This window comes from Tinamus guttatus, unplaced genomic scaffold, assembly GCF_059628265.1.
Source record: "Tinamus guttatus ecotype Peru unplaced genomic scaffold, ASM5962826v1 Tinamus_guttatus_pri_ptg000027l, whole genome shotgun sequence".
NCBI classification, from domain to species: Eukaryota; Metazoa; Chordata; class Aves; order Tinamiformes; family Tinamidae; genus Tinamus; species Tinamus guttatus.
The window spans coordinates 6,231,361-6,302,973 of NW_028288561.1; the positions used below are offsets into that span (position 1 = coordinate 6,231,361).

At 46.2% G+C, this 71,613-nt stretch overlaps 1 protein-coding gene across 1 annotated transcript; it reads left to right on the top strand.

The window, feature by feature from the left end:
- The first annotated feature begins 45,152 nt into the window (after window positions 1-45,152).
- On the top strand, window positions 45,153-57,803 carry SLCO4A1 (solute carrier organic anion transporter family member 4A1). The gene is made up of 11 exons (XM_010228142.2): window positions 45,153-45,975; window positions 46,984-47,074; window positions 47,835-47,956; window positions 48,951-49,062; window positions 52,961-53,115; window positions 53,249-53,444; window positions 53,894-54,056; window positions 54,449-54,621; window positions 54,986-55,050; window positions 55,526-55,674; window positions 56,628-57,803. Exons 1-11 carry the CDS (start codon window positions 45,153-45,155, stop codon window positions 56,775-56,777), a joined length of 2,199 nt encoding a protein of 732 aa, XP_010226444.2. The 3' UTR covers window positions 56,778-57,803.
- The last annotated feature ends 13,810 nt before the right edge of the window (window positions 57,804-71,613 follow it).

Genomic DNA, 71,613 nt, shown 5'->3' on the forward strand with positions numbered 1-71,613 from the left:
GCTTCAGTGGAGGGTTCGTGGAGCTAAATGTCTTAATTTTTGCCAAGTCATCTAGCATTTGCCAAAGTCCTCCTTCCACCAGGGCTCATTTTTAATGACTCCTGGGCTGGATTAAGGGGTGTGCCCAGGTGCATGAGTACATGACTTGCTGACGGCCACTTTCCTTGTCCAAGCCACATGGTGAGCAGCAATTTCAGACCCCAAATCAGGTTGTCTTTGCAGAGAGCTTTGGGGTTATTTTAAAGAATTTAAAACATGTAGGGGTAACCGAGCCATCCGTGCCTGCTCCTCTGCGTGTGTCCTTGAGCCAACGGAGATCACCTGGAGGGAGGTGTGACCTGGAGTGATTTGAAGAGCAGGAGGAGAAAAGCTCGGGGTAATTTCATATTCCACTCTGATATCCTCCTCAGTAATCACTGAAATTAGACTTAAACCATGTGCCCTTTGGTGCTATTTCAGCAAGATCAGAAGGGCAAGTGCAGTTTCATGGAAAGGTCCTTTTTCATCCTGCAAGGCACTTTGTGGTCCCATGGGGAGCCTGTGACGCTGCAGGCCCAAGGGATCTGGGGAGGGTGTATTTAAAAAGACAAAACAGAAGCACCCCCGGATGCTCCCGCAAACCCCTGTGCCAGGGTCATTCTGCAGAAGCATGGGGAGCAGGGCATTAGGCAGGGTTTAGCTGGACCTAGGCTACCTGATGGCTTCCAGCTCCTGTAATTAATGATTTATATTTGTGCTGTAATGGCCAGACACAGCAAAACCATCGAGAACTTAATTGCTTTAATGAAAGCAGCTTTTTCTGCGTTTGAGTCAATTTGTTAAGTCTGGATGAGGGAATATAAGAATGACTTTGGCTCTACACAAGCCATTTCAAAAGAACTACTTTGTCAGATTAAAACTTTTCTGAGATAATATCTGAATAACTAAAGGTAATGGCAACACCCCAACCTGAAGAAATAGGGTTTTGCAGGAGTTACTGTCTTGCCATCACATTTATAAAAGGGACACATGCATTTTTCAGATCTTTGCACATTAATGGCTGTATTTGATTCAAAATACAGCCAGTGAACCCTTAGTAAATGGAATTAAATGGTATGTGTCTGATTTGAGGGTGGCAATCCACCAATTGTTTCTCATTGGAATTACTACCTGCGTGGCTGGGCACAGCGGTAATTGAAACTATAATGTTTCATTTCTCTTTAGCTATTATTTATCTGAAAAGTTCATTCACTGCTGCTGTGAACTCCTTCCAAAATTCCTCCCTTTTCCCACTGCCGTAGGCTCCATCTTTCCTGGGTGCCTGGAGGGAGCGTGGCAGGGAATAGGAATTATTTTACTCAGCATCCATTCGCCCTCACTTTGCCTTGGTGCCCATCGCTGACTATTTTGCGATCATGATTTTCAGCTGGACTTGTCTGGCTGTGTGGCAGAGGGGCGAAGGGAGAGGTAGAAGAGGTTGCTCTTTCTCCTGTACATGCCCAGGATCTTCTCATCACTGGGTTTTTATGCTCTGTGCAGAAATCACCTGCAGCCGCCGCTGCAGGATCGGTGCATTGGCTGAGCACGTGCTGGGGTTGTTCCTAAGCAATTTCTGGTCTGTTTTCACCCAATATTGATAAACAGAAGAAAATGGGATGTATTTTATTCACCCATAAAGTCTGACATTTCCAAGAATGGAATCAAATTATCCTTCTTGTCTATCTGCGGATAGCTGCATGCTGCCTAGCTGGGAGTGTCTCCCTGCCGAGTAATGACACCTAATTTCTGAGATTTCAGATGAGCTGCCTTGAGACAAACAGGGATATTTTCCTTATAAATAACATGAAGCACCAAAACCAGGCTCCCTGCTCCAGAATGATAGTACTTTTTCCTCCCGCTGCGGACTGTAATCTCGTAGGCTGCGTTGGAAATTCATGAGAAATTCTTGCGCTCCTGTGCCTGCAATGAGGACTTTCTGAGGAGGTGCTGCTGTCTGTGTCCCGGCTGCGATACGAAGGCGGATTTGGGGTTTGCTCCGGGTGGGATTTAGATGGAGATCCTGCCTGGCTTGCATGTAAATTGTCAGCAAATGTGGAAGCAATCAGAGGAAATGCAGAGAAAGGGCAGAGCTCCCTGCTGCACCGAAGGCTCTTGAAGGAGGGATGGAGAGGGGACCATAGGAAAGAAGATACTGAGATGTGAAAGATGCTCAGGGCTGCAGCATCCCAAATGCCACCACAGTTATAGCTGAGTGAGCTGAGGTTGGTGGAAGGTCAACTGAGACCTCAAGGTTTGGTCTACTGCATTTGTCCACCTCTTCTTCTTTTCAATACACAGGAAATTGTGTGTCTATATATTGTCTTTGCTAAGGACCACATGTCCTCACTGTGAACTTGACGAGCTATACCAGTTTACAGCATCCCTCACCTTTGCAAGTTTACCTACAAAATCCCTTCTGCCCGCCTCGAACGGCAGGCTGAATAATTAGAGCAAGTGGTTGCATTCCTCAGAATAAAAGTGGGATTTGTAAGTGCCAGAGGACGTCTGCAGTGCTGGGAGGGAAAGGTAATTGTCATTCCCTTCGGGAAAGCTCTTTACAAATTCGGGAGCGGGTTTCTTTGGATTTATTGGCAGTACAGGCGCAGAATATGATAATCCTTGCAAACAAACAAACAAAAGAACCAGGCGCATCCACATGCTCCAGCGATGGCAGGAGGGAAGGAGGCTGTGATGCACCTCATCTTCAAGCTGTTCCACAGTGATGCTAGGGCACCAGGTGGAATTACAGTAAAAAAGGGCAAGAGGGAGCATGTGGCTCCCTAAAACTCTGCAGTCAGGTCCTCTCACCCGCCGCGGTGCTTAGCGGCACAGCGCTGATTAACTGCAGGCTCCCCTGGGCTTGCCAAGACTTCCCGAAAAGTCATGAAGGGAATTTATGTGGCATCCACATGCCATCGTGGTGAAAGGAAGGAGCCCAGACATGCAGCCTGTCTGATCTCCCAGCCTACATGCCATAGATAAATAAATACCTGTCTATGTAATATATATTTATATATATATATATATATATGCATGCAAAGTGCTGCAGATAGGGTGTAGATGCACCAGGTGCACAGCACAGCCTTTATTAATCATTTCTGGAGACTCCTTTGCAGTCAGATATGCCTTAAATGCTGCTGTAAGACAAGAAGCGAGTTTGCCACTAGGCTCTTACCAACCTCTGCTCAAAAGGGCAGCTTTGATATCATTGCTGATGGGGCCTTTCCAAGAGGGAAGGAATTCTTGTACCTTATCCCTGTGCCCCTGCTGCAGACTGGTTAGTGTTGCTGAGAAGGGCACTTGCTCTTGGCACGTCTAGCAGGGCTGGCAATCTGGCCTCCCTGCCTTCATGTGTTAGGACTTTTTGCTTCTGGTAGACTTGGAGCAAAGGCTCTGGTATGATTCATTCACCTGTATTTACAGGGCTCTGAGCACAGCCTGGAAGGTGGCACTGCTGCTTGTTCAAAGCCGTTGTGGCTCACACTGCACCCAGGGCTCTCCACTGGGACCTGCAGCTCTGGGACGCTCCTGGGAGGTGCTGAAATAGTTTGATTTGGACAAACAGCCCTGGATGGACTTCATAGTTGACTATCAGGAGGGCACGTATCCTATGGAAAACTGTCCGGGGAGAGGCAGGCAGGGGGCCGGGTGACCCCAGCAGCGCTGAGATAAGGGATCTCTCCCAGCAAACGTCACCTTGAAGCCACCAGAGCCACTCAGGAAGAGCCCGATGCAGCAGCGCGGCTCTGCTGAAACCAGGGGCAGCAAAACTGAGCACATGGATGACGCTCTTAAACATGCACTATCCATCTTGGCACTGCTTTGCAGCTGGGCAAGGAGCAGAAGCCACTGGAGGGTCCCCAGCGGATGAGCAAAGCCGGGGGCATCGGCCCGAGCATCCCGGTGCGGAGACGCCGCGGCCCCCGGCGCACGCTCGCCCATCGCTCCCGACCCCAAGCCCAAAGTATAATTCTTTCTGTCACATCTGACATTTAGCTGTACAGCGATCCTTGCCAGGAAATTGCCATCATTTCAGTTCTGCTCCCGGCTCCCATTCTGATTTATATTTTTGTTTTTATCCAATTTTTCTGACTTGTTTTGGTAGGGTGGACAAAATGTTCTCACTCAAGACAGATGACAGTTTGCCGATAAGAGGAGCAACTTATCACAAACAGCTCCGATGCTTTCTCAAATGCTTAGTCTGTTGGAACAGCTTTAAAGTCTAATGTGATATTGTAGGTTAGACCCAAATCTCCTTTCCCTCCTGTATTTCATACTTTATGGCTTCAAACATCAGTCCTTTTAAAACAAAACATTTCAATCTTTTTTTTTTCTTTTTTTTTTTTCTGGATCATCCATGCTTTTATTTCTTTCCCTTTTTCCTCCTTCGATTAACTTTTTTGAAACTTCTTTTGGTCTGGCAAATAAAACAAACACCGTAGATGAGTGACCTCTTGGAAGCTTGATGTCCTTGAGTCTAACTTTAGAAATCATTTGTCACAGGCACAGAAATGTGCGCTGCAATCAGAATTAGCTGCCAGATTTTTTTAAAAAAAAACAATTATATTGTAATTTGAGTGGCATTCTTGATAATAGTTTGAGTCCTCTAGCCTCTCCCCACCCCCTGCAAAGAGTGCACCAAAAAAGAAAACTTCTGTCTTATTCTGGTTTTAAAATCCCATCTTTCACTCTATTGCAGAGAAAAATAACTGGAAGGGAGAATAGAGATGAGGAAACTGAACAGCTTGGAGCTCTGGAGATGAGCCCAGTAGGCTAAGAGGATATTATATAGTTGGTTTTAGCTCAGCAAAAACAGGACATTCTATTAGAACTGGGTGAATAAATTGCCATTAGTAATTTGGGGCAGAAGAAGTCAGGTTCTTTCAAAATGTGCAGTTTTACTGGCGAAATGCTCTCTTCCTCTGGTGATTTGTGTGTTAGCGAATCATGAAGTTCTCTGATCAGGTGCTTTCCCTGCTTGACGTTGTAGACTTTTTAGCAAAATCATTTTTAGTCCTTGATTTGTTATTTTGGTATGAATATTTATCCATAACATCCACGCTCGCTGCTTTAGTGTCTTGCATGAGACTTTGGTGCCTGGGAAAGGATAAGGTCCTGCCTTCACACACCGATGAGAAGCTGCATCTAAGCAGCACGTTTGAACTAATATCTGAAACATAAAATCCAAAATTTCTTCTGGGAGGACAGTGGTGCAAGCTGAATTCATCCTCAAACGCATCTTAAAGTGTTCTGTGTGACAAATTCATCGTTTCCATCTATTTGCCCTAATAGAGCTCAGGTGTGAAGGGACTGTGTTGAGCCTTCTGCCAAAATTCAGGGAGGACTGAATATTTATGAGAAATCTACCAGATTGCTCCCTCTGCCCTCTGTTAAATATATAGTTCTCAGTTTTTATATACCTGTGCAATGCTTTTCCTTAGCTTATAGTCATTCTTTTCCTGGATGGAGAGAAGTCTGTGCACTTTGTATGGAGTACTGGCCAAGGTACCCTCTCCCCTGCTTTGCCCATGTGAAGAACTAGGAGCCCCATGGGTTGGAGATGGGGGATTTTTTGGAGTGAGGGATCCAGTGCAACCCTGAACTCCTTGAAGACCTGCTGCTGAGCCTCATATCTCCTCCCAGGCCATGGCAATGGAGGAATATTGTCCCCACGCAGCATCCTGGCTCAGCACCATGGCCTCCCAACGGGAATACGGCTCTTCCTGAGCTCTGTGCATCTTTCAAGAGCTATCTTAGGATGCTTCATTCTGCAGCGTGGAAGGAGAAAACTGCAAATCGCAGCACTTGGCTCGCAGATCTGAAGCACACGGTGAGCTTTCTTGGACAGACCCTATTTGAGGGCATTCGTTAAAGGCTCTGGGAGGAGGAGGAGCAGCCAGAGCCCGCAGCGAGAACTGCTCAACCTGCACCCCCAGATCAAGAAGCAGAAACCTGCCTCTTTGCAGGTTTTGGTTGCCAGTTTCAAAAACTTGCAGTGTTCTTTTCTGGGGTCAAACACAGGATCCTAGATTGCTGATTACACCAGTACCAACAAGGAAAGCTGCCCAGCCCTGCTTGCAGTGCAGGGTGCGCCAGCGGAGGGTTAATTCTCCATCATCCAAGGCTGCAGTTCCTGGATGCTGCTGGAAACGGATGGTACTTTAGCAGCTCCAGTCTTTCCCAAAGCAGCGCTCGCTTTTCCACAGCACTTCCCGCTCCGGTGCGGGATGTCCCCATGGGCCAGCACAGCTGCGGTCACAGCTGCACCGTCGGCACTGGGGCTCAGCCTGGGGACTCGCTGCTCCCCAAGCATCAGCAAAGCCTGCACAAGGTCATCCCAACAGCAGCCTCCTGAGCCCCCAGGGAGCCCGAAATTCAGGTCTAGACGCGTGCAGGACCCACCAGGTGCCTCTTCTACAAGCGAGCCAGTATCACCACGTCGAGGACGCGCTCGGCCGTACAAAGACACCCGCTGTGATTCTCCCCGCTGGCCATTCCCCTGCAGCACCAGCATCTCGTGTGCCAGAGACGACTCCAAAAGCCTTCCTTGTGAGGCAGGATTTGCTTTCCCAGAGCTTTCTGCCCTCTTTGTGCATCACAGCAATTGAAGGAGACACGTTCACTTCTTTGTATGATAGAGTTATCCTTTTCTTGGTAAATAAATGTCTGCGAGTGTGCTTTGTGCTTGTATCTGAACGGGAGATACAGCATGCTGAGCACTTGCCATTTTTCATCCTCCTTGAGGGAAGATGTCCTGGAAAAAAGCAAAAGAATTAAAAAACAAAAAGAGAGATAGAGATAAAAACCATACCTAGCACCTTTTGCAGCATAATCCACCCAATTATTTTCACTCCCACTCCTTTTTTAATTGTAAAACTTCTTGTAATTGTAGGTCCCAGTTCAGAGAGGCATTAAGGCACATGTTTTTAACATAAAGAGCACTACCAAAGTACCTTAACTTTAAACCATATCGCAAGGGAAGCACAGCAATCATCTTTCCCATCTTGAACTAAAGATATAACATTTTATCTAGGATCCAAAGTGTGTCTATAAATATCAGCCCATCACATAGCAAGGCAAGTGCTAGGGCCCATTACAGAAATGGCCAAAGTAAATCACAGCGCTGGCTGGTGACTTGTGCATGGTTAATCTTTGTAATGGGAACGATCTGGACCAAAATTTGTGCCTGGCTGAGCTGCTGGAAAGTCCAGAGGCTCTTACTGTTCAATGCAAACATCAGGGGAAAATATTCTCATGAGGCTCTGAATAATCCTTTTCCTCCACTTCCCCAAGGAAATTCCATCAGACAACTTGGGACAGGAGTGACCCAAGCTGTGACAACCACTCCTAGAGGTGCAGACAGGGAACACATTGAAGGGAGCTCTTTATAAAATAAAATGAAGACCTAATTCTCTGCAGTTCCATCAATAGAGAAGGTGAATGAGGGACCACGGTGAGGAGAAACCAGCAGAGCTGCCTGCTCTGACAGCAAGAAAGAGAAAGAGGTGAGGAAGAACAGGACTTGGATGTTATTTAGAGGGTCATTCTGCGGCTGTATTTTAGGCAGAGAATTTCCAACTGCATCTGCATGTCTATCTGCAAAACCTGATTTCAAGTATTTTGATTTTTTTTATTGTCCCACAAATGCAATCTTTTTTTCCTATGGGATTGCTCCCTCAGAAAAAGGCAAGAAAAAAAAATAAAGGAATAAAATAATTCAGTCTGATGTTGTTTTAAGAGATTGCCAAACTTCCCTAGGAAAAGTGGTGACACCAGGCATGCAGTGGCCACGTTGCCAAGGGAGATTGTGCCAGGGCTCCGGTTTTGCCTAATTAAGAGCCAGGACCCCAGTGTCCCCATGCACAGCTGAGCACAGAGAGCAAGTGTCACCTGTCCCCTCCTCACTGCAGCACCTGGGAACCTGGTGGAGGAATAACCGCGAAATTTAGTGCTTCTTCTTCTCATTTCCTATGTCTAACAGGAAGCAAGAGGCAATCGGAGGTCAAAAAGCTCTCCTGTCCCGGGCAGCTCATTGCAACGGTCCCTTTTCCCTCAAAATGTAAAGATAAATTAAAAAAAAAAAAAACACTGAAAGACAGCCGTATCCCATAAAATCCTGGCTGCTCTTAGGAATGAAATGGAGATTTCTCCTGCTAATTATAAAAATGCCAGGCAAAAATCTGCACGATATGATTTCTTACATTAAACAAATTTTATAGCAGAGAAGACTTTTAGTGGCACTATTTGCAGTTCTGGCCTTTCGCCAGCTTGCTGTCATTAAATCTGCCGATCTTAAGTATCAGCTGCACTTATTCAAAGGGGCTATAAATAAAACTCTGAAGCCTATTAAAGGATCCGGGTGCCTCGGGCTGTTTGTCAGGTCTGCGGACAGACGGACATGGTGTTTTTTGGGAGGTCCCCACGCTGACCAGTGCTCAGCACTGTCTAGTCCTTAAATTTATCTTTTCCTCTGCCAGACACACGGGACATTTTCCTTATAAAAATACATCTAATTTTCTATTAGCACCAAGTAGTGTTTGCTCACGTAAGGCCTTAAAAGTGCTTGACCGCATGTCTGAATCCTGAAATAGTTCAGCCTTTGGCTAGCTGGAACGGTTGCGAACGGATGCAACGTGGGAAGAGGATAAGAAACAGACTCGGGGTAGTATATCAGACAAGAAGGTGTTTTAGCATAAAATATGACATAAGTCACCATGTCCAGGACACTTACATGCTATTAGTCACACTCAGGACTGCAACCTTCTCCTCTTGCCCCGTGGCATGTGATGAGCAACGTGTGCTGGGAGCAGGGAGCATCGCGCTGCCACAGGAGCAGAGTTCCCATGAAAAATTGCTAGCACAACTAATGTACGGTTAATGACCCGTGGTTCAGAAGTGACTAAGATGCAGGAATTAAATTTACCATCAACTTCTTTCTTCCTCTTTTATTTTTTTTTCCACTTAAAACCTTGAAACTAAAGTTCCTAATCACAAAAGTCCGTGAAAGTGCGTGTGTGCTCCCAGGCGGGACACGTGACTGCAGTCAGCCGCAATATTGAAGTACGTCCCTGTCACCGTGCCAGGTGTGACACAGGACCGCTCCAGTGACAGGGTAAATTGATGACACAATCAGAGAGAGAGCTCACTGGTGATGCCAGGTTTATTTTTGTAAGTGCAAACTAATGAAATTTAGGGGTTTTAATAAAGAAAAAGAGCTACAATGGGAAAAGGAAATTCATAACTAAAGCAAACACCAAATTGCATTAAGAAAGGCAGCGGCTCGGACCTCTTCCCAGAAGTGACACCGCATTTTCGCAGCGAGGCTGTGCCAGGGCTGCTCCCTCCATCCCGCACGACTGCTCCAACCCTCTGCAAACACAGCCCAAACAGCCCTGACCTCTGCAGTAGCAGAAGAGGAGGTACAAACCTATTTAGAGGATGTGCAGATAGCTTTCCTTAGGGCTTTTTTTTTTTCATCTAGGTGCATAAGATAGCAGCCAGGGGCTGTTTTTTAGAAGCACTGACACCCCTGATGTCCGTATTTTGCCCTAGTGATATTCCCATCTTGGCACAAGCAAAAGGCTGGGGCTGTGCACAGGCTGCACCGGTTGTAGATGGACCCATGGGTTCATCATGTGTCACTTTTGTGTTCAAACGTGGAGAAAATACTGCAAGGGGGCTGTGATGATACCTCCTTTAGGGTTAGTAATACTCTATTAATAGAGACCATTTATCCCTTTCCCATTCCCCAACTCCTTGGCCAAGGAGGAATTTCACTCATCATGTTCTGAATTTTAAGAGAGAGCTGAGAAATTGTTTAAAAGACAGCAAAAGGGAAGGAAAAGTATCCATAAACCCACAGCAGAGGCATTCCAGAAAATGAGGAGAAGGATCTGGGAAGGGAGCTGTGCAAAAAAAATGACAACCTCAAACAATTCCCAACAGTAAGGATGCATAATTTAGAGCAACCTGGAAGCATTTTGTAGCTTGTTTATTTTACAGACCTTACATTCTGTTCTTTTGCACTTCTATGCTCTCAGATTTGCCCCAAAATACTCAGATGGATTGAAATAAGATGGAGGGGTCTATTTTCAAGAGCAGGGACAGGCACATCCCCAGTCACTAAGCCCTGCAATGAGCTGGATCCAGAGAATAGCTATGTTTCCATCCTGCTTTGAGATGATTCCATAGCCATATTTCATTAACATGCACCACCTCTAAAGAAAATCATCCAGACAGAAGACTTTTCAAAATCGTCAGAAGTCTCTGTTCTAGCCCTTGGCCGCAAACGTTTTAGGCCTGCAATAACAGATTTTTTTTTTTTTTCTTTCCAACAGCATCAGTTAAAATGAGCAAAAGCATGTTATGAGGTCAGCACAGCTTGGCTTGGACTGGATTCAAGCCAGCATAACCTTGAAGTACGTGCCAAATGCAGGAGATGAGAAGGTGAAATGAAACCTTCAAATCCCAAGCAACAAATGAAGCTCTGACCCAAGCAGGTTGTCCAAGCCCTTTGGGATATCAGAGGAGCTCTGGACAGCTACCGTCGGCACTGTGCCTCTTTTCTCTGAGTCCATCCCATGCCCGGGGTTTTCAAAAACCCTGGAAATTCCCTGAGGGCATAAAAAAGCATGAGATTGTATTCTCCAAACAGCAATGCTTGTCTGGCACTTGGCCTGCGCTTGTGGACCAATGGCCTGAAGAATTCAGGAACCACAAGCAGAAAAGATTGGAAACAGTCTGAAGCTGAAGTAAGACTTTTTTGAGCCATTTTGGCCCTTTTGAGGTATTCCACATTCAACGGCACAATGACCCTGCAATGCATCAGGGGGTGCAAGCTGCCATGGTTGGGTTAAGGTCTTCCCTTTGGTTTGGTTTCTCCTGCTTGCTGTCATAAGGGGGGTCCAAGCTGGTAGCATTTCTGGAAGAAAGGACATTTGGACCAGACAGACAGGAACGGGCACTCTCTAGAATAAAGAAACAAAGAAATGATTTGGCATCCATCACCATCCCCAGTCCAAGGGAGAAAATCAAGATGCCGAGAACAGAATTAATGAACACACTAAGGGATGTGAGAAGAAGAACTTTAATTGCCTCTACAGCAATGCAGAGAGTCTGAGTAATAAAAAAGAATTGGAACAACTAATTTATGAGTACAAATTCTACCTGGAGAGCATGACTTAAACTTGGGAAGAAAATCCATGTGCCTGGAATATTAAAATCAATAGTTGTAACCTATTTAGAAAGAATTGAGTGGGCGAAGATGGTGTGGGAGGGACAATCAATATTAAAAGTGACATTGCAGAGTTCCAAAGCACAAGAAACTTAAGAGAAAGTGACCTCAAATACAAACAAAAGCTAGAAGACAATACTTCTGCAGTCCATCAAATCTCAGTTGAAAACAAAGATTGCTGATCCTTAATCACGTAAAAGTTTAAGAAAAATTTCCCTACACTGTCCTGGGAAATCTCAACTTGAATGATGTGAATTGGAGGGCTCACACAAGAGGTTCTTGAAATTTCTGAATGATGTAGAAGAGTGTTTCCTAACCAAAAACATGAGGATTCTACACAGGAACCTCTTGACAGCTGCAGAACTGACCACAGGACTAAAATTGAGGCACAGCCTGTGACCATGTTTCAAGTGCATGTGAATCAACATAGTGGAATAAAACATGAACAAATAGTAGATTCCTTTTCTTTTCAGAGCTATAAGAAGTAACTCAGTGAGACAGATCACTTGTAAGGTTTTTAACAGAATTATAGCTGTTTAAAACTACTGTGGCTTCTGGGCTATCTAGTAAAATCTCAGAATAGAGAAAAAGGTTATTTTCGTTAAAAACTCAAGGAGCTCAGAGGGGATTGATTGTAGGTTTGAATTCATACAAAGGGAGGGAAAGAAAGGAGATAATAAGGAATGTAAGTCAGACCCAAGGATATTGCAGAAAATTGATAAGGAAAGCAGATGATCTTTATGTGAAATCTATGATTAGCAGAGTTGAGGGCAATAAGGAAATGCTCTTTGGATTTAAGAGTCTAAAAGTAGTTGTCCAGACAGAATAGCAGTTGTTAAATAAAAATGCATAAAAGGCAGATACTAACTATTTAATTTCTCTATTTGAGGGAAAATCTAACAGAAGGGCAATGTTATATGATCATGTGAAATATCTTCATTTCCAATTCAGGATGTTAAACAGCAGCTACTACAGCTAGAGGATTTCATGATGAACATTTTTAGATATTTTTTCCAGAAAGCTTTAAAATATGCCTCAGGAGTGCCATAGATTGCTAATGTTACTGTCAATAATGTCTACAAACCTTGGAGCATTCCAGAAAAGTGAAGGAAAGCTGACATTGTGCCAATGCATAAGCATGGGTGAAGAGGATGACTTGCGTAATTATATATCTGATTGTCTGATGTTGATTTGGGAAAAAGTAATGGAGGAGCTGATAAGGAACTTGATTAATAACAATTTAAGGAGAATAATTAATTACAATCAACATGAGTTACTGGAAAATAGATCTTATTAAAGAAAATTGATATAATTTTGTAAAGAATGTGATTATAGATTTGATTGATTTAGTACGTTTCATCAACACTGTTACGTTTGACTTCTGCAAGGCGTTTGACTTAATGATGCCTTGTTCATTAGGAAGCTAAAACAATATATATGGCCCACACTAAATGCACGGAAACCCAGATGATAAGTTTAAACATACAAATGTATGTGGGGAATCATCATTCAGTGATGAGCTGGATTCACTTCATCATTTCTAGCAAATGGTAGATAATCAAAAATCATCACAATCCAGGTTTGCTGCTGAGGCATAGATTAGGACTGTGGTCAGAATACAGGTTGATCTCAAATTTGGATCTCTTGTAAATCAGATGTAATAAATAGCAGCCAATTCAAAGTGAAACTGTGCTTTAGGAACCAGGGATTCACTGGTAGGAAGAGGAATCCAATTACACAACGGCTGCAAACTTGAAAAAATAACAGAGTGAAATATCTCTGGTGTTACAGCTAGTGGGACATGGCAGCAATTTCTGGTGTCTGCGGCTCAAGAAGGATGTTGATGAATGGGAAAGGGCTCAGAGGAGGCACATGAGAATGACTGAAGCATTGAAAAACATGCCTTATAGTGACAGATTCAAGGACCTCAATACGCTTAGCTTAACAAAGGGAAGGTTAAGGGATCGCTTAATGACAATCTAGAAGTATCTGGACAGGGATACAGAAATGCAGAAACAGAAAGCTCTTCAATCTAATAGACAGAGCTATAAAAGACCCTGTCCTGGAAGCTGACGCTGTTAAATTCCAACTAAGAGCAGTGTGATTTTTAAATCCCAAGAAATAACACCAAGACAACTTGCCAACAGATAGTTTCAGCAGCACTGGTCGTTTCCAAATCAGGACAGAACCCACCAAAGATCACTCTGTGAATCGAGCCTGTGATGTGCAGTCTCCCACACTGCCTGGACTGAGTGGTTGTTCTTTGGTTTCATAATCTGCTTTCTTTTTGAAATCATGAGTGTTGAAATCATCAGCCCTGAGCACGGAGATGCATGGGGCAATTCCCTCCTCTTGGAGTTATTTAGTCCAACCTTGCTGGAGTTTCATGAAGAAACCTCAGCATTATTAATACATTATCTCTGCAAGTGCAATATCTAGAAATTCACTATAAAACAAATCCAACAAGCTCCATTGGACCATGGGTTCATGGTCCTCTGTTGTCAAAACCCCACAAACACCAAAGAGAGCAGCTCCATGTAACTATGTGAAGGTCCTTAGTGTTACAGACTTTGCAGGGGACATGACACATCTCTATCCCTCTTAAAATTGTGAGTAAAAGTGTCTGGTTGGGTACATGCTCATGTCCAGAGGCAGAACTATTAAAGTTCTACTGTAATTAACTTATATATAGGGAGAGTTATATTATATATAAGGGAGCTTATCTTCTGGTGAGGTCTTTACCTTTAAGAGCAGGTCTTTACCTTATATAAAGGAAATAAAAGAGATATAATTTGTTGCCTCAACCTGTAATGAGATCAGCAAAGAAAGACTTTTAAACCCTTCCACAGCCTATTCTTGATTTTGCTGGAGTTCTTTAATAGCAAAATCTATCCAAATCGCTATGTTTAGGGCCTCATTGCCAAAGCTTGGAGCCTGGGACTTTATTTTATGCCTACCACATCCAGCACGGAGCTCAATGGGAATGACGGCACCGAGCTGGGCTAGATTTAATCGTGACATGGTCGAAGCTGTCACTGCGGTCCCTGCCATCCTCTTTGCTGTGGTGACAGCACCAAGGGTGATAATCTGGATTCGCAGCGCGTGGGGATGAGGCAGCACGAGAGGAGGCTGCAGACTGCAGCAGCCGGATTCCCCTCCCAACACACACACGCTTCTGCAGCAACTTCGGGAAGTAACTTCTCCGGAGGCTCCAAGTCACTCTGCAAGAGCCTTTGGGTCCAAATGCTATTTAATGCAAATATGCATTAGCCAGGCAGCAAGATTTCTATTGATTTCAGATTTTGGCCCAGGAATTGTGCAGATTCTTTTCAGTCGGACAAATTAAACACAATGCTTCTATTTTATCTCAAAAACCCTGAACCAGCCCAAACTGTTTTAAAGCCAGGGCAACATAATTACCGCAGAGATAAACAGTACTTTAATGTGGTTCACCATAACAACAGACTGTTTATTAAAACACTTTACCGTTTATTTTATCCAGCATTTTATACTGAGGAGTATTTTCATTAGGATTCCATGGCAAAACCGTAGAAGGCATTAAATCATTTAATATACTGACAGCTCACTTAATTTATTTAAGCACAGGAGTCTAATTCGGAAAAGCAGATCTTACATAGTGCTCTGTCTTTACAACCATGGCATACAAGATCCTATTAATTTCAGGGTAGGGTGCTGTATGACTTGAGTGTGAGATCCCTTTCCTTTGCTTTCTTTTGGTGGGCAATTTGCTGCATTTTGGCATCAGGCTGCAACTGCAGCATGATACCTGCAGAAACCCCTCGTCGGCTCAGCTCCACGCCTGGTGTTGCCATTTCTGTTGTGTGTCTCTATGTAGGAGAGAGACCTTTGCATTTAACATCTGGCTTTGATTTAACCCTTGGAGCAACTAGCATTGCTAGAGCAGCAGAGGTCTGCAGGGAACCATCAGCAAACGCATCAAGCCCTGAGGTCCTCCGTGAAATCCTCTGCTCAGCTTTTGTAAATTGAGATGGAATAATATCTCCTGGCTATGGAGCACTTGGTAAAGCCTGGGAGAGTCACTGCGGCACACTCCTGCTTGTTTAATTATGCTCAATTAACAAGCAACACGTAAATCTTCCACTCTTGGGTGATGTATGGTCCAGCTCCACCAGCCCTTCCATAGGAGGTGTCTACCAGCCTTGAGATGGTCCGTAGTTGTCATAACAAAACCATCACATCCTGCCTAAAGCAAATGCTCCACTTGGTATTCTGGGTGCTTAGTGCCTCAGAGAAGCCAGTCCTGCTGGCTTATTAATGATGTACCCACATCCACCTAATAAACGAGGAGAAGAGTATTGTCACCTATGACAAAGAACAAGGTGATACGAAGGTCCCCAATGGCTTCTGGTTTTGCTGCTTTCCAAGGTTTGTTTGGGAAGCAGAACTTCAGAAACAATAGCACGTTGTCAATAGGATGCACAAGACTCTATTAATAAACATTAGGGAGCTTGATATGATCTGGCAAAAGCTGTGCAATGAAATCAGGTATCGAAAGTGGGACTGGAGGGTGAAGAGATCTGCGCAGGGTGTTTAATGACTCACTGGACTGTGAAATACAGTGGAGAGGAGGTTGGAATAGAAAATATTTTAATGAATTCAGCACGTGCGCACACTTTGGAAGCTTAGCTCCCCATTCTCCAGCAATGTTTGACCCACCTGAAGATACTGATCATATAAAAAAAAACCTCCAGTAAGTAATAATAATAGTAATAATAGGAAGAGCAGGCCTTTATTTCCAATTCATATTTATAATCCTGCAGATATCTCACCTAAAACCAAAAGATTTATGGGTTTGCATCTATAATTAATATCCTTCCTTAAGCAAGAAAGGGAATATTTTCATACAAATAAATCTGGTGCTCTAGACCTAGATTTTGAAGACTAACATTTAAATCCCCAGCAAGACATGGGTTTATTTGCAAATATACATATACACCGTGAACACACCATGCGCACATATGTACAGCACTGAATATTCATTTTAACAAGCAATAGATATACTTTCTCCTTTAAATGCAATGAGTGAAGCTTGTGCAGGAAAAAGGAGGGAGCCGAGGTGGTCTGCACGGTGTTTGCTTTGAACTGTCCCTGTTTTCCAAAGATTCAATTTGCATTTGGCCTGTTGTTAACAGCAGGGCTCTGACTGGACACCAAGACGCATAAAGGGCTTTGAGACAAAGGCAATCGATCTAGTTTTAGTTTTATGAGGAAAATAAACAGTTGGGCTGATATAACAGTAAAAGGGTCAAAAAGGGTCAGGGCTAATGAAGTGACTTGCAGGAGGTCAGAATTAAGACAACCTTCCTTTCTTGTGCCCTGCCTTGCATGCCTCTCCTCCCCACGCTCACGGGGGTCTCGTTCTGGAATCCAGCAGCATGCTTGGTTAGCCTCTGAAATCATGTTTTTGGAGTTTTTTTACATTTTGAGGGCTTTTTTTGTTTGTTTTCTGGAGTTGCAACCAGCTAAGAAGGAAAGTGCCGGGTAAGCAGTGTAACTAAAATTAGGAAAGCACAGCTTTTTTTCAGGGATTCATCCGAAAAATATGGAGAATGACTGGGATTTTAGATGTAGGGATGGTTCCAAGATCAAGGGTCTACACATCTCCTCTTCTGGTGGTGCACTTAGAAGTAAAAGTAAAGTGCTTTTGCCTTTCTGAATCCAAAGAGCGGAGGACATAAACAGCCCAAACACTTGCATTTATAGTTTCCTGGGCTGTATAACATCCTCCTTTAACTGAGATGTTAATTATTCATGTTTAAATACTACTCATATAAAACAAAAATCCGGTATGCACTTTGTCATTTAAGGAGCTTTCAACGGTTTGCATGACTACAATGAGCAGGGAAGCAGCTTCTTCCCCCAAACCTATGGGCTCCTAGAAGAGAGTTGCCCCGGGGAGAGGGAGAAGGAGAGAAGCGGCAGGGATACCTGCACCGTGCAGCAAAGCTCTGCAGGCCCTGGCCGCCCTCTGCCCCAGGGACCCACCTCCACCAGCCAGGAGCTGCGTGGACAGGCAAATAATATCACTTTTCAATGTCAAGAAGTGTCTGCAGAAAAAAAAGGACACTTTTCTGAGAAGCAAAGAAAGGAGCTTTCCTCCTGCAAGGTCAAGTCACAGAGGAAAATGGTTCCCTACAGGCATGCCACGCCATGCACTCCTTGGGTGATTTTTGCATCCACAAATAAGGAGGGTTGTGGGTGCCTCAATGCTGTTTTTATCCTGCAACTGTGAAAAACACAATATATTGGAGGCAATAGCTCTGCAAGGCATAGTGCAAATAGCACGGGAGCTCAGGAAGCCGCAACCGGTGTGGGATACTTAGCCAAGGTAGAGCTTTGCGTGCAACTTCATTTTCATGATTTAGCATCTTTGCTGTAAATAATTGATACTAATGTAAGTGAGATAAGAGACAGACTGTCTGTGGGCCAGGAGGAAGTGGATCCCAGCAACATCCACCCAAAAAATGTGCTTGCAAATTTGTCTGAAATCAAAATGTTAAAAAGCCAAATACAAAACTGGAGAGGCAGGAAAAGGAAGGGGGATGAAAAAGATAATCTGTGTATCAGCTCAAAGGACTCTTCTTTCCAAGAAAAAACTCCCAATATTAATTTCTTTAGCAAGAGAACTCCAGCATTAACCATCGCTGCTTAGCTCTCTGCAAACATTGCTCTTGCACTAGTCAATAAGCTGGATCTATGCACTGCTAGACAAGGGAAAGCTGGGTGGGTATTAGCAAGGTTTAAGGATTCAGCATTTCAATAAAGGTGATATGTAGCAGTGCAATGTGAACAAGATGAGCAAGGACACCTCTTCTCACTGGAGATCCTGCCAGCAGGAAAATGGCAGCAAGATTGGGGTGTTTTATGCCTTCAGCTTAGGTTACCTATAAAATACCTGTGCATTAGGAAAAACAACTATCCTGCATCTCAGCCTTTGGAAAAGGAGAAGGTAAAGTTACATATCGCATCATGCTTGGCACCAGAGCGTGGCAGAAGAGATTGGCCACAAGCAGCTCAGCTCTCCCGACACTGCTCGTTGGAAGTGCTTGAACCCAGAACGTGGCTTTGTCCTCAGGGCCCATATCCAGTATCCACCTCTAAATCCTGATTTTGAGGTCAGTATTGGCATTTGACTTCCTCTTAGTGGTCTGTGCCCCAGGGCAAACAGACGTTCACTTCACCGGCATGATGCAATGCTGCTTTCCATCCTGCTTAGGCTACATGAAACAAGAGAATGTAATGTCAGCTGGAAAAAACATAAAACCACTGTCGAGCTGTCTTTAAAGCTCTCCGCCAAAGTCCTTCCTCCTTCTGTCTCTGCCTTTACACATCTCTTGACATTACAGGTTAGCATAAGGACTTCTCCTTACTCCGTAGAAAAGGCAAACCTGTTTCTAAATGATTGGGGGATACCCCACATAAATGAAAGAAATGTACAGTGCCATTTTTTTCATTTTAAACTGTTTCTTTTTTTCTTTTTTTTTCATAAATGTAGAGAAGTCAACCTCAAATCCTGGGTCTCCCATTGCTGCAACTCACACTGGGAAAATGAGAGCTTGTTGCATTAACATCCCAAAGGCTAAATCCTGATCAGGGTTTTCATAAACCCCCTAGTCTACACATATACAATGCTCTGAATTTGTTTCCTAATCACTTCTTAACCAATGGATTTCAGAAGGAAATATGGATAAATCGGGAACTGCTTTGGAAATGTTTTGAGAAGAGCAGTATTGACTTGCCAGTGAGATAGACTGAGAAAAATAGAGAAGCCCTTTGCATCCCTGATATGTGATTTTATGATTCAGTGAATAATGAATATTAGCATAATACTAACTAAAAAAAGATCCATACTCATCATTTACTATTAATTAATAATCAACATTATCCTATTATTAATTATTAACATTTACACCATCAATCAGCCCCTGGCTGACTGATAACTTAAAATCTTGCATAAAGATTGTTACAACAAAAGCTACAGTGCGTCATATAATGTGTTTCACAGTCAGGTTTTCATATCCTCATCTATAAAGCTTTTTACTAATGCACTTTACAACATATCTTATTGTACACGGATGAAGAATGTGGCTGCATCCAGTAATAATTCCATTAATTATGAATAAAGCCTTTACAAATGACATCCTTATTTAAAAATGGTGATGAACTCATTTTGTTTTAATGCAGATGCACTGTGTAATTTGTAATCCCATAAAAAGCAATGCTGGCAGGAATGTGCTCGGGAAAAAGGGCCAAGATCCTACGATCTTTACATTGAAAAAAAAAAAAAAGAAAGAAAGAAAAAGACCTTGTAATAGAAGACAAACAACAACAAAAAAGCATAAAACTGACCAAACTCCAAGCTGATGCTTGGAAGGGATGTTTTAAGTTTCCGTGGAAAGCTGAAAAGATTTTAGTCGGTGACCTTGTGTTGTGATTATGTTAATAAACCACGATGCTACATTAATAGTAAGCCTATCTTTTCATTGCTTTCTCTCATTTGTGATATTTTCAGCTGGCTGGCAGCTCCCCAGGACCCGTTAGGCACATCGTGTTTGTCTTTGCAGCATCGTCGCACCGCTTTGTCCTATAGGATTTCTAAGATGGCAGAATATTTATTACATACAGTATTTCACCATGGATGCTTACGTCAAGAGTGCCATAAATACATTGCCGTTCGTCGCTTACTTACGGGATAAAAACGGAGTAGCCAAGCTTACAGATTAGGCTCTGGTTCTATTGATGAGTGGTCTGTTCATTCTCATACATATCCTAATTGTTTGAAATTCTTTGCTGTATTAATCCAGCAAGTGATTCGTGACTTACTGATCAATTCAGGGTGCAGCTGGTTGAGTTGTGCAGTGCTCCTCCTGAGGCTGTTACATCTACTACACCAGTAATGTTGACCTACCCTCATGACCTTTTTTTTTTTATATTAAAGCTATAAAAGTTATTCATAGTTTTCAGCTGAGACCAGTGATCCAAAAGCTTCTGATTCTAAAAGTATGCTGACCGAGCAAGCAAATATTCAGGTAGCTCACTTCTGAACATGATGGCTGGAGAACTGAGAGCCATGGTGAACACCCAAAGGTCAACAAACTGCTCTGATTTTTTTTTTCTTAATTCCACCAGTGTTGACTAGAGACTGAATCCAAACCTTCTGAAGGCAGCACTTGGGTTATTTGTGATGCTGTCTATGTGCTATCATGTAGCTGAAGCTGGGTGAAGTGGGAGATGCTCAGGGTGGTGCAGAGCTGGAGCATCCAGAGGTAAAAAAAAAAAAATGACCTGGATCCTCCACAGAAAGATGAGCAGAAGTGGCAGGATGAAGCATTAGGGTATGAGGAGAGGGTGTGAACAGGAAAGCAGAGAAAAGACCACAAGAGATGGGAGCTGGAACAGTGGAAGTTAAATTTAAGGGCTATCTTGACAGGAATTAGGAACAGATGGTGGCATCGGGAGCTGGGGTTTGTGCAGTGCACTTTTAGCTATATATTCATCCCATGCTCAGTTACTTTCCTTCATTGCTCCGCCAAGCCTGCTATATTCGGTGGGAATGGATCCAAAAATCTATGAAAAAAGATGAGCTCGGGAGAGCCCAACTTTGGGGTTGAGCCTTTTGCAGGTGTCCTCCGCAGTGCCCCTCTCCTTGCAAACCCCAGGCCACTCTGGTGGTGCAGGAGAGGCTGCTGTAATTGCAGGTCCCCTTGTGCACAGCTCCTTTGAAAACTCCCAACATTTCTCCAAATCAAGCTGCTTTTCCGAGCTGTCTGACAGCGGATTTATTTATTAAGGCTTTAGCTATTTGCAGTAGTGTCTGGGTAGCAGTAGCTCCGCAGAGTTATCAAAAAATCTATTTCCCCACACAGTCACAAGTAAAATATCAGCCCCTCTCTGAAAAGCCGAGTGCAACATTTACATTTTAATCTCCCCAAACACTTTGGCTTCTGACAAGCTGGGTTTTTCAGTGCGTGTGTTAAGGAGGCAGAGAGTTTATGGCCCTGGGAGCCAGCACAGGACGTCTCATGGATGCGGCACGGCCAAAGCAGCACAACGAGCTCTGTATCCTTCCTCAAAGCCAAGTGCATCTCCTCTCTTTCCTTTGTGCATGTGCATCCTTGTCTATAGGGCAATGCTATAATGCTACAGAGCTAGCTGGACACCAGCTCTACAGTTTGCTGCCTGGCAGCAAAAGGAATCTCTCCTCCTCATTATCGCTGGTGCTGCTGAGGTCCCTGTACTGACTCTGTAAAATCGCTGCAGCAAGATATGAATTATGGATGAAATGAAAAATCCCAGCTCGTCGCGCAGAGGGAATATGCAAAGTGCAGAGCAATCACCTCCGCGCTGTACCCGAGCGATGCTGCGCGGTACCTGCAGGTGCGCGGCGCCCCGAAACAGAGCTCAGGCCCAGCCACCATCCCTGTGCACAACGGCCACAGGAATTGCTCCTTAGAAAAGCTCCAGGATGGTCCCCATAGTCCGAAAAACCTGCCCTTATGCTTTGTGGGGATCTGCCCATGGAGATGCTAAGGGCGCTGCATGGATAAGCTCTCTCTTGCATTTGCACACAGAGCATCTCTGCCAGCGCAGGCGTCCTGGCAGGGCAGCTGCCTCCTTATCAGGGCTCTAAGAGTTTGCTCCGGAGAAATCTGGTGTGCTGCACATGCCCCTTGCAAGATTTGGGCCCAAACCCACAAATTGCATGTTTGCAAATGAGCGAGCTGAGCGCGCGGGGCAGGCGACGTGCCAAACAGCGTGTTTGGGTGCAAGGTGCTTCAGGGTAGTCACAAGCTCTGACTTTAAGGGTCTGTGGTTTGGGGAGGCTCCATCTCTCACCTCATAACTTTTCTTTGGTATAACATTTTTAACTGTCTTTTAATTCCTACATGCCTTTGATTTCCCTCGTGATGTACTTTTGTACATCATCTACCAGTGTGCTGCAAATGCGCTTCCATGCAGCCATTCCTGAGCTAGCACCATCAATGCCCATGATAAAAGTCAAACAGAAATCTTTCCCTGAAGCAATATTTTGCTCAGCGTTATTGTTACTTTTTCCTCTTTAATGGCCTGCTGGTTGTTCAGGCTCCTCAGCCTCTCATCTGTGTCGGGAAATATAGAAAATTGCTAAGACCATCTAGACTCAAAACTAACTGCAATGGCAGCGTTCGACCCTGGTGGCAGGAAGTTTGGAGTTTTACTTCTCCTTCTCCCAATGTCTCATTTCCATCTTGTGTTCTTTGCGTTGGCTTGTACGACAGCAAAGTTCATGGCTACATCTATCAGGAAAAAAGGAAATGTGTTGTCAGTTGCTTTATTTTCTTTTTGATTCTATTTGCACATGTCAGTCAACTGTCTTCAATCAAAGCAGGTGCTTTAAATACTTGTGATTGGATTTTTTTTTTCTTTTTTTTTTTTCTAACAGACACTAAGTAAGTGGTTGGCAGGCTCTTGTAAATCCAACATTTCTAAATATATTTGAGAGTGCCTCAGCCAAACTGCTGACTAATGCAATGTCTATTCCTTATTGATTTTTTCCTCCCCCCGACCACCTTTCAGATTACTTTTGCATTGAATTATTTCAAAACGCAATGCAAAAAACTCAGGGACTCTGAAGCAGAGCAGCTAACACTGTGATTAATGAAAGCACAAAGTAAGCTGCCATGCAGCCATAAGAAACCAGTTAGCTAATTAATGTAATCACACAGGTGGAAATAATTGAAAGACCATAAAATAGAGGTAGACTAATAAGCACATTTTCTTCTGACCCAAAGCTGGTGAGAAAAGGATAGTTTGCTCTATCAGGCTTACTGGGTTAGAATTGGGAGGGCCGGAGGCTAAAGGGACAAGAAGGAAACACAGAAATGAGGTCTCTGCGCTGGCTTGGAAAAGTGTGAGTAGAGCAAAATTCACAGTGGTGAAATCCAGATCACAGGAGTCCCCCAGCAGCAGCTCCTCAAGTTACAGCAGCCCTTTTCCATCCTTCCACAATAGAAAGGAAAAGTGCAGGAAACGACCATGCCTTCCTCCTGAGACATCCCAAGGGATGATGCAAAAATAAGTCATCTCATAGGAAATAAGATTATCTACATGTGCAGATGGGACAACACAGGTTCCTGACCCACTGAGCTATGTGGGGGTGATAAGCCCTTGATCTGAGCTTCTTCTCTCCTCCTTTGTGTTAAAAGGAGCTCTTGATTCTTTGGCAGATGTTGATTTTTGCGCTAGTGCAAACTGCTTCTGAAAGGATCTACTCCCCTCCTCGCCCAGACTGCCAAGAAAAGGAGCAAATACATTGGTGAAAATCTACTGCAGAGATCTGTTTTCCCTTCAAAGCTCTAGGGCATTCTCTATTGAGGTACATTCCACCTCCTCCTTCTGTGCTACAAATAATTCCCAGTGGGATTTTTTTTATCCTATATAAATCTAAACAAGTTCTCAGACTGGCTTCTATCAGATCATCTTATTAGGACTGCAGTATCCCTCCCTGTGAATTTAAAAACAGTTATCTCAATACAAAGGGTTTTGTCTTCTGAAAGCTGTTCTCTAATTTCCTGTTGAGGGGTTGGTTTATCATTCATATTTTCCTTATGCTGTTGTTAAAGAGCAGTTGCTTTGGGAAATCCCAGGGTACAAACCACTATGCATGTATGGGAGAGTGTTTTCCAGGAAGGGTTATGGCTTCAGGCCCTACGTACTATTGGAGTCGAGTAAGTCAGACTGCTCTCTCCCTCACTTTCCTGCAGGGACCATAAATATTTGGGGAAACACGAGTAATTCAGACCAGGGCAAGAAGGCAGCAAGGAGGAGATGGGCAAGGGCAGCTCCGAGCCATGAAGCTTAGTGAGTCTTTGGAGCTGGCCCTGCTGCACCTCAGCCCTCTGGGGAGAAATGAGAAATATGTTGGGCTGAAGGCACTCAGGAAGAAAATCCTCTTCGTGTTAGTCATGTAGTTTAGGACATTTAAGTTTGTTGCTCTCTACAACCTTCACTGGGCTCTCGCAGCCCTGCCAGGGTGTCTCAGCCTGTTTGCTCCTTGCTCAGCTCTTCGCACACGGTGGGATACAGCCAACCCCGAGCCGTTTGGGAAATACCAACCACGAGCATGGCCAAGAATCCAGGATTACCCCAGAAACACGTGCCCAGCTGCTTCTCCAAGCAGCCTCCCCGGCAGGACTGATCGGCCTCATCTCTTATTAATGAGAGCTACTGCATGGTGTTCGGAGCTGCATTTCACCCCTGGTAATTAGAAGTGACCTACCTCTTGCTGCTAGATGAAATAGCTCCACGTGACGGGCTATAAAAATACCTAACCGGTAATTTTCCAGTTGGATTGGGTCACCATTACAGCCGTCTCCTTTGGCTCTTATCGCTGCTGCCGTGGTTCTGTGTGTATTTAATTTGACCTGGGTATAATAAGCAAAGAAGAACAAAGTAGCTGGAGACATGCAATCAATGATCATCTGCTGGAGCTGATGAATATGCCAAGACTGCTGAGTGGGACTTCATTAGCTATTCATGTGTTAAGAGCAGTCTTTATTTATCCTTCTTTCCTAGGTGTATCTATTTTTGAGCGTGTTTTGTGAGGGTCTTATCTGGGAGTCTGGATAGAGGGCTACCAGCTCTGGTGGCCAGATGATTTAAGTGGAGAAAAGACCGCGACACCAAGCTGGCAGCAAGCTGAACAGGAGGAACAATGTGATGCTGCTTAGAGAAGGAGGAAATTGTTTTCCCTGGTGACGCTTTTAGTGGGAGGCAGAACTTTATCTCCTCTTTGCAGTTCAAATGAAGCACCACAGCAGTAGCACTAACTGTGCTTTCAGCGTGGCTTTCATTAATCTTATTTCTTTTTAATTGTTGTAGCTGTGAACATCCTTTTCAGGGCAGGAACAGGGAACGTTCTGCTCATGGCAGTGCCTTTGGTGGAGCTGCGGGCTGGGAGATCTCACCCTGGGGCCTGTTTGCTTCAGTGTAGAGAGCCTCAAGGAAGGGGAGAATGGGGATCCATCCTCCCCTGCTGCTCTGAGCACACTGAGCCCAAACATGCTGGGCAGGAGAACAGTCCAAGATCTTGGTTATGGCAGGTTCTGGCCCTCCTTGCTCTCGGGGCTTTGGAAAATCCCACTGCTGGACGTTATTCCTGCCAGCTTGGCCTGTGAACCCCATCACCAGACAACCTGGAGGGTCCAAGCAGGACAGTTTAATCCCTCGCAGTGGCAGCGTCTTCAGGAGAGAGAGGTGCCTTTTTCATTTGCATAAATAATTTCACTGGAACTTTTCCATGTAGACTTTTCTTTAAACCCTTCCTGTGCGGGTGCAGGGGCCGGTGCGATGCCATTCATCTTTTCCATCCACATCCGTCCGTGGTGAAGGCTGCCCTCTCCCGACGTGAGGAATATCGGAGCGGTGTGGCTGCCGGAACGCAGCTCCGCATCCGTGCAGCAGCCGCAGGCCAGCCGGGCTGCCCCTCTGCCCTGGGATGTGGTATCCCTGTCCGGGGCTGGTCACTGGGATGTGGTATCCCTGTCCGGGGCTGGTCGGTGGCAAGCACATCCACTGAGGATGTCCCAGCCCTGCACACGTTCACTGAGGATGTCCCATCCCTGCAAGCGCAGCTGTATCCGACTTTGCATGCCCTGCAGCCTGCCCTGTCCGCATGCAAGAAGGGCCCCAATCTGCTCCCTCCACGCTCTTCTCTCAAATTAAAATACCATGTTTTAAGGTAGCTAGAGTGGCTGCAGGGGTTTAGCAGACCTGCAGTGCTCATTTTGGGCTCAAAGCTCTGGAAAAGGGTGGGAAGTCCCTCTGCCATTAGGGCCAGGAGCGTCCTCCCAGCGAGGGACATTGTCACCTTTGGAGACATCACCTGGGTAAGCTGCTGATTGTAGCAGATCCTTTTATTTCTTCTGTGGAAGATGTCCATTTTGCACAACCAATTCCTGCCCTTCCAAAGCTGCACAGAGCATTTTATTTTTCCTCTTCTATGACCTGACAGCATGTGAGTGAGTAACTTATTCTTCTGAGTGATCCTTTTCCAGCTGAGTCTATCCATTCTGCAAACTACTCAGGTGACATCCTAGGTCAAGTAATACTAAGCAGTGTGCTGCTCTAGGAAAGAATCTCTATGTGAACGGCAATAAAAAGGGTATGAAAGCCAAGCCCTTGCCTCTCTGGGCTTTGTAAAAAGATGATTGACAGATTTTCTTTTCTTGTCCTTTAACCTTATTTGTAGAAAATGAGACATTAAATAATCATCCTGGAAGTGTCACAATTCTTCCATCTTAAATGAACACATAAATCTGTTGTATGAATGTACTGGTTCTAGTCGAGCTTTCAGGTGTAGGCTGGAATACTAAAGTGGAATATTGGATACTAGAGTGGAAAACACGGTATTTTGAATTAGATTTTGGGAGGCTCAAACCAGTTCAGTAATCTGAAATTGTTTTGAGGGACCGGTGCAATTCTTCCTTTCCAGCTTTGTGATTCAGGACAAGATGAAACGGGTCTAAGTGACCCATTGCTGCCAGGCTGCAGCTCCCATCCTCTGCTGTGAGCAGAAGGGTCTCAAGGCTGCTGAAATCCTCAGTGCCCCACGATGATGGGGAGGGGACGGCTGCAAGGACACAGACAGGTCACACAGCTCTAGGGCTGACGCCGCATGTTTCTGTGAGCCCATTTCCTGAGCGAGCGTCTGCGGTTACCTATTTTTTTCTATATTCTGAGCCTTTGCTGCTCTTAGCGCCCGCAGAGATGCTTCCAGGAAAGGCTGCGTCACGTAGCCACACCGGCGAGAAGTGGCCTGTGGTGGCTGGGACCGGGAGATGCTCGAGCATCACGGAAAGCCACGGCAGGACGGAGGCAGCGTGCGGAACCATCCGTGCGGAGCAGTCCTTGCTCTTTGCTGTGTCTGCTTCTGGGCTGGCTCCGTGACCTCCCTCTGCCACAGCACAACGGGGAAGAAGGATTCAGACGAACCGCAGAGCCCACATGGATAACAGCACCTTGCACCCTGCTTGGAAGCCACGGAAAACTTAAATTATTTCTTTCTTGCTCTTCTTTCCTTGTTTTACCACTAGATGGGAGAGTGAGACCAACACAACTCAGGCACTTCCATCTTTATTCCAATAGGAAGGCAGAGTTGTGAAAACCAGGAAGTGCATCCGAGCCAAGTGGGTGCCCCATCGTTTTTCACATGGGTTTGGGCCTGAAGCCAGGTAATTTGGGAAGGCCTAAGCTGGCCGAGCCTGTTGCAGACAGTCCTGCCTGGCAGCACGGGCTGACATGAGAGCACACACAGGTTTCTGCCTCTCGAGGGTGGGAGGAAGATCCCATCCCATAGCTCTCCTGCTCATCTCAACGCGCTTACCTAGGGGATGTTCAACAAGGTGTCTATTCCCACCTGGATATGTGGGTGGTGGATGCAGAGGCCCTGGGTTCTGCTGCGAGCTCTGCGGGAGAACTTGGGGGATATTCCCTCCAGTTCTCTGCACCTGGTTGGTCTGACTATATCTGAAGCCACATGGTCCTTTCCCTCAACACCAATGTCCCCTTTCTTACCCTAGTGGTGGCCCTTCTGCAAAGGTGGTGCAAAGATCCCACATGCTGGGGGAGAGCCTGGATGACCACTGGCCACTGCCATCAGCACCTCCTGCTTCCAACATTACCCACGGAGGAATGATGGGGATGACGAAGATAATCAACGTGCCGCTAAATTCACTTTTGTTGCAGCACTTCCCGTCTCCTGAGATAGGTCCTGAGCCTTTGCCAGGACTGGGTGTGTTTGGAAATTATATTGCTACGGAAGCAAGTTTTTAAGCAAACCACAGATTGCCCAGTTTGCCTATTTCTGGTAGGATAAGGCTTGGGGTTTTTGAGAATGAGCATCTCTTTCCTTCCCCTTTTCTGGAAGAGATCTTATAATAGCCAAATCAGCTGACTGGCTGTTTGACTATGGCAAAATATGTAAAACTTGTAACCTGGAAATGATTTTTTGGGAGGAAGGTGGGGTTGCTGTCTGCTTTTCCTCCTTAATTTGCAAGCTTTCCAGGGAAATGGCTCAAACAATTTTTTTGAGTCTGGCACAATTGGGCCCTGCAATAACAATAATGACAATTACTTCCTAACTGCAGCGCCTTCACTGTTCCTGTTCGGTTTCCTGTCCACCCTTCCACAGAAAACATCTGCCACCACCCTTTTAAAGAGAAAAAGTAGCCTCTTTGGAAGAGGAAATTTCTTTTTTTTTTCTGGATGTAATTACTCATAATTGCCATAACTAACAGCCACCTGTAGGGTGACAGCGAGGTCACCTTGTTTGAGTCACTCAGCATTGAGCAGAGTCCCACTCATGGGCCAGTAACTGCAGGTGGAAAAATGTTGCCTGGAAGCAAGAGAAAAAATATTCCTGACCTGGCAGGTCCCGAGTGTGTCCACGTGTGCACAGGGGACTTGTGGGGACAGCCTGGGGCAAGCACAGCCAAGACCCTCGCGGGAAAATCACCCCTCATCAGCCGGGACACGGCCACGTCCAGGTACAAATCTCCATCCTTGGGGATATGAAGGGTTTGTGGAACAAGGTCAGAGCCTTAGGATTGCTCTGATGGTTTATTCACACGTCTGCTCTTGGTCATAGATGCTGGCCGGAGAAGTTACTGCCCTCTGCAAACTGCCTACTGCTCCTGTGTTACCTATCATGTATATCAAAAATACCTCTCACACACACATGATGCTCATGATTATCTCCCAAATCATATGGCCAGATGACATCACTGTTAGTAAGTCTCCGTTCTTCATTACACTCCATGGTAAATTTACTAAAATCTGTAGGATGGGGGGATTGGGCCCAACAAATAGCATAATAAACGAAATCTAGAGCAATTCTCAGTGCCAACATTTTAAGTCAATAACAAAAAAAAAAATGAAAGACTTGGTTAGCTCAGCAGGAATTTTTATTCAAAAAGATTATGGAACAAAGTCATTAAAAGTTCATGCCTCAGTTAAAACGTGTGGGTTTTTTTTCCCTCATACTTTATTTAAAAAAAAAAGTAAAAACTGTGATGACTTCAAATAACCTCTTTCTCAAGTTCCCTATCAAAAGAGAAACAGTATTAAATGACTAATGACTATATGAAATGATATTAATCTCCTTTAAAAACACTGGAGAGGAGGAAGGGTGTTGCTATGTTGAAGATTATCCTCCTTTGCTGTACAAACATCTTGCACCGACCATGGCAACTCAGCTCAAGCCAAACCCCAAACTTTTGTGTCCACGTTCTGCATCGCTTCCCCAGCATCATTGCTGGGATTTCATTTGAGATGCTCCAGCCTCGCTGGTAGGGCTCAGGGCTCTCTGCAGGCTGTCCCTTGGCACTAGGACATTTGTGCTATTGCTGAACAGACACTAAATATTCCAAGCAGACACCTTGCCAAGAGCATCACAAGGGACTAAAAAGCAAAGACAAGAGTAAAACCTATTTTCCCCATGGTCCTGTTTGCCCTTCCATGGACTGATGAGCTCTGAGCTATCATGTCATCATCAAAATATTCACTCTTGTTTTACATTTTTTCTCTGATTTGTTATTTGTACCTTTCCCCCCAGTGAATCAAGCAGAGGAAAAGTGGGACTGGGGTAAATCTCTCCCTCCCTTTCCTCTCTCCCTGAGTTGGAGGATTCCTGCAGTGCATCCACATCAGCAGCTCCCGCAGGTTCTTGCTCCTGGTCCTTGAGCAGAGCTTCGGGCGCAGGAAGTAGTTGGAAAGGTAAGAAGCAGCGTGGGCTGCATTTTAGCTTTCATCTCGGGAGACAGACCATGATTTATATTCCCTTCTAAATAAAAACTTAGCAGGTTAATTATGCTAAAAGAATTTCAATTTTGGAGCTAGACACGACCCACATAATGATTATAATTATTGTTATTATTAATTACTATTTGCGTTTCTGTAGGAGCCACATTTCCAGCCTGGGAGCTCCCGTGCAAGGCGCAATCCATCAGCATCATAAAAGGAGACGCTCATTTGCCTCGAGGAGCTACTGGCCTGAGTCAACCAGGACGAGCGGGACCAGAGCACAACGGGGTATTTATGTTACCAGCACTGCTCCTCCTGTCTCCAGACATTCCCATGGTGTCGCTTGGCCAGTTTGGGCTGCTTTCTGCTGAAAAGCAGCAGTAACAATAATACTGCAGTATTACGAAATGATAATTCTGAAATCTATCTGTATTAGACCATGTGGGTCTTTAAATAAATTGTTTATGACTACTTTAACCCAACCTTGTCAATACATGCACACATAAGTATATTAAAAACGTAAATGTTTTCAGAATCGAGTTTTACATGATGAATGTACAATTCCTCTTCTTTCTTAGTCAGCTTTGCGGATCAGTGGAAAATGAGTGCAGTTTTACTTGACTGGAGTTAATAAGGTTTGTGTCTGCACAGATTTACCCCAAGGTTTGTCATGATCATCTGAAGCCCCACTTGACTTACAGGACTGAACTTGAAGAAACATCTTTCAACGATTTCTGTTGATGGAGCAGCTCCAGCTTCCAGAAAGCCTCCAGCCAACTGAGTTCCCTTCTGTGGCACAAAATCTGCATTCATTAAAACAAGCATTTTAATGATTTATGTAGATTTATAAAAACAAGTGCTCTGAACTATGTGCCTGAACTATGTGCCAAAGCTTCTGATGGAGGTACAATGCAGCATAACCCCCTCCTGGTTTGAAATACTGAAGAGATGATAGTTCACACACAAAATCATTGTGGGTTTATTTGCGAGTGTTAACATGACCTTGAAAACCAGAGTTTCAGTCAAGTTAAAGTGATCTGAGCCTATCAAATCCTTGGAGAGTAGGTAGTAGCAATGTTATAATGATTATAATATTAGGAATAATAATACAAATATGAATAGCAGTCTCCCCGTCATGCTCACTGTCATTGCCATGGTAATTCCCAGCTCTCATGACCTGAGGACCAAGGCAGGAGATTATTAGGTGTAAGTAAGATTTAGGCCAGATTTTGCCAAAGAAAAACAGTGTGACACTGCATACAGATGGCCCGGACTCCGCAGGGAGAGAGGTTGTGTCCCCTTGTCACCACCGTGGCTGCAAAGATGGTTTTCCCTCTGGAGGTGACATATGCGCCTCTCACCATGACCATGACCAGGGCTTGGCAAGCACTTCTCACATCTTTTCTTCAATGAACCTGTACATTCACTTCTCCTGCATTCTTCCCCCGCCCAGGTTCGTGTTGCCAAAGAGAGAAAAAGAGCCTGCCATAAACCAAGGTGTGAGAAGAGCAAGGTGCAGCTCCCAGGGGCAAGCCCTGGCTTTGGGCAAAGCCTCCCACCACCCTCAAGGAAGGGCTCTCAGTGCCCATTGCATGCGGTGCCCTTAGACACATTATCATGGTTATCACTATTTCATGCAGATCCGTGGGACACATTCCATATCTTTTCATTTCCATCACTCCAGAGGGATCCCGTTTTGAAATGCTGACAGAAAAATCACCAAAAATGAAATACAAGAATCAGCCTGAGTCCCCAGAGCAGCTTGCATGACTTTGTTTAAACAGGAAACATGTTTTTTACCAGCTCTGATGCCTCTGACACACCATTTTACCTTTGTATATCTGCTGTCCTTTCCATCCTGTTTATTTAAAATATAAACTATTTGAAATAGGCACTTACTCATCAGTGACTGTGCAGCACCCAGACAAAACAATGCACAAATTCAGGCAGTAGATTGGGAAATTATTTGTATATGATAAACCAAAATCCACCTTTATCCACGGAGCCAAAAAATTCCAGTTTTTCCTGACCACAGCACAGCATAGACATCAGTGTTTCTCACATTTAACTTCTGCCGAAGAAGCTCACTCAGAGGCTCCTAATTTAGCCCATTAAGGGAAAGGAAAACCTGAAAGAGGCTCATCCACCCTTAACTCTGCCCTGCATGGAGAGAAGCAAGGAGACCAAGACAGAGCCACCCCGTCCACCCGTGGGAAGAGGACAAGAGCCAGCAGTGACGCAAGGGGCACATTCCCGTCGGGAAAGCCTCGGTGAGCTCCAAGGTCAGCTTTTGCTTCTGCGTCAGTTTTTGGGTGCTCAGAGGTGAATGACAGCGTCAGGGACACGAGTACACACAGTGGGAATGTGGGGGCGCAGGGCAGACAGCCAGCTCTGTGCGATGCTGAGATGGGGAGATGGATCCCGGTGGTGTCTGACCTTGGGAATGCCGGTGCCTTGCCCTGCTGGCCACTCTCTGGAGCATCAGCGGGGCTTCTCCGTGAGCCAGGTTGCCCTGCACCCTCTCTGGCCAGGGAATGCAAAATGGGCTGCACTTTAATGAGCTAAATGTGCCCTGCCTGGGATGATTTATCTGCTAACGTGCACAGACAGGCTGAGTTCCCAAGTGCCGCAGATCAGCCCTGAGCAAGATGCGCAGGAGGCTGCAGAAGCTGCGCGCCGGGCACCCAGTTATTGCAAGGGGATCCTTATTGGTGCAATGTGGTGCCAAATGCCATCCGGGGAGGGACTGCGGGCGAGGAAAGCGCATGAGCATCGGTGCAAATCAATGTGACCCGGGGCTCGGCTTGGCACCAACTTGCGGCCACGCCAGCGTTAACCCATGAGCGCTGCCCGCGCGGCGCTGGGTGGCTGCCGCGACAGCCGTGCCCGTGTCCCGGTCGCAGCAATCCCGGGCATCGGCTCCGGCGCTCCTCGGGATAACGGGAGATGAAGATGCTGTCGCCCTAGGCTGATACAGGTGCATCCGCCGGGATGGATGTAGCCCCAGAAGCATTTCCGAGCTGTGCATTTCCCGGTGCATTTCCGAGCCGTGCAAATCTAACCCGTGCATTTCCGAGCTGTGCATTTCCCCGTGGATTTCCTGGTGCGTTTCCCCGTGCATTTCCAACCCGTGCATTTCCCCGCTCATCCCAACAGGACCCCCGGCCCCAAGGAGGCACCCTGGGCAGGAAATGTCTTTTTTTTCCCCCAAAAAAGCACCTGCTGACCCTCTGCGCCCTCGCTCCCCACCCGCCCCTCTCCCCGCGCCTTTGTCCCCCTCCGCTCCGCTCCGCTCACGCCATTGGTGCGCCCGCCCTAAGGCCACGGCAAGACCGTCGCCGATTGGCCGAAGCGCGCGTCCGTCAGGGCGCCGGGCCCGCCTCCCTTGGGGAGGGAGGGAGGGAGGGAGCGCGGGGGTGGCGGCGGCGGCGGCAGCGGCGGCAGCGGCGGCGGCAGCGGGTACCGCGGGGCCGGGGCATGGAGGGGGATGCAGGGCGGGATGGAGCCGGGGAAGGAGGGATGCACGTGGGGATACGTGGGGGGATGGAGAGGGGATGCACGGCAGGATGGAGGGGATGCGCGGGGGGATGCACGAGGGGCTGCACGGAGGGATGGAGGGGGTGGCTACCGTCAACGCCTCACACCGCGGACCGGTCCTCGCGGCGCGGGATGCCCGGGTGGAGAGACTTCCCCCCGCCTCCCTATACCCCCTCCATCCCGCCCCACGGCGAGTCCTCCCCGTCGGGTCCCGCCGAAGCGGGTCGGGCTCTGCCCGCTCATCCCCGAGGCCGCGGGGATGGGCGCGGGGTGGGAGGGCCCCCCGGTTGCGACGGGGGTAACGCAAAGCGGGATCCCCCCACTCTGCTCCTGCCCCGTTCTGGGACGAGGACCTGGGGGAGCCGGCGGGGCTGCGGGAGGCTGCGGTGCTGTCCCTAAAATGCCCTGGTTTCTCCAAAACAAGAGAATTGCAAGAATAATGGAACTTGTTGAGATTTTCCTTTGTCAAGAGATCTCATGCAAGTGGTTTTTGAAACTGTATTTCTGCTGCCTCCTAATCCAATTTTATGAAAACTGCTTTCTGCTTTTATTGTATTTCCGTGGTACGAACGGGGCTGCTGCCTGCGCAGCCAGAAGTGCCGCGGGCAGGGCCGGAGGCGTGGAGAGCTCCCGAGCTCACGGAAAGGCTTCCCGCCACGCAGGGAAAGGGTTCAGTAATTCCCAGGTTCGTGCAAACAGTGAGTGAAGTTAGAGGAGGCAGCTGCAAGCCGGGCGCCAACATCTGAGCGTGGCCAACCCTGACCTACATTATTTTCACTAACCCATTTCCTCTGATAATGTTAATCACCAAAAAAAAAAAAAAAAATCAAGTTTAAGACCTCAGATTTCAGGTTGAAGACCTCTAAAGACTCTGTGGGCCTGACCTTGGTGGTTTAATATTATAACCATTTTATAGGTTGTTCGTGTTTCACCAGGCAACACTCTAAAAATGTGAAGTTATCCCAGTCTGGCGCCTAGGCGCCGTAGTGTCACTTGGCTCTAAGAGCACGTGTTAAAGCAGCATCTGAGTTGGAACGAGCACAGAGATCTTCAGAGACCTTGAGTTGTTGCAAATGAGAAAGAAATGATGAAATGGGTGGGGGAGCAGGAAGAGAGGATTAGTCAAATAATGAAAGGAAAGAAATGTGCAGCTATTTATACATGAAAAGGGCCAGCCCACAGGCCACCAGAAATGACACAGAACTGAAGCTGGGCAGCCCTGTGTGCTCGGTGCCCACAGCCACCTGCCTCGCTGGGCTGCATTGGCTTTGGGTTTCAGTCTGTGGCTGCCAAAACTCGAAACTACCTGGGCCCGCACTTAGTGCAATCTTCATGGAGGTTATGGAGATTTGCAGGCAGGAGGGAAGTGGGGCCAGCCCCACTGAACAAAAGAAATATCCCCCGGCTTAAAGAGATCAGCATCCAGCTGCCTGGGGCCCCACGGCTTCCGACTGCAAACTCCTTGAAGCAGCCTTAGTTTTCTTCGTGTCTCTCTGATGCGCAGAGCTCGCTGGTGTTGTGGTCTCTGAGCCGGGCTTTACAGCTGCAGGGACGCAGTAAGTGCCTGTGCATCGCTGCAGCGCTTTACACCTATCATTTTGCTCATCCCACCCCAAAGAGCAGCCTGGAGTGCTTGGTTTGCTTTCCTGCTGTGTGCACGGGTGCCCAAAATGCTGCTTTAGTGCTTGGATTTCTGGTCTTCTTTGCGTTGTTCCCAGAACCTCTGCCCCTAAGTTGATTATTCAGAGCTTAGGACTTTCACTCTTGCAGGATCCCATTAATGCAATCAGGAGCAGCGGAAACGATTTGCAAATATAACTGTTTAGCAGAGCGGGCTGCTTGTTGCTGGTCTGTTGGATCAGCGAAATGCTGAGGTTGATTTCAGGAGACAGGTTCCCCCTTCCAATTTTAGGTTTAGTAAAATGAGGTAGAGGTGTTAAGGTAACACGAAGGAATTGTTAGCCACACATAGGGTTTTTTGATGTTGGCTGCTATGCAATTCTTTGGAGTTCTGATTTTGATTTCGGTGCTCTGAAATGTGTTGGGCTTTCCCAAGGCACTTAAAGAAAGTGTTATCATGTAAGGAGGGTTGGTCTTTGTGTGCAGAATAGCAAAATTTGGGAACAGCACTGCCTTTAACTGCAACATCATGTCTGTATGACCAGAGGATTTTCCTCCTGGGCTTCCAGCTTATCAGGAGGCTTCTGGGCTATTGCAGTTCTTCCTGGCCGTGGGCTCCCTGCACACAGGAGCTGCACTGTCCTGTAACCATTTTCTTTCTTATTTGCAAAACTTTTTTTTTTTTTTTTTTTTGCAAAGAGCCCCCCTTGTGACATCATTAGTCCTATGCCTTCCTGGCAAACCCAGGGGAAACCCAGGTTTCTGAGTGGGGCTGAACTTGGCAAATTCAGAACAAAGAGATTCTGCAAATATTTTCTGGAAAAACCAATTTCTTCGTCATTTGGTTTGAATCCCACATAACAAGATACATCCTGCTTTGATAGTTGGGTTGTTGGGGTGAAGAATGTGTACACTGGTACCTAGGGAGGACCCCTAACACTAATATGTTTTGTATCAGACCCCTGGTTAGTACAGCCTGGAGCGAGAGGTGAGGAAGTGAAGTGTTTAATACTAATGCATTGCCTTATTCCAAACTTAAATTACTGTTGAGGCAGAAGTACCCCTTAATCTTTACTCTGATTTAGTATATTGCAGATGCCAAAAATAATGTCATCCCACTTCTGGATTGCAAATGAGCTTATGAGCCAGGGGAGTATGTTAATGGCTTGAAACCTTCTGTTTATTCTTATTCCTCTTATTCATCGTTCAGCAAAGTGGCAAACGTCACCGGCAGCATTTGAAATTCCCGGTGCAGAACACATACATTAGGCCCACTTCTTCTCTTGTGACATTCCACTGCCTTGTGTATAATTACAGCAAAAATCAAGTTGATTCCTGTTTTTTTAATGTGTATGGCTGTGAGGCTGTGCTGCCTTTTCATCAGGGGTTGCATTGCTGGGGATCGGTGCCTTCTGCCCCACTATAAATCTGACCCAGCACCACTTAGACATAACTGAAGACGGAGCAGATGACACGGAGCTTTGTGCTGGCAAAAGGATCCCAGCAACCAGGGGCTCCCTGTCAGGGCCTTCAAAGCAGCTTTAAGGTCTTCTTTGTATTACTGGAGTGGATTCAGTCTTCCTGAGCACTTAGTCCTTTCAAGCCAGATGTGGGTCTAGCTTACAGCAGTATCAACAGTATAAGAGTGACCAAGATTTGCCCTCAGTTACCCTCATCCAAGCTCATAACAGAAAACAATTTTTTGTCCTTGTGCCCATTTCTTGTACCACCTTTGCAGGGGTGGTGAGGTGCAGGCAGGTCATTAAGAAGGATTGTTTAAAAGTTCCTGAATGGCAGTGGAAAACACACTGTATTGCTGCATGGAAGCCGGAATCCCTGGAAGGCAGTTTTTAGATTTCCAAGTAAATCCATCCTCCAACAGCTGCAATCCTCTAATGCTGCAATTTCTTATGCGTGAGAAAGCAAAGGGTACAAAGTAGAAGCTTTTGCCTGGTGCACATGGACAGCAACCCCCTTCAAATTCCAGCAGATGTTTTGGGTTGACGATGGAAACATTATATGCATGTTTATTCCTTTATCTCAGGAAAAAAAATACCATTTGGCGACAATTTGCTCCCTGGCAGTAAGAGTGAATTACTGATTGAATTGAGCCTTTTAGGACGAAAAAAACTGTCATCCTGCACGCAACGTGGTTGCAAAGCGAGTGCTCCTTGCACTAGCAGGGCATGTATCCACATCTGTGAAGGTGCCTTCCCTGCCCCGTGCCTACACTCGTGTGCATGTGAGTCTGTGTTTGCAGGAAACTGCTGTTTTATATGGAGCTGTTTTTCTTCAAGAAGCCTCTTTATGCTGAACTGCATCGCTCCAAGTATTTTTTTTCCCCAACATGTCTCAAGGGTGTCAGAGCCTGGGTTCCTGGACCTGATCTTCTACCTGCTATAGCTTGTGGTTATGGTATTGATTTGGGATTTTGAGTTCAAGAAGGAAAAGAAGTCATTCCTCTGAAAGGGGTCATCATTTCTTCTTCTTTACGCAATAGGGAGGGGAAATGCACCCTCTATGGAAATCCTGAATTTGTCAAGACCTAAGGTGTTGCAAGATCTAATGCAAATTAACCCAAAGTGACATAATATTTATTTTATGAGGAGGAAGGACGCTCACAATGCAAAATATGCATTTTGTTCAGCTCATCTTTGGAGGGCATATAACGAGTGCGTGATGTGAGGAAACTTAGGGACTGCCAGCACCGAGCCAGAAGTCCTATGGCTGCACCACCCAGTGCTCTGACCTCAGGCAAACTCTCTCGCGCCACGTCAGATTGTGCTGAAGGGTTAAATTTGCACCATCTGGCTTTGTGCTAGATCAAATATTGTTCGTGTTGTGGTAGCCAACATAAGGCTAGAATAAACTCAGTATAGTGTACTTGGCTAATCCAACAGAAATATGATTATGTGCCCATTCCTGCTCCAGATATTGTCTGCACTGGTGGGTGATTTATTAACACAAAGTAGTGATTGCAACTTAGGAGCCTTAAACAACCCGGAGGCGATGATCTCTTTGCAACGGGCAACAGCAAGACAATAGAGATGACTAACTCAGATTAGACACTTAACTTTTAAACAATTAAGAGATAAAAATCCATCTCTTAGTGCAGAATGACGTCCTAGGGATTCATCCGAGGCATAGAAATCTGGGCTACTTTACATCTGAAATGCTGTAGTGGCTGCTCGGGTGCTACCCTGAGGTTAGCTGGAGCTTGCTGTCTGTTGCAAAATGGCCCAGTTGAAGGTGTGAGCTCATCTAAGCGCTGCCTGGGTGGCTGTGCTGGGCTCGTTGGCAGGAACCTCAGCACTAATACCTACATGGATTAGCGAGCATCGCTGGATGTTAAACGAGATGCAAACTGAGTGGTGTGCACCAGTGAACTTGTGCTCTGGGGGATGCTTGGGGAAGCTAGTACTTGCTGAGCTGGAAAAAAAAAGGGGGGGAAAAGGGGGCTCTGAAGGAAATAGGCTTCCCTGCTCCGGATCCTCGCTGTTTTTATTGCCTCTCTGTGTGAGTTTTCACCCGCTGCTCATCTCACACACTCCATGTACTCATACTGTCTGTTGGGGAATGACCGTTCGGGGGACAACCTGATAATCAGAAAGTTCATTTTTCCATGACACACGTTGCTCTTCTCATGTGCTCTCTTCATCTCTGTGTCATCCAGTGTAAGACAGGAATAGATGGGCCTAGAGCCCTTCAGCTTTGGATTGAGTTGGAACTCTTGTCTTTAACTTGAGGCTCTCTGGAGCGTCCTCTCAGTCTATCCCCCATTGGGAGAGCAGTGTGGCCCCATGGTACATGGTTTTCTTCAGAAAGTCTAAAATGGAAAGTGTAGGAAGGTGGTCCATTTCATAAAGAAGAGAGCAGTAATTTGGGTGCTGGCATCCAAAACATTGCACCCATATCATGTAAAAGAGGCACTCTAGAGGATACATCCCATATCAAACCTTCTTACCCCACAAAAATGGATACTGTCCACGATTTTGTATTGGTTTCTTTTCATGCTGCAACAGAAATTGAGGATTAAAGGGCTGATTTCTCCTACATTTGCCCTACTTACAGTTTGAAAAGAAAAAGGAGATAAGACCCCACGAAAGAATGTTTTTTTACCAGTTAGGGTTCATGTGAAAACCATTTGTGACCGTTCCTTGTTGACAGTCCTCAGTGACAAAGGCATATGGGGTATAAAAAGCAAGCAAACAAACATGGAAATGTTTGAATTTCACTAGATCATTTTGTGTTTTTTGGATGGGCAACAGTGGAAAGAGAGGCGCAGGTCTGAGCTAGTGTATAAATAGTTCCAGCTCCAAGTACGATCATGTTTCTGCTTTTGATAACTCACAATCAAGCCAAAAATGGATTCCCGATACTCTGTGAGTAGATTGCAGCCTCGCGTAATACACAAATCGATCATTCACCCGGGGAAAGAGAGCCAGATGAAAAGCCTGTTATTCACCAGCAGTGTAATAAAAAGCTTGTGATAAACATTTCGTAGACTTGACTACACCAGAAATGACTATTGCCTTCTGTTTATCAAGAGGATGCAATAATTCTATATAATCTTAATACACTGTGAACAACAGAAGGGCCTATATTACTAGTACCAGATCCATCTGTTTGTGAGATGACTTCCACCAAGTTTCATAGTTTCATTTCCTTGGGTTTGCCCTTTACAGCTTTACTTTACACTGTTCAAACTGGGAGGATGAAAAAGAATCAGGTTCCCATAAACCATGGTAATTGTCAGCATTACCTTCGTTTATTTATAACTTACCCAGCATCGCTGCATTGTGCAACACAGGATGGTGTTCTGCTTTGCTTTTTTATTGCTCTGGACCTTGGAAGCAGTAGTGATATTTTGTGTTACGCTCATTTTGACAATTTCTGTGTCATACAGGGTGTGCCCAAATCTACATCTGCATAGAAACAAAGCGATTTGGTCTTTGGAAGAGGATATTTGCTCTTACAAAGATATTTCCTCCTTCAAAGAGGAAGAGTCCTTCCCAAGCACCTTCCCAAGGTGCTTTGAGTAGCTTACTACATGTATTTAAAGTAGTGACTGTCTCAATGGCTTGAAGGGAGGAGAGGACTGGCTAGCATAAGCTACTGTGCATTGCATGCAATAGGATTTTGCACAGTTACATTTGCATGTAGTGCCTCAGCCTTTCATTTTTCGTATGCTGAAGATGCCTCCTACCCAGCAAGAAGACTTATCTGTATCCCACGCAGCCCAGCTAGCCAGTTTTGCTGAACTGCAGCAATCATGGGTCTGCTCTATTGCAGGACTGACTATTCAGGGACTGATTTCAAATAGTAGAACTTGGGTAAAAGGTTTTTTTAGAAAAGTTTGGAAGAAGATTGAAGTTCATGGTGTGCTGTTGCTGATATAGCTGTCTAATTGTGCTCCGATTTGAGACAAATAACTCACAAAAGGTCTGTCCTGTGGACAGGGAAAGCCTTCAGGTATGCAAGAGGGAAAAAGGATTTTTTTTTGCTAGTGCTAGCATGAAAACATTTCCATCTGATCAAATTTATGGCAAGAAAAAGACATTAAAGCAAAGGTAGCATTAGTGGGGAAGGAGTTAGGTATTAAATTATAAAAGGATGTTCTGTGTGGGTAATCTTTACTATAGCAGAGTATAGTCACCCAGTTAAATCCACCCTGTGCATTGGCATACTGCAAGTTTTTTAAAGATGGTCTAAGGCAGCTGCAGCCAATTGTGTTTGCACAGATAAGCTGGAACAAATAGCTAAGCTCAGAAAATCTGGAGAGATTTATCTTCAAAGAATTTTCCGGCAGCTAATTGAAAATTATCCAGGCCATCTTCCTGATTTCTTGCCTATTATTGCATTAATTTGCTAGTGAGTGCAAAGTGCTTGGAAAACATACAAAGGATTTTGTGAGTGCTAAGCTTTCCTATTTGCAATTTATTTAATTATAAATGTGGCCTTGTCCATGTGATATCTTAAAGCCAGCTTCCAGCGCTCTCTCGGATGATACAGACTCCCGTTGGAGTGATCGTGTAAAAACACGTCCAAACGTGAGGATTGGGCCAGGGTACTGCTCTTTTCTTCCATTCCTAGAAGCCTTCTCACCTGAAGAAGGTGGAACATGGATCTGGGCAGGGGAATTGTTCCCGGGATGCTCTTTGGATGTGCTCCTCATCAGCCTTTACAGACCTCTGCAGTCCGAGGGTGGGCTGCATAAGGCGGGCAGTTGTTGCAGAGGTTTTCCCTGCCAGAGAAATGGTTTACAGTGTTGCACGAGCAGAGAACAGCCTGATTTACTCTTTTATCTCCCTTTTAGCTCAATCAGCACCCTGAGGAGCAGCCCTGTTTGCAGAGCCCTGGTGGGGATTTGTCCCACTTGTGGGAGGCTTTCCTGTTGCTAAGCCCGGGAGGGGATTGCACTTTATCCATATGGTGCCTATCATCTGCGACAGGGGTAATGCAGCTAATCCTCATAACTCAAGTTACCCAAGAAAAAAAGGATCAATATATGTCACTAGGGAAAGGGAAGTGCCAGCCCAGATGAATTTGTCCCTTCTGTGAGCAACAGATGAGCCTGAAACTCAGACTTGCACTTTTTCCATAGCCAGAGTGTCCATGTCGCAAGATCGGGATGGCTCCTGTGCCAGGGGAGAGGAACTGAGACAGCCCTGGGCCCCCTGTGCTGTCCCCAGGCACTTGGTTCCACATCCTCCGATCTAGCTGGGAAAAGTGGGATTTAAATGTGGAGCATGAGAGGTGCTGGGAGTGGATGGGGATGCCCATCCTGAAGCCCTGTAGCAAATAGCTCCTCACACACCTGGGAACTGAGACCTGGCCAAGTCGGTCCACGTACCGTAAAAGATGCTCAGCCATGGAAAGCAGAAGTTAGGAGGGGATGTTGCTTGCCATAGTAATACCCTATAAAAGTCAAAAAGCATCATGGAAAAGGGAAGATTGGCTATTACTAGGCACGCTTCAGCAAATGGGATTATTTTACATGTCAGTTATGAGCTATTCATAGCATTGATCTAATCGCAGTCCCCAGCAGAGACGCAAAATATTTTTAATTGGTTCTGCGACTTTCAAAATGATCATCTGATGGAAAGCTTGTAAGTTTTACTATTGATTTAATGTTTAATATTAGGGGAGTTGAATCTTTACATGTTTCATAATGAAATACAAATCAAATGCTTTCATTGCCTGGCTACTTTCCTCGTTTTGACTTGGTAATGTTGATAGTCTGGAACCAGCTGTACATCTTTAAAAATTCAGATAAAATCATACTGTAAAATGAATAAATCTGTAGCTTGAAGATAATAGCATTGGGAATGGTTCAAAGTAAGCAAGAAATCACCAGCTGAGTCAGTAAAAATAGACATAAATTATAAGTAATAAATGTATAACTGAGATGAGTAAGAGTGATTTGCATTAAGGACTTTTTTTTTTGCTCAGGATTATGTTTTGTCCTCTAAAGTGGCATATGGCTCACACGAAAACTAATATCCTTAGTGAGTGTCAGTTACAGTTCAGAAATGCTCTGAGAGATAAAAAGCAGCTTGATGGACATTAATGTGTAGCAAACTGGCTTCCTTCATGGAACACATGGATACAAATTGTTAGCGCTGGAGAAGGGCAAGGAGTGAATTTTAGGGGCAGAAAAAGAGACTTCTGTGTGTGGAGGGGGGAACATCTGCTGTTTCGAGGGAAGATGTGTTGCTTTTCTGGGAACATGTTTTCCCTGCGTTTCTCTTACTGGATTGGAAGGGGAGGACGATGCAGGCGCTGGGATCTGGGTGCACAGACTCCTACTGCTCAAGATAAAGAAAACTTTAACAAATGTACCCATCTGGTTTGAGAGGGCTGCAGCACTCTTATTTACTGCTTCCAATATTGCATCCAAAGCTAAGAAGATAGATTTAGAGCTGTAAGAGTCATAAAGATATTGGAGGGAAGAAAAGAGTTTAAAATTATAGCCCTTCATCTAAGACGATATATTTTTTACGACAGCACATTACAAAAATACGTCTCTGCAGCTAAATTTCAAAGCTTGCACTTAGCTTCTGCATTTACACATGTTAACAGTAGCCTAGAGATTTTTATACTGGCAGCATCTAAAGAAAATAGCTTTTAACACAGTAAACGTTTCTTAGGAACTCTAAATGTGCTTCTGGGTTATCCTACATTGATGACAGCCAGCAAAATTAGAAGTCATTCAGCCTGTGGATCTGCAAAGTACCCTGCAAAGTAAAAAATACCCCTTTAAAGTTGTATGCTTGCATATTTGGTATCTCCTCTGCTCTTCCCTGGTGGGAATAGGACCTTAATGCTCTTCAAAGCATCTAATGCTGACAAGTCCCTGCCTCAGTGGCAAGAACCACCAGCACCAAAACCAACGGGCACTACTGCTGGTTCACAATCAATACACTTTTCCAGCAGCTCACAAGCATATTAACTTCCTTGCCAAAGGCTGCAATTTTCCCAGATTACAGTGATCAAAACATGGCCTGTTTTATTGGGAAAACAAATGACCATCTTCCCCGTTCTCCATTTGGGAGGCTGATTGCAATCTAAAGAGAAGCGTTTTTTTATAGGAACCTCTTGAACAACTATTGGCAGCTCCTTGCCAGCTCCTAGTGATTACAAAACTCAGGACACTTCAAAGGCATTTTGCAATCAATATTTTTGTCTAGCATTTGTTGCATATTTAAGATCATTATTGAAGGGAGAACTTTAGTATTTTCATAAATTATTGTTCACATTCTCACTTAACCAAAAATATACCCCTTTTAGGTGGCAGTGGTTGAATGCTGAGGTGCTAAGACAGGAACCAGTTGCAAGAGGCCATGCTCGATCCATAATCAGTTTGGAGTCAGGTGCCTGTGCCCTCCGGCTTGCTCTCCAGTGGCATGTACAGTCTAATTAGTTATAGGAAGGATTCTAGTGAAGAGTTGTAAACAGATCTAGTGGTCTGAAATAAAATCAATCTGACTGTGGAAAGTTTTGGGGATAATTATAAGCCGCTATTAGCATAATACAAAGGAGAGACATAAGGACTTTTAACAGTAGGAAACTTTTTGCTTTCTGCATAGTTTGCACAGCAGAAAGGAAAGGTAAAAAGGCTGTGCTTGGCCAAGCAAGGGTCAAGTGTCAAACCAGAATTGCTTTGAACTAAAATGAACCTTAAAAAAAGGATAAGCGGCTTCAATGGGTATTGAGAATGCCTTTGATGGATTTTTTTCTATGTCTTTTTTTTATGCTTATGTGTTTTTTTCTGTGATCGAAGGTACCCCAGTAACTGAGGTACCAAAACACTCATCACGAAGTGGAAATGCATGGCTGAAATGCTGCTGTATTTAAGAAAAAGTACTCTACAAATGAACAATACTTAGGAGGCTTTGGTGCAGTTTCCTATAAAATCAAAGCTCTGCCAAGCAGATGTTTCTATTTAAAAACCCGTTTGCACTGAAAGCTGGGATTAACGTGATCTAATTTTAGGCATTTTGAGGTGTGCAGCTTCATTTAGACATCCAGCCTCACCCTGGAGCCAGCGAAGACACACAAGCACATGGTTCCTTCCAGATGTCCCCATCTCTCCTCTCATGCTTGGGTGGTCTCAAGACTATGCAAAACCAGACCCCGTGGATGTGTCCAAGGGTCTTTCCGAGGACAGCAGCGCTGGCTTTTGGTCTTGGTCATGGTGCTCCCCATGCCAGTTTGGTTAATGACATCTCCTCTTCTCTTTGCAGGATGAAACGTTCCTGGTTGCCATCTTCCTGCTGACCTAAGACCAAAGACTGCACTTCCTGGCCGCCACATCCTTGCTACATCCTGGCAAGCAATCCCAAGTAATCCTGAGCAAGTCTGAGCAATACCCTGGTAGCCCAGCAGAACCCAAAACACTTCTCGGCTCTGGTCCCCATTCATGGAAATGCCGCACAATTTGACCAGCGAGAATGGCTTCCCTTTCGCTCAGACACTCGTGTTCCCCAGCGTGTCTGTGCCGCTTGAGAACAGCTTGGGATTCGATACGCCGAGCCCCACGGAGGCTCAGGACACCCCGCTGAGCAATGGCACCGTGTACTCCGGCGCCAGCAGCCCGTCAGACTCATGCATGAAGCCTCTGTGCCATGGCGGCCCGGAGGAGCGCGCGCCCTACGGCGAAGGGATCAAGTACGTGTCCGCGGAGGAGGAGGAGGAACTGGCGTGCGGCTGGGGCGCCTTCACGCCAGGCTGCCTGCAACTCTTCAACACGCCCAAGGGCATCCTCTTCTTCCTCTGCGTGGCCTCCTTCCTGCAAGGCATGACGGTGAACGGCTTCATCAACACGGTGGTCACGTCCATTGAGCGGCGCTTCGACCTCCGCAGCTACCAGAGCGGGCTCATCGCCAGCTCCTACGACATCGCGGCCTGCGTCTGCCTCACCTTCGTCAGCTACTTCGGCGGCAATGGCCACAAGCCGCGCTGGCTGGGCTGGGGCGTGCTGGTCATGGGCCTGGGCTCCCTGCTCTTCGCCTTGCCCCACTTCACCACAGGCCGCTACATGGTGCGGTTTTCCGAGGACATGGGCACCTGCGCCGCCAACCGCAGCCAGGCCTGCGCCCAGGCCGCCTCCAGCCTCGCCAGCTACCGCTTCGTCTTCATGCTGGGCCAGTTCCTCCATGGCATTGGTGCCACCCCGCTCTACACGCTCGGCGTCACCTACCTCGACGAAAATGTCAAGACTAACTACTCCCCCGTGTACATTGGTGAGCGGAGGGACGCCCGGGCCATCGGGGCTGCCACCCAATAGAGCATAGGGAGATTTCACAAGAGATGCTCTGATCTTTTGTTCTAAATAACAGCCAGGATGAAAATCAGTGAGAAGCAGCAGCTGCTCGGATTTGATTATTTTTCTCCCCAGCTTCCAGCTATTTACAGGCAGGAATGATTTTAATGAGTGCTGAAACCTCCCTGCTGAATCGCCCTGCAGAGCTGGAGGGGCCTCCACCGCAGTGCAGGTGTCGGCAGAGGAGAGCCCTCAAGCACGAGCAAATCTAAGCATTATATTCACTTCTCTGTCCTGCAGGAGGGTCACGACAGCCTGATGGCCTGGGGTTGTTCTCCTGTTTGTGCCACAGGACACTGCTGGAGTGTAAAGAATAGTGAAGCTTTACCAAAAAATAAGCTTTAGTTCCTCCAGTTCTGTATTGCTGATCATTTAATGGTTGCCAAGTATTTATAGCACACTTGGATAAAGTAGTTGATGATCTTTCAATTTTTGACTGACAAATCAGTCAATGGCAGTGAACCAAAATAAGTGTCGATGCTGCCCGATGTTGTGTGGACGCTGCTTGCAGCTCTCGGCGGTGAGACAGCACCGGCAGCCACTGTGGGCTTTCTGGGCACACAGCAAAGAACAAAATACTAACTGCACACCCATGCTTTCCCACCGAATGGGTTTTTTGAAAGGGCAAAACGAACCCAAAACTCATTGGAGCTTTAGCAAACTGCAATCTGCTCCCCTCCCTCTGCCGCAGCAGCTTGCAGAGCGGGAGAGCTGCGTGTGCTCTGTGTCTTCCAGTCTGGTGCTGTTTGAAACCTTAGGCTGTCCCAAAAGTTGCTCTTCCCCGTTGTCATTTCTGCCCTGAAGTTGCAGGCATCCCTGCTCCATGCCCACCTCAATGCCTCCATTCCTCTAACCACAGAATCATTATGGTTGGAAAAGACCTCCAAGATCATCAAGTCCATCTAACGTGGCTTCCTTTCCCTTCCAGCTGTCTTCTACACTGCTGCAATCCTTGGGCCTGCAGCGGGTTATCTGGTAGGAGGAATGTTTCTAAATATTTATACTGAAATTGGCAGAGAGTAAGTTGCTAAAACACCATCTTGTTCCTTTTCCTTTATGCTATACGTTTCCTTTGGGGTCCAAAGATCTGGAGGATTGCGAGGCAGGCGCGTGCCCAGCGTGCTCGGGGCGGGGGGAAGCTGCATGCTGTCACCGGAGGAAAATTGCTCACCCACCTGTCAGCCCAAATCCATCCTCACGCTGCCCTGCTTGCTCTAATTGGGCTGCGAGCAGCAGGTGCATTTTCTGAATGAGTTCCCTAATTTGGCACCACTGCCAACTGTGCTGCTCTTCCTCCCCGAGATCCAGATCCAACCTCTTCCCTCCCCAGAGGATTTCCAATTTATTTATTGCTTTCTCCTGTTATCTTGGAGTCCTCTTGGCGAGCAAATGGGTTCAAAACTCCCTTTGGGTCCCTAGGGGCTTCCTGTGGGTGAAGAAACAAGTGATGTTCCCGGCTTTCTCCCAAAGGATGGGTTGGGATTGAATGGTGATCGCAGCAACCCCCAAAGGCCAAATGAAATCTGAGGAGGTGCATGTGCAAAATAGAGATTAGGGGAGGGTTAATGTGGTTTCCTGAGAAGTCACTCGTTAAACCAGGCAATCTCTGGCAAAATAGACTGCTGGGGTTTGCAGACAGTGCTAGTTGGAGTGTTGGTCTAGAGTTTGGGAACTTTAGGTTTCTACTAGGAAATTTTGTCTGAAAAAGGAGAGTTGAGCTCTCCTGCTTTTCAAACCGCCGCCTTTCCCCCTTGTGTCCCTTTATTGTGTTTCTTACAGGATCGACATCACCCCGGAAAACACGCACTGGGTGGGAGCCTGGTGGATCGGCTTCCTCGGCGCAGGAGCAGCCTCCTTGCTCATCTCCATCCCCATCCTGGGCTACCCTCACCGCCTCCCTGGTACGTGCACCGCGGAGCGCAGGGTGCAAGGGACAAGGGACGGGTTTTGGGTCACACCTGCACTTTTGGCAGCTTCGGGTTGCCGTGCATGGGCAACGTCAGCTGCCGCGTCCCTCTGGGCAGTCAGATGTGACGAGGCTGTAAATGAGACCTTGCAAATTAGCTCCTTCACGCTGGCGTGGGAAGAGGGATCTGTCACTAGAACTTGACTGCCCCGGGGCACAACGGCGCGTCCCTGCTTGCTTGAGATTTGCCTTCTGGCAGTGTCCCCGTGCCCTGGCGCTCGGGCTCACGTGCCATATGCACTTGTGCAGGGAAGAAGCAGCAGCAGGAGTTGTTTTCCCTGTGGGCTCTGCCCTGCACGTGCATCTCCAGTCTCACATCTGCCACTGTGAAGCCTCCCCTTTGTTTGCCCTCCCTGCTTTGCCCCTGCTGGTCGCTGCTGCCCGTTTGCACAAGTTGCAACCAGCCTCGCTGCCTCCCTCTGTCCCTTGGGTGATACCTCCTGGCCATGCCCAGCGTTTGCACAAGGCACAGGGCAAACTAAGGGAAGCGCCAGGAATTGGTCTTGGTGTTTTAAAGTGTAATTCATGCGCTCATTCCTCACCTTTGGTTTTCCAGCTACCCAATTCCCTGCTCTTGTCCCACTAATAAGAGGGACAGCAGAGGGAGGGGAGGCTTCTTGGAGACCAGGCTGGGGTGGAGCACAGACATTCCTAGGGGCATTGGGTGCCACGGGCAGGATCCTGGGCACTGCTTGCTGGTTCCTGGAAAGGAGAGGGAATGCAGGCCTAGAAATGCCTGGAGAAAAGCATTGGTTGGAAAAAAACAGTCCCTCTCCGACAAGAAACCGCTGCTGAGCAGTAGTGAGCTGAGTCAGCCTGGCTGGCAGAGAATGCTGCGCTGCCTTTTCCCCCTGTGAATTCAGCACATGAGCAGCATCCGCAGCCCGGATCTCACGTCCTCTCCATGCTTTTCTGTCTCTGGCTTTCAGGATCCCAGCGCTATATCGTGATGAGGGTGTCGGAGGCCCATCAGCTGAAGGACGGGAGCCACAAGAAAGCAGCAGATCCTGACTTTGGCAAAACGGTTAAAGACCTGCCTCGGTGAGAAAGCCCTCTTGCACGGGAGGTCAGGGGACTCTCCCCATAATCGAGAGGAATGAGCCCAAATTCAGTTTGCTTTGTACAACACAGGTCAAAATATTTTGCCTACCTGCAAATAGAGCAACCCAAATGAGTTTGCCTGATCCCGTCAGCTGCCAGAGGCTTTCAGCTCGTCCTGGATAAATGGCAGTCACCTTCCAACTGCTCAAAACCAGGCAAACTGGCTTAAATGGAAATCCTGGCTGGAGATTGCAAGGGAGGCTGGGGAGAAAAAGGCAGGCTCGTCCAGCACTTCAGAAGCCCATTCCCCGTGTGAAGAAGAATCACTTACAGTCACATATAATATGCTAAGTTTTATAGAGAGTGGCTTGGTGCCAATCTTTAAGTGATATTAGGTGCAGACATTGTCACTTAATTCTCCCTCCTCGTTGTTTCTTCCTGTCTGCTCACGTCTGGCCTCACCTGGCACAGTTGAGTGTTGTCCAATGTCTCCTCTGTCTTCTCTGGGCTTTTTTTGCTTTCCTCTTACTTTTGTCTTGTCTTAGATCCCTATTTTGTCCTCTTAATAAGAAGATGAAAATGAGTCTTATCTTCATTTTAAATTCAGGAAGCAAGAGATGCTTGATTTTAGCTTTCAGTTCCCTTTCTGTTTTATTCTTGGCATCCTTTTTGCTTTTCCATCTTCCAAGCACCTTTTATGTGTTTTTTTTTTCTTCCTATCTCTCCTGCAAAGCCGCGAGCTTGATACAGCAGCAAGCTTGATCATAGGGCTGCTGCTTGCCCGTGCGGCGTTTGCAAGCGCTCATGCCAAGTGCATTTAGTAGGAATTGGCGTAAAGGAAGCCTAGAGAATTGGGCAGGAACAAGCAAGGAACCAAACTAAAATGCAGCCTTTCAGTCAGAGAGCACTTGCCATGGATGTTTGAAGCTTTTTATGTTTTTATTTTGTTTATTTTATTTTATTTTTTTTTTGCGGGGGAGTGAGTAGTATTTAAATGGAAGATGGGGAGATGCTTCTCTGCGTACAGCCTGGTGTTAACTGAATGTGCAAGATGAGGATACGGAGAGAGACTTTGCGTCACTTGGGTATCATTTCCTTTTGGAAGGCAAATAGGCCGTCACTAAGGGGACTTTGCCTTCCTGTACCTCTCCCAGGACTGCTCTGAAGGGAAGAGCTTGCATCTCCGTGTGGCAGCTGCACAACACAAATATTCAACATTACCAAATCTGCTGCAGCTGCCAGAAATTATTTTTGAACTTGAGGTGTGACGTTTGCTTTTACTCTGGCAAAGGAGGATTGCAATAAGTGTTCAGAAGAGTATTTGTCAGCACTAGTCCGTCTGTGTTGTGCCAGTGCAACTTCTGCCATAGGAAGGAACAGTTTGAATTAGCGGGAGATTTTGTAGGCAGTTTACCAGGGGCTAAGGCAGTTTTATGAAGAATATTACATTGAACAGAGTTCAATATTGTTATTAAATGGCATTCTTGACTGGGTGCCATTTTCCAAGGTCACGACTTATTCTCTACACGGAAATTAAATTCAAAACCTGCATTCAAATAATGATAAGGCTATGACTAAAACCAACACAAACAGTGCAGCTAAGGCGCAGCGCTCTGTGCTCCTTGCCCTGCTCGCACAAAGCGTGCGGCAGTTCTTGGTGAACACTCCTCAGCAAAGGTGCAGATCCAGCTCATCCTCTGGGAGCATCCCACAGCATCATCCGGAGCAGAGCACCTCAAGGTGGGCAGCTCCACTTACATCAAGCAAGTGGGTCAGATCAGCCCAGGTCTTAATGTGGTTTCTCTTATCTTAGGACCTCAGAAATGTTTCCTCTTTCTAAAGGGCAAACCCAGCAGGCTCCTGTGTTTCCTGGTTTTGATTAGTAAAAGGGAAGTGCCTTAAAGGCTTGCTGTTCCAGAAGCTTGCACTGAAGAAGAGATCACATCTGTGAGCACAGCACTTGTGTTCATGTGGCTCTGTATGGAGGACAAGGACAACAGACCCTGTCGCCTTTCTTTTAATAAGGGATCAGATGCCACATGTTTTCTAGCATTACAGGCATAAAGAGTCTCACAGAAGATAAGCAGAACTACTGATGAAATAAAATACTGCTCGAAGCTGTCAGGACTCTCTAAGAGAGCAGTCACTATTTAAAGAATGGCTGTATTTACAGCCCTCCCAAATAGCAGCAGTTTACAGGAGCACACTCCATACAGTTTAAGCTCTGCCCTGAAGAGACTTCAGTCCTAATTCTTGGGTTGTAAGAGTCTGATGAAATTGCATTTTCCTTTCTTCTGATTCTGCCTGCATACTTCTATTTATTGCATGCTGTACTTTGGCTGCTCACATGAAATATCCCTGGATGTCCTGGATGTGCACACACAGCTGTGCTGAGACAGGGCAGAAGGTCTTTGTCCTACCTAGATTTATGAGGATCATTGCACGAGTGAAGAGCACCCTGTGAACCTGTGTGAGTAAAGACTTGCAGGAGCAAATGTTTCTAAGCAGCAGGATGCCCTCTTGGCAGTGCTAAGCTTCAAAAATCCCATGGACTGCAAGGATGGAGGAAGTCAAGACTTCGGAAGAATTGGGCAATTTCTGGTCATGGTTAAAATACCGCCCGATAGCAATGAAAAGATCTTTATTGCCTTTGTTAAGCTTTTATATGCAGCAGTTGTATGCACAGCTACACCTAGAGTCTGCAAACAATGACCTTAATCCTAGTGCTGAAAGGAATTCCTCCCGGTCTTCCTGCCTCCAGGTCTAGCCCATGGCCTTTGGCCACCGGGCTCAAGTCACACCTAGAGCCATGAAGCAGCTCCTCCCTTTTCTCTTGAACTATGGAAAGTTGGAAGCATTCATACAATTTATACATCAGCCAAGAGCTCCAGGAAGTATGTTTGCTAGCTAAGATTTTAGGCTTTTGCTTTCAAGTAAAGCATGGTTAAAAAGTTTGGTCCTAGAGAGCTGTTTTGTAAATTAAACTAATCCTAACAGCTAGGCAGTGGTTATCATAAAGCTCCTGGAAATCAAGGTGAAAAATGTGAGCTGTTTCTGTGTTTTAACTTCTTTATCCATCCGCTGTATTGGAATTACCTGCTTCACATTAGTAACACAGCACAAATCCCTAAAATCCAGCTGTATCCCATGCTGAGCCTCAGCACGTTTCACACGCTTTTCCCGCAGCTGCTTTTATCCTATGTCCTCTAAAACAGGGAGGTGGTTCCCACTTCGCAGGCAGCGGGTGGCCCGTTGCATCCCCAGCGCTGCCTTCGCTGCACCGTGAGCTGCTCCAGCTTCCCAAGAAGGATGTTGGGCTGTGATGTTTGATGCTCTCGTGCAAAATTCAGGGCAAGTTACGTGGCAGCATGTCCAGCTAGTTCCAAAACAAGCCCTGCAAAACACTGAAAACCCTCTTAGTCCAATATCCGAGAGAGTGGAAGATAATTGAGACCATCCTGCCCGCCTGAGGGAGTTTCTGTGTCTCAAAATCATTTCTGCATCATCTTTCTGCATATAAATGGCACATGGCAATTTTTCAGGAATATTTATGTCTCTCTATTAAATCCCAGTGGGTCAAAAAGAAAATGTATTTGTTCAACATACAGATGAATTTTAAAGTGAAACTGTGCCTAGGTTGTGGGAGAAAGATTTCTTTCTATGTTCCAGTGGGATAGAAGGTGTCTTGAAGGTTCTTCTTCTATACAGAATGGTTTGCTTGGTCTTTCCAACAAGCTGCAAAAGAATGTGATTAATGTAGGTTGTTACTCTCAGGGAGGGCATGAATGGGTAACATGTACATAAATATGAAGTACAACTTTATTCCCTGGTCCTGAGGACAGACTTGCAATTGCAATGTGCCACAGAGATTCAGTTCCCAAATATTTGTCCTTGGCAGATCAGTACTGCTGCTCCTGAAGAATCCCACCTTCATCTTCCTCTGCTTAGCGGGAGCCACCGAGGCCACGCTCATTGCAGGCATGTCCACGTTTGGACCCAAGTTCCTCGAGTCTCAGTTTAGCTTAAGTGCCTCTGAAGCTGCTACCTTTTTTGGTAAGGAAACCATTTCTTTGCAGCCCTTTGGCCGCAAAGACATTGCAGAACAGTGCAGAAACACTGCAGTTAACATATACAGAACCCTCTTGCTGGCATTTCTAAACATGTTTGTGGGTTTTTCTTTTTTCAGGTTATCTCGTCGTGCCGGCCGGAGGGGGAGGCACATTCCTTGGAGGATTTCTTGTGAATAAATTTAAACTCCGCTGCTCAGGAATCATCAAATTGTGTTTACTTTGCACGGTGTCAAGTCTGCTGGCTATTTTCATCTTTTTCATTCACTGCCCTAACATGCCTATGGCAGGAGTAACTCAGATGTATGAGGGAAGGTAATGATAATCCTTATCTTGTACTGGGTGGCCATAGTCAGAAAATAAGGATAACTGCAAATATGATGCTAATGTTATTCTTGTGTTATCATGTGGGTGATAGACGGTCATGTCCAGTGTACCTGCATTGTCAGTCTCATAGGCAGATGCTGAGAGTGAGGTCATATCCCCAAAACACACACGTCCAAATTTATACAATTAATGGGCATTTATGGAGCAGGTTCCTTATGTAGTCCAGGAAATATCAGCACCACCAGACGCAATTCCTGTTTCATGTTTAAAATCAAAGGAAATGAAACCCCTCCCCAGCCTGGTGTTATGCCTGGCCCATCTCCTCTAGGGTGGCTTTTTGTTAGCATCTCCTATCGTCCACCTTTCTCCTGTGATTCTACCTTGTTTCTGCCTGCAAAAAGGTGCCTCCGGGCCTGACTGCTCCCATGTTCCCGCAGCGCTTTGCCGGGAGGCCGCCTCAACCTGTCGGCCGCCTGCAACGCCGAGTGCGGCTGTCTGCGCGAGACCTACAGCCCCGTGTGCGGCAGCGACGGCGTCATGTACTACTCGCCCTGCCACGCGGGCTGCAAAGCGTCCAGGAGGCTCAGGAGCGGCAAGAAGGTAGGTCTGCAAGCACTGGGCACTGGCGAGGCATCAACGTGTGCTCTGAGAGCTTGGCTGGTCTGCAAATGCCTGCAGGGAGTTGAGCATCACTTGAGCCAGCAGGTAAACCCGATGGCTAGGCCCAACTCGGGAGGATGGGAGAAGGTCCCCAAGGTTGGGTACTTAGGAGGTGGCACTGGCACCCAAGGGCTGCCTGGAAAAGTCCATTTCTTATTTAATGACCTGTGTTGAAAGCAGAGGTGTGTCACAAATGCAGCCTGATTCTGGTTCTCCCCACTCCGGTAGCAAAATCAAGGGGCTTCCGCTCTCCCTGAATTTTGTGTTTGCAGCCTGGCCATGGCCATCATAGGGCTCTGCTGACAAACTGACCATGCACCTTCGTTCCCCAGGTCTACAGCGAGTGCAGCTGCGTGGCCGCGAGCCGCCGCTCCGGCCCCGGCGAGGCCGAGGCCGGGAAATGCACCTCCTCTTGCGCAAAGAGGCCCCTGCTCCTCTTCTTCATGTTTGTGGTGATCCTCTTCACCTTCCTCAGCAGTATTCCCGCACTGACAGCAACTCTGCGGTAAGTACCGTGGGAAACACCCAAAATCCCGGTCTCCCTTTTATCCCGCTGCCTGTAGCTACGCAGAGCAGAGGGGCATGAATACAAACTACTGCAATCTAGCTGGGGGGGCAAAAAAACAGAATTTGCAGCACTGTCCTCTGTGCTCGCAGCAAAGCAATTAGCTGTGAGGAACCCAGGTATTCCCTGACTGAAGGTGAAGGATATGGCATTGCCCAGCACGAACCTCAGTCTCCAAGGGGGAAGGAGGCCCCGTGCTGCGAAGGATGCTGTGGGAGCCGAGCGTGGTGGTGGTGCAGGGATGGAGGGAGGAGCTGGGCAGCCCAGCAGCATTTTCCAATGATCCCTTTTTTTTGCTCCCCAGGTGCGTCTCCGACAGGCAAAGGTCGTTTGCGCTGGGGATCCAGTGGATCGTCGTCCGAACTCTGGGTAGGGTGCGAGGTGAATTGGCTCATGTAGATCCGGTTGGTTTGGTGGAGCACACCTCAGCCTGTTATTTCTGAAGAAAGATGTGGGGTTGGAAAGGAGAGGGATAAGGCATATGATGTTGAGAGGAGGATCTTCAAAACCCGCCTGGATGCGACTCTGTACCCCATGCTCTAGGTGTCCCTGCTCGAGCAGGGGGGTTGGACTAGATGATCTCTAGAGGTCCCTGCCAACCTCAGTCATTTTGTGATTCTGTGATTCTGTGATCTTTCCTCTCGCCTGTGCACTCTTAAAAAGGTAATTCTCTTTGCATGCCATTTGCAAGCTGAAGCAGGGAGCTGAACACAGCAAACAGAGCAGTCCTTAGGAGGAGCTGCCACCGCTCTGGTGCAACACAACAGAAGGTGCATGAACAGCAGAACCCTTGGCAGGGCTGGTGCAGAGATGTGCCCTGAAGGCCCCTTCCCTCTCCTTGCAGGAGGCATTCCCGGCCCCATCGCCTTCGGCTCCATGATTGACAAATCGTGCCTGCTTTGGCAGGACCAGTGCGGCGAACAAGGATCCTGCTACGTTTACCAGAACTCAGCCATGAGCCGCTACACCCTCATTGCTGGACTCGTCTACAAGGTGATGCTGCTTCTTTCCTTTGCCTACGGGGCCCGCAGATGCCCACGGTGCTGCAGCAGGCCATGTATTGCTCTGAGAGAGGATTTTGCAGAGCTGCGTTAGGTGGTTCTGCCCACAACACAAATTATACTGTAATTGAGGAAATGTTCTTACTGAAGGCAAAGCTTCATTTGCTTCTTGCTATGTAATGGTGCTTCAGGCACTATCATTCTCTTTTATTCTCATTATTTCCTAGGCTTACATTTTTTGTTGCAGCACATGAAAAATCTCCTCTTTTCCTAACAATTACTGGAGTGACTTTTGCTCGAAGTGGAATTAAATGCATGACTGCAGTGTGTTAGTGAGAGTGAAAGAGGTCACTGTGGGCAAGCTGTAAATAACCATTCCCCGATCACTGCTGGAAAATACAAGAGCTTAGCTGCATGTTTCATAGTTATAGCTCAAAAGCATCATTTTAACTGCTCCCAAACAAGCACTTGGCTCACGGAGTAGGTCTTAGCAGATGCTGTGATAAAGAGGCTTTCAAAATCCTTTGAGAAAATAGCTCTGGCAGTGTGGGTCCGCACCGCGCTGTGTATCCTTGTCCAGACAGGCTGTTAGATTTAACATGTCTCATTGCTGCGGAGCCCAGTAACTTCTGATTTTTGCCACTGGTCCCCAGTGTAACCCCCCTAAAATCCAGCCAGCAAATCTCAACCCAAAAGAGATCAGCTGGCACATTCACACCTTCCACTCGGAATTGCCTGGCTCAAAATGCCAGGACCTGTTCTTGCAAACTGGGAGACCTCTGATTTCCATCCCTGGCGCTTGCTTGGCACGACGTGGGGCTCAGGATGCTCGAGGGCACCACGCGGTCCTGCTTTGCTGCGTGGCACCAGCTCAGGACTGGGCCCAGTTTGAAGAGTGGATTCAGGTGCTGGGCGCAAGACTAACAGCTATTTCTGTGGCTGCAGGTGCTGGGAACCACCTTTTTTGTAATCGCCTGTTTACTTTACAAGCCGCCGCCAGCAGAATCTGCTCCGGGAAGCTCAGGCACATCGGAAAACGGCAACGGTGACCTCCAGGAGAGCAAACCTCCGCTCCAGAGCGACGAGGACAAATAGCACCACGAATGTGCAATGACTGTCCCTCCCTCGGTCTCAAAATGCTATGACAAGACATCATTCAGTTCCTAGGATTTTTAAATTAATAGTAATATTATTGCTTTTCTTTTTAGCTCAAGAAGGATAATTTAATTAACCACTGGTGTACTTGCTATTTTCTTAACAGCAGAAGCACACTTAAATTCGTGCGCTGATGCCATATATGCAGTTATTTAATTTTATTTTGAAAAAGGGCTACTATAGCTTTATTCCATGTAACAAGCCAGGACGACGTCCTCCACCAGTGGAAGTAGCACCTGTAACTCCAATGGAGCGTGTGGCTTAAACCACAAGAGCATCCGGTCCCTAATATCTCCACCATAAAGCCAACTGTAGCAAAGCTTGAGCTGGGGCTTCTTAAGCCTGAAAAGAGACCCACTGTCCTGCAATCTGCATTGCAAAGAGGGCAAGTGGCCTTTAAATTACTGTATGCAAAGCAAGTAGCCAGGATGGTGTCTTCCTTTTCCCCTGAAGCATCCAGCATGCCCGTGCACTTGGATTTGGTTGGGCTGTTTAAAGGCGATGCCTTTTGCAATGCACTGAGCTGAACCTGCACTTATTTCCTGCTGTTGTTTGAGGGATGCTTTCCTGCAGGGTGCAGGGACACACGAGAAATGGATCTATGCAAAGCTGCTCTTCGTTTGCTCTGCAAAGACGTCATTTTGGGGTATTGTGGAAAAAACAATGGGTTTATTTTTCACTTCTCTAGACTGTCAGCTTAAGGGAGAGCTTGCCATAATGACAGACTGTCTGGTGGAAGGTGGGTGCTGGATTGCAACCCGCTGCTTGCAGATGCAGAGGGCAGTGTCCTCTTAATGCTCTCTGAGTGCACGCTTGTGATATTGAACACATGTCATTTCTAAGGGATAAAGAAGAGGATTATGGTGTCTGTCAGGGTTACAGACTCCCCTATACACCCCCAATCAGGCCAATTTATTGCTTAGTCTGCCAATTTTTGCACAGACCAAAAAATCCAGGTATGGCTCCAGGGGCAGCCTGGGGCCAGCCCCGGGACTCCCGCACGGTGACACCCGCTCCCCGGGGCAGGACGTACAGTGTGGAGCTGCACAACTGGCACTGACGCTGTGCCAGGTGCTATTTAGATTTCTCCTGTAGATATTTTGTATATTTTGTATATTTATGTTTTCTTCAGCGGGCGCAGGATGGGAAGCTGGTTTCAGTTCGTTGCCAAAGGACCAAATCTGCTCCGAGCTCCGCATTGAGTCTCCCCGCTTGCCCATGGGGCACACGGTGCCGGGGGTATAAAAGAAACTGGGATCAAACTCCATCCCCTCAGTGGCTTTAAAAAATAAATAAGCAAACCCCTTCTATTTGCAGATCTCCCGCAGTCAAAGCCTGGGAGCTAGCTTCAGAAGTCCAGTGTTGTTTTGGGCACAAAAGTGCATGATTTGGAGCACCTGCACCTCCAAGCATTATCTCTCGAGAGGGGGATAGGCAGGTGGCCACAGGGGACACCGGGAGCTGCTTTTCCCCAGGAATTAACCCCAGCAGCACAAAAATGCCAAAAGGTTTCCGTGACCTTCGCCGTGTCCTGTCACCACGTGCTTACCCGCCCCGTGCAGCTTACGGACACTTGGGCTGCAACCAGGGATCTTTAGAAGGGGAAAACCCATGAATGTATTTTGGAAACATGTTTTATGTATGATGTATTTATAAAGGATAAAAGCTGCGTTGTTTTTTTTTAATATATAAAAATATATATAAAAATGGATATTGCGATGCAATTCTAGTGTTTATAAAACAAGCTTTATCTGAATGTGTGCTTCAAGAGCAAAAGAAAACCTTGCAGGTCCTGGTGGCTTACTGTGTCGGTGTGGGACTGAAAAGTCAGGGGCTTCAGTAAGTAGCAAAAACTTGTTCTTATTCCATAAACATGTTATGTAGGTGTACAGGTAATTTAAAAAGAAAACAACTGATTTGAAAGTATGTTTCCCGCTCCTGTGTAAAATATTTTATTGCTATAAATGGAATAGAAATATAACTGGTATTTCACAGGTACTTTGGGCATGTCTTTTGTCTGCTCTCCCTCAGTCTGTCTCCAGCAGCTGGAGACCTCCCCAGCCATGGACACTGCAGACCAAGTGGGATCTGGAGCCAAGGGGTTGTTAAGGAAGCAGGATCCAAGGAAAAGGGAGGTAACTTGGCACCCCCCCGTTTGCACACAGGGCTGCTTCTGCAGACCTGCCCCACGCAAATGAGGCCAAAGCCCTGGGCCACATATGATTTGCTTTAGGGCTGGTTCGTTCCCTTGGAAGGCACAAATAAACAATGTTCAGCATTGGAGGCAACCGACGGGCAGGCAAAACAAATAGGGACAGGCAAGAGAGCCCAAGCAGGAAGAACAGACTGCTGTTGGAGCAGTCCAATTTATTGGGGTAAAAAAAGAAACAAGACAATCAGTGAGCTGTTCTCCCGAAGTTTGTGTACTAGCTTCTTGCAGATTTTAAAATGAGGGCGAAGGAAAGCTTGGAACAGTTGTTTCTGCAGCACTTGCTTCCCTTTTTCTCCCATCATGACTCCTCTAAGGCACCGGGATGGACTCCCTCCCTCCAGGTCCAGCCCAGCTCGTGCTGCCTCGGGGGGTCCCATGTTTCATCCCTATGTTGCACCCCAGGGCTTCATTTTTTCCCAGGGACTGAAGCAGGCATAAATGTGCATAATTCCCTTTTTATACTTTGATTGCTTATACTTGGAGTGATTGCTTATTATATGTGGAGTGAGGGGGAAATAAACCTGAGGGGCACGCTCTGATTTCATCGAAATAGCTGGTGCTGAGTGCAGCCTTTCTCGGGACGCTCCGGACCCCATCCTGCCAGGTGCCGCGGATCCGGATTCCATTTGGACCCCCGAGGCCGTGGCCGTGCCACTAGATGGCAATGGAGACAGCAATTCAGAAGGCTCCGAGCTGCTCGTTTGCTTAATCATCATCCATGTCTTGTCCGGACATCCCTGTGCACAGACTCTTCCAGGTGAAGTATGAGTGGGCTGCAGTTTACACCAGTGAACTTGCAAATATATTTTAGAAGACATGAATAAGATCCAAGATAAGCTTCTTGCACTTTAAAAAAAAAAGGAAAGAAAACAGAGATATTTTCAGGGAAAGTGAACATCATTTGTAGACATAAAGTGATGCACCATGCGAGGGTCCAGAGAGTTGTATTATTTATATGAGGCTTTGACAAATTGGTATTCTAAACCCTCCCTTTCCACAGAGGATACAGCTAAGGTCACTCCACTTTTCTTCACTAATTACTACCCGGGACCAGAATATTGAAATGCCTCCCAGATGGCACCGTCCCCCTGCCCAGCTGCTCTGGGCTCTGCGGCCGCACGTGCCAAGCTGGATTCCCCTGGAGTTTAAACACTGCAGATGAACTGCTGCAGCTTTCCCATCCCAGCTCACGCATCCTGATGGGAAAGCAGAGATGGATCCCTGTGGATTGAGTGCATTCAGATATGATCCCACGGGGCTGCGCAGTACCAAGAAAAGCAAATGCACCAGGATGGGTCCTGCAAACCCTGGCCAGACGCAGCCTCTTCTGCGTGGGGAACCAGAGCTCCTGTAACATTAACATTGCAGCAGTTCAAGGAAACACTAACACAGCAGTAACTATAGAAACTGTAGCTCTGCATGGCAGGCGTATGGACTGCCCTGGGTCTAGCAGAAAAATGTGGTTTCTTGGTGCCATCGGGTCTCAGCAGGGTGGCAGATTGACCTCCAAACTTGCTGAGTGCACACGGATATTTGGAGTTTTCTCTGCAAAAACAAGTGGAGGGACCAGGCTGGAGCTGCCGAGAAGGGTAGATAGGAGCTGTCATCGGTGATGAGTTGTGCATGCAATCCACTAAACGCAGCACTCGGAGGGTCCATGCAAATTGTCTGCATTTGTCATTGCAAACTGCTGCAAAACTTCCAACAAAAGTTTTGGCCACTGTTAACCTTGCACTTTTTTTTTACATCAATATGTACTGTATTCCTACTCAGAAAGCCGTAATGCCTGCGTGCATTTAACACATCTAATTAGACCGAAAAAACCCACCAAAACTCATTAGGGTATGGTGTATCTAATTGATTAGCATTCCCCTGGAACGCAGGTTTTTCTCATTAGCAAATGCCTCTGCACCAGCCGGTGCCAACACGTTGCCTACATGCAAGGTGCATCTTATGTGTGGCTTTAGAAAATGCTTCGTGCTTCGTTCAAAAATTGGTGATGAGGGGAAAGAGAGGCAATAGAAGGAATGTCCTCATCACAAAGCTGTGCAAGAGTCTTGGAATGTGGAAGGTTCCCACTTTCTTTTTGCATTGTTAGTACTAAAAGGCAACAAGAATTATTTTGCTATTCCATACTGATTGCAAAGGTTTGGGTATTTTCTCCTATACTGTCTTAACAAATATAAATTTTTTTGAGAGATACAAAAAAAATGACTTCCAAGAAACGTTAGCAAGCTGTTATATTTGTGGAGTTATTTTTTGCATCCATTGACTCCGAAGGGGAGTAGAAGGAGAGGCCCTATGGCTCGTACATTATGATCTGACTCACTGATAAGCTTCTCAGTCGAGCCATTTCCCAGCCCGCTGCTGCTTTCTTTTTCCATTTATTTATTATTTTCCTTCCATCCTGCCAATTTCCTCTCCAACGCCTGCACCTTCCAACTCAATGCGGGACAGAAAACCAAGGGTTTATCCGGTTAAGTAGGGACCCCACTGCACCTTGCTCCAAGTTTCGCTCTTTATTCCCGGCTCCCTCTTCCAAAACTGGGAAGCTCCCAGAGATGTGATGTCCTGCGGGGCTCCTGCCTCCTCCTGCAGCCCCTCTGGGGACATTGCGGGTACCCAAAGTGGATTTCACAGCATGAATGTCCCCCTCGCCTTCCCTCTGGACCCAGGGTTTTGCATCGCATATGGCAAGATGAATAACTGAGAGTGAAAGATCAAGTTAGGAATTAAAGATACTGGAAATTTAATTACTGGAGAAACCAGCTGAGAGCATGCAAATGCTAAAACGGATTAAACAGGAAGCGCTTATTAGGTATTACCGTATTTACTTCCTTAATATCCTGTTTATATAGATGAATCTAAACACAATATGTACTTCTAAGGGAGCCTAAAGGACTTCCCACCTCCGCAGTGCCAAGTGTTTTTATTTGGGATTCTTCCTATGGGCATACGTGATTAAAACTCCCAAGCAGCGGCTTGCAGAAGTGCAGAACACGTCAGCCCCTACCTGCAGCCGATCGAATATTATAATTGATGTAGGCAATTAATAAGGCATCGGAGAGCAATGTCTTGTACCAGCCTGTCCCTGCGCACCACCCAGTACTGCTGAGCCCCATCGAAAAGCCTCAAACAGCCCCCTTTGCTCTACCACCACTTCATTTGCTCCTAAAAACCAGGATAATGACATTAAATCCCCCATCAACTGGAGAGTTTTCCTTGTCTTTTAGCATGGGAAAATGAGAGAGCCACAATTAATATGCATAATCCATCAGGGCCAATAGCATGTATATGGAAAACAGGATTACTGTCCCATTCCTACACATCCACACAGCATTAATTAAGTTCCTATTGATGCAATGCTCATCAGCAATTAATCCCCTTCGGTGGGTGCCAAAAGAGCAAACAAGCAGTGAATATATATGAAAAAGAGCAAACAAGCAAACAAGCAATGAATAAAATATTTAGGGGACCCCATAGCTGCAGAGAGCAAAACAGCTTCCAAAAATCCTGCATGTCTTCTGCTGCAGCAGCTTCGTGTGGCCCTTGCCTGGATGCCCAACACCAAGCAGCCCTGGGCAGGTGTTAAATATTGCACTTATATGCTGCTAATTTTGATAATATCCCCTGTGCATTCAGAAGGAACATGTGCAGAAAGAAAAGCGCAGTGCATGGGGAAAATCATTGCCCATGATTTTTGTTCACTCGCTTTATCTATCAGTGAGTGAGATAAATAAATACACCCATGCATAAATTCAGCAAGTCCAGCTTTTCCCAAAGCAAATTATCCCCGCAGAGCATATAAGAAACATCATCATTTGATGCTATAAGTGGCAGAAAAAAAACACTTGACATTTTTCTTTGCGAATATCAAGATTGTTTTCTTGCCACTGCAAATCCCTGGGGATGTATTATGCCTGGTTATCTCTGTTCAACACATTTCACAGGGGGGATGTGTTATAGGAGAAGCAAGATTGACAAAAGTAAAAATTCACTTGAATGCACAAGGCAAATTTATTTCTCGTTTGGCAGACTCTGGCAACTGATATTTAAACAGCTCTTCCTGCATGTCGTGCGCACACGGTGCACTTCAGCTGAGCAAATAGCTGCCTCACAGGCGCTTCCCATCGCCCTCCCCATCACGGCTCATCACACCTGAACTTAAACAAAAAGTGCCTAAGTGCACTGCAGTCTGGGGAATTCAGGGCCTGTGTTGAGAGCTGGCTGCCTGTTTTGTATTGGAATTAATTGGCTTAAATATCCTGCCCTTCCTAGGACTTCATGCATGGTGACTGGGGACACACAGTGCAGAACCTGCAAACTCAGTGCATGGTTTTATGCCATTCCTGGGCAAAGCTGTTGCTTTCTTCCACCAAGGAAGAGCTAACCTTTGCTGTAAGCATAGGCTGCCTCAAATAACTCGCCACAGATAACTTTTAAATCCACTAAATTCAAAATTTTAATGGATTATGACCCGGATGCGTTCTCCCCTGGCAAGTAACCAGGTGGGTGGGTGCCTCAAGGTGCTCCCCATCGCCGCACCCGGGGCTATGGGGCCCAGCATTTACCCCAGGACTTCTCATTCAGGGGATGCTCCTAATTAGAAGCTCTTCTCATTAGGCGTTAATTATTATTTTGACTCAACACCAGACAGAAAAAATTTAAAAAGCCAGCTATGCGAAACTGCACTTGGAGGAAAGCACTAACGAGCAGACAGAAGTGATCAGTGGTGCTTTCCTAACGATGCGCATTGCCACGTCTGTGCGCGCTCCTGCCCGGGGCGAAGGCAGCGCCGCGAGCATCGCTTCGCATGGAGGAAGGGCCAGCTCCTCCAGCTGAATATTGAATATTTACCCAAAAAGCACGTGGATTTCCCAAAGACCCCTATAAATACTGTCACCTGCACTGCAATATAGAAGGAATGTTCCCAGAACTCCCCCTTTTGCACTCTCCTAGCTAAAACTGGCAGCAGGATTTGACTTCTGTAAAAGACAGGGTTTTCCTTGCTTTCCACTTTTCTATACTATTTGTGATTCATGTCTATTAACCTGCTCTCAAAGCTTCTTTGCCTTGACAATAACATTGTGTTTAAGACTTGGTCTTTGGCTGTTCTTCGGCATTGCCTTTCCCTTCCTGCCACCGTGCACGAGTAAATCAAGAGGGTCCTTTACAGCACCGCACAATTAGGATTGTTGCTAAGAGCTGCTGAATTCCCAGCCTGAACTTCACGGCTAATTTGTTTAGCGCAAACAGCGCAGTGAAGTGTCGAGCTGCTCTCGCTCGTGTGCCAAAGGTGACCTTTTAATTAATGTTAGCGGCCCCGGGCATCGGCTGCGGGGAGCACCGGGGCTCTGCCCATGCTCTGAGCTCCTGCATCTTCCATGGAGCTCAGGGCGGGTGTGATGGTTTGGGAAACGTAACTGAACCTTTTGGGTACATTCAAAAAGCCCTGTATATTTTTATTACCTCTTGCTAATCATCATAGCCAGCACTCCGTAACTCTGCTTTGCTCGTTTGTCTTTCTAAAGTGCCTGAATGCTTTAATTACTGACTCGGGGTTAGTGCTGAATATCTGTGTCAAACCACATTGCATTTGGGTGATATAAGGCAAAGCAGGGTAGTAAATCCCCCCTGAGTTTGAAAGGCTAATGCATTAGCTTGCTGCCTCCCTGCCCTCCCTAACACCATAATCCAATGGGATTAGGAGAGACGGCTCAAAAACCAGGAGAGTGGAATTTCTCCTGGCAAAGCCATAGGTGCCAGGGCTGCCCCGCTGCAGCTTTGCTGAGCCTCTGCTGTGCCAGCCCATGATGCCAGGTGGGAGCAGAGCTATAGGAGCAAGGCCATATGTCCTAGCGGGTAATGGGACTGGGTGGCTGTTGGCATCACTGCTCTGCAGGCAGCAGCCCTGAATAGGGATGGTGATAAAAATTTCTTTATTGGAAAATGAATAAACCCCAAAGTGCTCTATTTTCACTTCCAGAGATATAAACACAGACCACTGATCCTAAGCTTATCCCAGCCCTTGGAGAAGAATGCGCGTACAGAGAACCATGAACCCACACTGTCTATGCATTCTCCAAAGAGCTTCACGGGGTCCTCAGCATCCCTGGATTAATGAAATCACACCTACAATTAAAGCTGAGGAGGGTGTCATGCACCAAATGGGGAGAGATTTTTGTGGATGTTTCCTTGCCTCCTGGCTCAGGTCAAACAGGAGGATAAGGACCATTTCCAAAGAGCACTTTTTCAGGTGCAGACAAAGGAAATTGGGCACAGGAGGTTCTGCTCATGGATGGACTTTTGTTGCAGAAAGGCAGCACAGATGCCCTTGGGGTGGAAGGTGCAGCAGAGAACAGACGTGACTCAGGTCTTGTGTGCTCATGTTTGGATCCCACACGTTTTGTGTTACTCATGGCTCCCAGCAAGAGCTGTTCGGCTAAGGAGCAGATTCTGGATGGATTCTGGTGCTGTTCATGCTGTACAGGTAGCGGCATCACTCCTCTGTCTCTACCTGAGCAAGCGAGATGAGAAACCACCCTATTCCCCATGCTGGAATATGCCTGTGCTTATGGAGACTGTCAAACAGACATAGGAAGAAGTGATAGAAAGGGATATGATAAAGGCACTGGAGAAGTCTTAGATGATATCATGTCTTCACGGGCACTTGCAAGCACTATCCAAGGCATGACAACACTGGGAGTGCTCTGTGATTCATTGGCCTCGGGGGGATATTTTGCTCTTAGAAACCTGCAGGACCCACGTTTCATTAAGGGCTGAAAGGGGTCCTGGTATGGTCACATCTATGCTCCTTTTCAGGAGAAAAGGACTCAGAGACTAAGAAGACATTTGTGGGTCTAGCTGGAAGCTGAAAAGTAACAAATCAGGAAGAATAAACCAGAAGGAAGTTAGTTATTATCTGTACTGCTTATGTACACATGCCCCAAATAGCTCTTTCTGCAGGAACATGGGGAAATTTGATGTGCACAGAAAAATTAGATTTAATCGTCTGGTTGCCAAAGAAATAGAAATTTGCCATGGGATGCACAGCTCATTCGTCCTTTCATTTGTCTTTCAGCTTTGCCTTTAACAGAGTTTTAAATACTGATTCCAATGCAGTGCATTTCCTAAGTAGCATTAATGAAGAATCTAAGCCAAACATTATCTGATTAATTCTTGACCCAGTTGAGTTTTTTCTGCTTTCTGTGCTTCTAAACACATATTTACCATATGCTGCCTCATATGCTGCTTTTCCCTTTGCTGATGCTTTGGTCCAAATGTTGTAATAATCATATGTTACTCACAGTCACAAGGCAAACAAAGTTTGGGATGTAGCGACTCTGGAGTCCCCTGTGTTAAGTAGCAATGAGCATCTCGGCGTCCTCATCTCACTTGCTCTTCCCACGTTCCCCAGCCTCTGGAGATGCACTCGGCACTCGTAACAACTCCCAGCACCCTCCATCATGACAGTTTTCCTTAGTACTTTAATTCCCATTTCTACTGCAGGCATCAAATCTCCTGTGCATGGTAAGAGGGACTCGGGTACCTGGGGCCCAGGAGCACCGCTACCTCATTTTTGATGCATTTGAATGTTTTAGGGGCATTCTTAAATCTTTTTCTTTAATGTGTTTAGGTATTTGCATTGATGAAGGGAAGGCCAACATAAGAACAAGATTAATATTTATCACAGTTTGTTCATGGGTTTGATTTTTCGGACTTCTACCCTCTCTGAGGGTGACATATTTAAGTTCTTGGTGGTAAATATTCACCTTAATTCCTCTCTCCTTGCCTTTTTGCTCTCAAAGCAGTAGCTCTCGCCTGAGCTCTTTCTTTTTTTTTTCCTTCCTCTGTTTCCTAGCAAATTGCAGTTATAGGTGAAGTATTTTCTCGTTCAAGCCAATTTCTAGAACTATTCAAGCATTTAATTTAAAGGAAGCATGTAATTAGAGCACAGCATTTCATAAAATTCTAATTCCTGTACCATAAAGCTGCCTTGGGGCTTCTGGGAAGGTGCAGAGCCCCTAAAACCCATGAGTTCAAGCATCAAAAGTGCTGCAGAAGGTTCAGCTGGGGGATCTTTGTCCCCTCCATCCCCATCACCTTGGGTGAGGGACAAAATGGTCAAACTGCCCTTTTCCTGCCTGGGCATCAGAGCCTAAAATTTTGGCAATCTGTGCTGGGCTGTGATGGGGATTTTTTTTTTTTTTTATGAAACCACTGTTATTGAGAAAGACAGACTCCAACCCCATCCTCCCAGCCTTTTTGGCTTCCTGTATCGTTAGCGTGGCGGACAGATGTTCAGCAATTATTTATATGAATTCTTCCTTCTACCCAAATCCATTTCTAGGCTCTTTCTTCCAGCACTCACCCTTGGAGAACAGGCAATGTTTTCTATTTTGGGCACTGTAGTGAAGTCACACGCTGCACTAAAAGAGACTTGATGGTCTCTTTTATAGTCTAGACTATGCATGGGTTTTGTAAGTAAAACTGCAAACCTGCAGCTGATGTTCTTGCAGAGATAGATGAGCTGTGGGTTTCTCCCAGCATTTATAAGGTCTACGTATATCCATGTAAACACAATGATTAGTTATTCTAAACTGGGTGTATTCAGGGTTGAAAAAAGTCGCAGGTTTCTCTTCCCCTGCTCTTGAAGCAAGGCTCTCTATGGCATTAAACCAACTCTGTCCCGGTGGCTCCACCGTGATATCAGACACTGGCACTTTAGAAGTGATTCTCACCAGCAAAGTCATCCTTATTTCAATGAGAAAACTGGACTATCTTCTTTGAAATTTAGGATGGTAGGGAGAAAAGGGCCAATCTTAGGAAAGCAAGGGCTTGGGTTGCACTTTCAGCTTCTCCTGTGCTTGGTCATTCTCCGAGCAGCATCTTCGCGTGCCCGAGGATCCAACCATCACCTCCAGCCCACTGGCTTTGGAACTGAAATTTATTAGGGTATATGTAGTTTAACTGTGGCAAGAAAAGCAGAGAGGGAATTCTCAGCAGACAGTGCTTTCTCAAAGATATATTTTATTTTATTTCTTGACAACCAAACAGATGGAAATATTTGCCCTCGGAGTTAGAAGAGTTTGTTTGTGATTTATGAGAAAGTTTAGAAAGGATAACTAGTGTCTGGAGATTCCCTGTTCTTAGTAAACACCTTTCCACTAAATTAACGAGATTTATTTCACACAAGCTGAGGGTTGAAGTTCTTTTTTTATTCCATGTTTTGCAGTACCTGTGCTTCCCCAAACAATTTTGCACAAGATTTTCCAGCAGATCTCAGGCATTGAATGCAGCCATCGTCAATGCTCAGAATATCAGAAAAGAAGGGTAAAAAAATATTCTCCTGGGACTCTGCCCAATCTACTGGGTTTAAACTAATTTTTAACTTACAGATCTCTGCAAGACAGGAAGGGTCAGAAATGGTCCCGTTAATCCCCAAATTGTCTGGATCAGCCCCTTCCCAAGAGTGGTGAGCACCCATCAGGAAAGCTGGTGATTTTATCTAAGCAGCTGTTTTGTTTCTGCGTGTGAAGCCAGAGCAGTTGCTACCTTGCAGGGTCGTGTTTGCCCTCAGAGCAGCAGGTCCTGCAGCAACAGTATAGAGAAAAACACAGGGAGGAAAATATGACTTTTTCATGCTGCAGGGAGCCGAATTCCAGACAAATCCAGGGAGCTGGTGCGGTATGGGAGGATGTAGGCTCTTAAAGGCAAGAATAGCAGGCACAGGCTGGACAGTACAGCACAAATGAGATCTGCTCACAGCACTGCAGGCTTTGGGGGACATGAAACACCACATTTTCGCTTCTACAGAAGCAGCACAGAGACTCTAAGACAGCACAGAGCATCCCAGGAAAATTCCTATGGGGAATCTCCCTGGGGCAGAGCCCAGAGCAGTGGCGCATGGGGTGGTCTGGGGTATTGTCAGCCCTCGGGTAAGAGGTGGTGCTTTATATGTTTGCTGATATCTGAAGAGTTTCATAGGGATTTTTGATACATTCCAAACATACGTGAAAGTCATTTCAAGAAGAGAGAATTTCAAGAACCTGCCCCTGTATTTCAGGCATCAGCATCTTCAGGCTGAGCAGAGATGGGAGGCCGCTAAGTGGTGCTGTTGGCACCAGCAGAGATGCTGGGAATAAGAAAAACAGGAAAATGAATCCAGCTCTTGGGAAATACAGCAGCAGCTCAGGGGTATCGGGGACCTTGGACTGATTGTGGCCATCGCGGATGTCCTGGACGTGGTGATGGGAAACGTTACAGTCACATGTTCATGTGTCCCACTGCTTCTTTTGAGTTTAATCTGTTCTCTTTGCCAATGTATGCAGCAATGTGCTTAGACTAAAGGAGTCTAAGGAGGTTCCTGTGCTATGAGAATCAGAGGCAATAAATATCACTTGTCAACTCTTTTGATTTAGAATACTCTCCTTCAATGAATCTAATCAAACACAATCAACAATACAGAGCAGTCAGCACTCTCTTACTGCTCATCCAAACTAGCAATACTTTATTTTGCTATACAAGGAGTGGGGAAGGATGCACTTCCATGCCCAGAAGTAGTGACATACTCAATATTGCCATCAAAGGCCTGATATATGCCCCGATTCCTCCCTGCCCCTTTCTCCTTCACTTTCATTTTTGCAAGTACGGCACCCCTAAAGCAGCTCCCAATTTTCCATTCCAAAGCCACCTCATAAGCTCCTGACTTTTAGGGCTGCCAGAAGGGAGAACCTCTCTACAGGGAACCTGCTGGGAGTTGCTTTTAAAGGCTTGAAGCAGCCCAGCCTTGTCAGACTTGGGATGTGCTCTGGTAGGTGTCAGGGTTGCGTACCAAACCTCAGCAGGGGCCAAGGTGAGCAGCATCCTCCTGACACCCATCTCTTGCAAAGCTGCTTGCTGCTGCTTTTGGGGTCCTGCAGGATCCCACCTGTCAAAAGCAGACTGCAATGGGGTTAACATGAAGAATTCCTCCTCATTCCCAGCTGCAACAGGAAAAGAAGCAAAGAGGAAAATCACTTGGGTCAGTATTAAAGGGAGTGAGGCAACCCTTGGGCCTCTCATCTTGGGCACCGTGGGACCCTCTGCTTAAAGCCCAGGTAGTTTTAATAGACAAGGTCTTTGGGTGACATTTTCCGGAAGATTTTAAGTAAATTCCTTCCCATAACATTTGAGATCCGGTGTCTCTTGGTTTCCATTATTCTTTTTCTTTTTAAGCCACAGGCACACACATACAAAATATATTAAAACGAGCCCAGCTTAGTGGAAAGGTCGTCTGGTTCAGAAACAAGCAGCGGGGATTTAGGCTGAAGCTCTGGTGCATCTCCACCTCTGCCTCTGTTTGCGGGGAGCGTGGCTGAAAACCCCGCAGGGATCAGAGGTGCAAGAAGGAAGAAAGCGCTTTAAAATGTCCGAGATAGCTTCAGGTCTGGGATTGCTCTCACTGCTCCCTTGTCCTAGCCATGAAACTGGGGCAAATCTCCATAATCTGGTGTAATTTTGAGAGCCACATCATCGTGGTGTGCCCAGGCTCAGGGGTGGCTTTTAGCAGAGAGTTGCATGTGCTTGGGAGAGGAGCAGCATCTTGGCATCCTTTGTATATAGCCTCATCTTTCAGGGACACCTGGAAAAGAGTGAGCCCCAGGTCCATCCTCACAGATAGTAATTTCAATTATTATCCAGTTAAGGATTCTAATTTCACTGAGACCACTCCTGGGATCTTTTTTGCATGGGTTGTTTTTATCCCAGGCTGTGGGATGAAGGAGTACAAGAGTTGCCCCTGCTAGTAAGAATGCTTCAGCTGTGGCTGAAATAGGTTCACCAAGTAATTAATGGAATATATTAAATTAATCAGCTCATAGAAGCATTCTGCTGTGGCATTTACTGATCAGAGCACCCAGCCTTTTCATTAGGGATAGGTACGCTTCCAGTGCACTTTTATAGAAGGACATATCTTGCAATAAATACCTGCTGGATTTAAAGCATACGTGCTTTAAAATTAGAGCAGCAGATGGGCATCTTATTCCTGGGGTAGCTCTGGAGAAGAGCTTGTTCCTTTGGACATCACTCGATTGACATAACCGGCCCTTCCCTTCCTGTCCCCCTCTCCTTCCCCAGTATCAATATTCTTGATTCTTCTTGAGAAGCCATCCAAGAAAGAGCAGCAACTGGTGACACCAGCTGGGAACACCAGTCCTGATGAGCCAATCTCCGATAATGGAAAATTCATGACAGAATCTTTTAAATGAAAGGAACATTGGTACTGAGAGAGATTATTAGTCATTCTTTAAACTAGTGTGGGATGAGTGCTAGAAAATATTTCTCTCCCTATTTGTATGACTAAATAGATCTGATTTTGTTTAGCCTTCTGCAGGGATCCTCTCTGCCAGAGCTGGAAGGAGGGAAGTTTAAGGAAATATTGACTCTTGGAGGCAGGGTGGAGAGTTTGCAGCCTGCGAGCCCTGGTGATGTGGTTGACTGCAGGACTAGGTGCAGTCTTGCATCCGACAGCTACATGGTCTGCAGGACCTTGGCACGCTCAGCAGGTTCACAGGGACCAGTGTT

Coding starts and splice junctions, on each gene's coding strand:
- SLCO4A1 (XM_010228142.2), top strand. CDS start 45,153: ATGGAAATGCCGCACAATTTGACCAGCGAGAATGGCTTCCCTTTCGCT. Junction 45,976..46,983: donor CTACTCCCCCGTGTACATTG/GTGAGCGGAGGG, acceptor TTTCCCTTCCAG/CTGTCTTCTACACTGCTGCA. Junction 53,445..53,893: donor ACTCAGATGTATGAGGGAAG/GTAATGATAATC, acceptor ATGTTCCCGCAG/CGCTTTGCCGGGAGGCCGCC.